Source organism: Capsicum annuum, chromosome 5 (genome assembly GCF_002878395.1).
Source record: "Capsicum annuum cultivar UCD-10X-F1 chromosome 5, UCD10Xv1.1, whole genome shotgun sequence".
Lineage (NCBI taxonomy): Eukaryota > Viridiplantae > Streptophyta > Magnoliopsida > Solanales > Solanaceae > Capsicum > Capsicum annuum.
In genome coordinates this window covers 75,893,991-75,966,079 of record NC_061115.1, presented here as the reverse complement: position 1 = coordinate 75,966,079, position 72,089 = coordinate 75,893,991, and positions in this window count along the sequence as shown.

Sequence of the window (72,089 nt, the reverse complement as noted above, 5' to 3'; positions counted from 1 at the left end):
AATAAAGAATGTGAGCTTAGGAGATGATATAGGCATTTCCTTGATAGCCTTGTTTTATACCTCTTATTTGTTCTACCCTTTGTGCATTATCCTAGTTAAACCCCATTGAGACTTTAGCTTATTTTCTTTGGTAGCCTCATATGTAGCCTAATCCCCTTTTTTGATAGACCTTAATTTGATCCAAAAGCTCCTGAGTGTTTTAATGAAAAAATTGATTTAATAAGGAGTTTGAGAAATTGAAGAAGAAAAAGGTGAAATTGATACCCCCAAGGTAATAGTTATTGGTGTTTATATTTGATGTGTAGTGGTTGGTAATGATATAAATAGTGTTAGAAATATTCCCATAATTGTAAAAACTTGCAAAAAATTGAATCCTAAAGGAATAAACAATACACCCACCATGTGTTTGTGAAAGTGCTTTAAAAAAATAGGGCAAAATAAAAGAATGGGATAGACAAAAATGGTGTAATTTGGTTGTTGGAGATTGATTTTAAATGTATAATGTAGTGTATTAAAGCACTTAGAGAGGTTAGTCACTATTCCCAAATAGTTTCCACCTGTCTCTTAGCCTATATTACAACCCGGAAAAGACCTATTTGATCATAAATTTCACATTCTAATATTAGTGGAGTATAACACTAAGGGTAAGCTTATGGTTCATTATGTGTAACTTGTGAATTCCTTGTGAGAGTGAGCGTCATTTGATTCTTGTACCCATCATGTTATAAATTGCTTAATTGTGAGTGATTATGGGTAAGTCTATTGTTATGAAAGAATATGTTTGATGAATGTGGGTGATTTATATGATGTGTTATATTGAGAAATATGCATGAGTTTTCCATGTATTAAGTCAATTCTTGAGGCTAAGATGTTTTGGAGTAGGATTCTTGAGCTTTCAATTATGTATAACATGCTTAGTGTTGTAAACTCACATTCCATGTAGTCATTGTAGAACTAGATTGAGTTTCTTGTATGTAGTAGAAGTGTGGAGTCTTTTCATCTCATGTTTCTTATAGTTAAGAATTGGTCGAGGATGAACAAGGCTTGAGCTTTCAATTATGTATAACATGCTTAGTGTTGTAAACTCGCATTCTGTGTAGTCATTGTAGTACTAGTTTGAGTTTCTTGCATTTATTATAAGTGCAGAGTCTCTTCATCTCATTTTTATTATAGTTAAGAATTGTTCGAGGATGAACAAGGCTTTAAGTGTGGGGTAGTGATGTTGGGTGTATTTATGCATTCTAGCGTTACTATTCTAGCCGATTTAACCTTGTTTTGAGGATGATTCATGTGCTTAATGTGTTAATAATGATATAAATGTGCATATAAGTGTCCATGTATGTGTTTACAATGTTTAATTGTGTTTTCACACAAGTTTTGATTCAAATTGATCATTTAGAAGTCAACTGAGAAAACTAGTGTGGCTAGCTTGAGCTAGGTGTTTGCATAGTCTATCATGTTGGGTTCTAACGTGTTTAATGAGTTTATAAGGTTTTTATTATGTAGTTATATGTTAAAAAACTTTTGGGAAATGTTCAAGAGTCAATTGGATCAATACAAGAGTAAAACAATAAGTTAGAAATCAAAGTGAATGAAGCCGATGCTTAGCTCGTGTTTCTAGTTCTCTGTCTTGGATGTAGTGTAGTTTTGAGCTCTAAATTATTTTGTTTAATGATATAGGATGATTTTTAATGGATTATGATGATATATGAAGGATATACAAGCTTCAAATAAAGCGGAAACAACTCAAAAAGGCTTGGAATGGATCACGGAAGCACAATACGCAACTTCACACAAATTTGGACACCTAAAATATCTTGGGAGAGTGAGAACGCATGGAAAAGTATCTTGGTGCATGTTAGGCATAAAAAGACTCAAAAGGTACCCAAAACAATGTGTAAACTATGATTGCTTCTCATGCTCCATTCCTATGGAATACACCGTGCATCGCATGCTCCATTTCACCCCTGGACTGCATGTTGATTCCTTTGACAACACGGCTTGGGCTTACCCTGTTGCTATAAACACAACTTTTTAAATGTTTTTAATCACTTTGGTATATCTTAGAGCATTGGAGGCTACCACAACATCTTTTTAGGTTTTATCATTTCTTAATTTAGTTTCTTTACAATTTTTATCATCAATCCAAGGGATTGGATGATGAATATTTCCATTAAAGGCTAAACTCCCTCTACGGGTTAAGGCCAAGGTCATGGATACTTTTGTTTTAAATTAATTTAGTTTAAGTTGCTTATCATTATTGGTTTTTTTTATTCTTGTTTTAACTATTTTAAGGATTAACTACCCTTAGAATATATCAATTGTCAACCTTGTGATCTCGGGAGAGGAAATAGGATGATAAAACATGGGAATAAGAAAGGTAAGTTTCGTAGTCTTTTATGAAATAAGGATTTCAAATTAGCATCTAGGAAAGGGATGTACCTAGAAGCCTTACTTAAATAATATGTAGGATGATATATTAAAGAACTAAATTGAACTATTACATCCTCGCTCAATGATATAGTTGTAATATCAAAGTTAGATAAATAGTTAGACGTCGGGAGACAGTGATCATGCGATTAACCCTACGAATCAACAACCAAGATAAACAATTTAACGAAAGAAGTTCAATAACGCAGTATGATTGTTTGTAAGACTTAACCGTAGGCTTCTATCCTTTAATTGTCCAAACTCATTACTTTTCCGCATTAGTTTAGTTTCTTTTTAGTTTAAAATTATAAAACTATATTGTTTACTTTTTCTCAATTGCTGAACTAGAATTGGATAGTCGGTGAATGCAAGTCCCTGAGAGATTGATGCTTGGGCTTTGTTAAAGCCACTTTACTACTTGATAAGACCACGTACACTTCCGTGTACGCTTGGTCATTGTCACCAAGTTATAACCACAGCATATGATTCATACCCATGACCCATATCCCTGGCAGAATAAAATACCAAGAGGATCAGACACTGCCCACCATACGAGTCCGTGCTATGTGTCGTACCAAACCCTTATGACTGAAACCCGTAAGTCATTTCCAGTGACCACAACTATTCCACCAACTAACACTGGTCAGCATACAATAGGACCATACTACTCATACCCCATCATACGACTCATACCTATGAGTCATATTCGGTCTAGAGAATGGATTTCTAAGAAATTTTCTAAGGTTGAAAACCAAGGATGTTTCATACTTGTTTTTATATCTGCCTCTGCTTCCGAAGTATCTCCTTAACTGACGGATTCCACTAAAGAACCTTTACCAAAGCACCTCTTTATTCCTTTACTTATGAACCTAGAAGTCAAGGATCTCAATTGGAACCTCCTCATAAGAAAGACTATATTTCACATCCCTAGTTTCTAAAGGCACAATCAATGCAGGATCACCAATGCATTTCCTTAACAATGACATATGAAAAATATATCACTGATGTTAAATCTATAGGCAACTCCATCTCATAGGCTCTATTGCCAAAGTGACCCACAATCTTATAAGGACCACCATAATAGGGTATGAACTTTCTATTTTGTCAAATCTCTTCAGCCCTTTCATGGGTGAAACTTTTAAGTAAACCCAATAACCAATAACAAATTCAAGTTCCCTTCTCATCATATCTGCATAGGACTTCTGAGGACTCGGAGTTATTTTCAGTCTTTTTCCAATCAACTGAAATTTCTCCATAGCCTCATGAACTGAATCTGGCCCTATCAAGATAGATTCACTAACATCAAACCAACCAATAAGAGATCTATACCTCCTACTTAAAGTTCTTAGAATGAGGCCATCTGAATCCTACAGAGATAGTAATTACAACAAGCAAACTCAATCAAAGGCAAATAAACTTTCCAACTACCCTTTAAATCAATGATAAATGCTCACAAAAAGTCATCTAAAGTATGGATGGTCTCTTTTACCTGACCATTGATCTGTTGATGAAATGATGTATTGAGGTAAAAATCGATACCAAGACCCTTCAAATAAGTCTTCTAGAATTGAGAGATAAATTGAGTACTCCTATCTGAAATGCTAGTCAGAGAAACCCAATATAATTTCACCAACCCCCTAAGATAGAGTCTAGTATAATCCTTAATTGAATCTAAAGAATGAACTGACAAAAAATAAGCTGACTTAGTCTTTTGGTCCATGATAACCCAAATAGAGTCATGTTGTTGACGAGTACGAGGAAACTCTGTAATGAAGTCCATATTTACCACTTCCCACATCTAATTAGGAATACTAATATCCTAAAGTATACCACCAGGTCTCTGGTACTCAACCTTAACCTATTAGCAGTTTAGACACTTAGCCACAAATTCTGTGATATTCTTCTTCATGCCATTCCACCAATAGACTTTTTGTAGATCATGGTACTCTTAGTGGCTCCCGAATGAATAAAATACCAAGAAGTATGATATTTTTTTAGCATCTGCTGACTTGAGTAATTCGTATTTGGATCACATAGTTTACCCTGACAACAAAGAAATCATCTCTTATTTGGGAAAAATATGCAACCTTTTGACTCTAGACCACTTCTTTCAACTTAAGCAAAATAAGATTACTATCTTGCTTTTGTCATGACTCAATTTATGAGCCATGATGACATCTACTAAATCCTACCAGTAGGTAAGTCGGATCATAGCTCGAAGCTAATTGCAATAGGATAACTTGGTGGAAAATGCCCTCAAAGGGCCTATTACAATACAATTCATAAATAAGCAAGGCAATAGAAATAGTCTAAAAGGTAGCCATAACATAGAAAACTATCCCACGACCTGGCATAGTCGTTACAAGAGCTACTACAACACATCATAAGTTCTAGAATAATCAATAGAATCTATCTCAAAACAAAAGACTAGACATAGATAAATAGAAAGAGAAGGGGTAACTCCCACTACAAGAGCTCACTCTATCTCTGAAATCCACCACAACACGATCCTTGAATCAGTGACAACAACTAGTACATAGATTTCCACCAAAAAGGTACAGAAGTGTAGTATGAAAACCAAAACCAAGGGTAGTCAATAGGCATCATCGACCGACTAAGATAAATCATGATATAGATACAATAAGATGCACAATAACATTACTAAGTCAAGGAAAAGGGTAAACCTAAAAGTAAATCCAACCTTGTTGTACACAATTAAACAAATAAATTAATATAATAGCATAAGGAACATGCGATTACTGTTAACACCTAATTTTTGCCCTCCACAACTAAGTTTAATTTTGAGTTTCTTAAATTTTAAAAAAAGTTACAGCATTTATTTTATCTGGATAACAAAATTTTTTCAAAATATTTGTCTAGGTAATTTTGTATTTTAAGTAGAGATTATATATTTTTGTATTTATGATATTGTATAATTTTGTTACTTAAATAATTATTTTTACGAAAAATTGAATTTTTATCAAGGGATATCTTGAAAATTCGATTAAATGGGCAAAGCCTTGATTTAGATATATTTTGTTGTCAAAAATAGTTTATCTAGAAAAATATGTGTTTGATTTTAGCAAATCAAGAAACTCAAAATTAAATTCAATATCAATTATGTGTCCAATTTCAATTTCATTTAGCCAATTTATTAAAATTGGCCATGATTGAAATTGGATTGGTCATAATTTTAATGCAACTGGCCAAATGATTTCAAATCTCATCAAAAATTAAATAAAATTGGCTAAATCTTAAATTAATTGGGGTAATTTTATAAATAACCCCAAAATCCTCTTAATTCACCCAATTCTCAAATTTCAGCCCAACACCAGCCCAAAATCCCCTCTTTTAACCCAAAAGAGTCTCCTTTGCTTTTTTAATTGGGCTATTCCACACCATCCTAAACCAACTATCCGTCTAGCATCATACCTAGCAACCCGATTCCCCTATCTTAACATTACCGCCTGCCCCGGCCCATATCCACTTCAGCCTTTACCAACCAATGTTAACAGAAACACATAACAACTTTAAACAAGCAACCACTGATGGAAATAATAGCTTTAACCAAACAACACCAACGTACACCAAAAATCAAATGCAAATTAAATAGACAAAAAAATACCCGAACTTAAAACCAGCAACGACAACAGCATAAACCAAAAATTATTCCAAAATTCAAATTTCAAATTTTGCGTACAAACACAATACAAGTCCAGTTTGTTTAACAAACCCTATCCATTCTTGAATTTGAAGTGCTAAAAATGTCCTTGAATTTCTATCCCACATCACCAGTTCATCATCAATTTAGAATTTTGGGGTTTCTATATAAACCCCTCTTATTCACTTTTCAAAGGAGGTCTTTTTTTTAGAATCAAAAGAGGGGTTAAAAATTCTCTACTCGATTAGGATTTGGACTTCTGTCCCAACCTGGAGTTGTGAAAATTTTGGTTCCAAGTTTCATTTTTCTTGTCTTTTTTAAATCAGAAGTAAGTTGGTGAGGTCGCCGTCAACTCGTCAACCCATTTCGCTTTCTTAAAAAAGGTAAACACATTTTTCTCTTTTTAATTCCTTTGTTATTTCTTTATCTTTTTTTTCATACTAGTAGACGTTCTATTTTAATGGTGGGATTGTTTGTTGTAGAGCCGTTGAAGGCCATATGATTGTTGTGTAATGAATATTATATTTTTTATTCGTTGTGTTGCATTAATGCTATTTTAGATTCATAATTTTTGTATTAAAGTTTTTTTTTGAAAGTCACTGTTTCATCTTGATGTTGCCTACTATTTTCTTTTTTTATTTCCTTGTCTAAAATATTACTGACTCATTCTATTTGTTGAATATTCTTTTTAGTTTCTTTTGTCTTAGTTCATGTTGTCTCATTTCAGTTTTAGATTGCTGTGTTAATATGATGTTTTTGGCTTGTGATTTAATTCATTATCTTGGTTGATTAACTCTCAATGTTGTGGCTAAAACCTTTCTTGTTATGGATTTGATCCTCTATTTTGGCTTGACCTTTTGTTGCAAATTTTCCAATATATGTCCAATATTTTTAAAATTTAAAAATTTATGTGTAACACCTCGTAGTTTTCCTAGCTTAAATTTGTTCCTAGAATGTTTAAAAAATAGCTTCCAAAATGAAGAATATTTATTTTGTGCAGAATTTTCCTGATCTAGACTGCCCATTGTGTGGGAAATTGAATAAGATTTTCATCGATACCAAATTCTGCCAAATCTGATACTTGGTTGAGGAGTTAGAGCATATTTAAGTTGACAGTGTCCCATCTGAGCAACCACTGTGTTACGGTGAAGGACAATTTCATAATTGTCAATTTCAGTGGACCTCTGCAATATTGACACATCGCACAGTGGTCTAAATTCCTAATTGTCAATTTCTAGTGGCGCAACGCAATAGCAATGCATCGCGCTAGATTGCGAATTCACACTCGTCCTTTTCCAGTAGATTAACGCGATTTCACCGCATCGTGGTGAAGGTATAATCGCCATGTTCTTGATCCATAATTTGTATACTTGTGCCCTAACTTTTATCCTCAGTATGTGAAGTTCTTATTAGGTGAATAATATTCATAGAAGTCATTTAGAGCCAAGTAGAGCTAAGAACATTAGATTCATTCAAAGTTTGGTGTTTAATTCTACAAGGGTCAACTTTGAAAGTGTATAACTTTTGAAATATGTAGAATCTTCCAGAACAAAATTCACCAAATTGTATATAATTTAATTAGCTTTCCAACAATACTAATTTCGTCTTAATCCAGCACCCGAGAGAAGAGTTATACCCATTTTTGTGTGAAGAAGTAAGTTGCCGCGATGGTACCGCGTTGCGGCGAAGAGCAAAATGGAGATACGGGTTACGAATTCTTGCTTTAAATTAATGAGGGGCACTGGGACTTTTTCTCCCTCAACCTAGGTCGTAATATAGCAATGTATAGCCACCATTGGGGCATTATTTTGCCCCCATTATCTTACTTTACTCCCAAGAAAAAATTCTAATCAATTCTCTTCAATATTCATCCATTCCATCACCTTCTATTCAAGAAAACAATCCAGAATTAAGCTTTCTATTCTAAGAAGTTCAAGAAAATCATTCAAGAACATCCCCAAGAACATCAATTTGAGTTATTTTCATCAAGAAACAATACTCAAGAACACAAATACGAATTCAAGTCAAACTTATTCATCAATTCTCTTTCAAAAGAAAACCCTTAAAGGTCAAACTTACTCTCCAAGAAATCTAATTTTCCTCATCAGCTCTCTACGATAGTTCAAGATTTAGAATTTTTAATTCAAAAACTTCAAGAACGTAACTCATCTTTAAAAGCATCATAGAAATCCAAGATTCGAGTTTTCCCATCTAAGATCATCAATTAAGGTATATGGGGGTTATGAACAAGGACAATCCTTTCATCCTTATGCCCAAAACTTATTTCAATTCCAATTTTAATGATTATTATATGATTTTCTATGAAATTCAAGTTAGAGTTTATACCCATTATTGTTATTTACAAGCTTATGAGATTTCAAGTGATTAAATGTTGAATTGCATGACTATTTTCATATAATTATGTGTATAATGTGATTTTCTAGATTTTTCCAACTGAGTTTAAGCATGATATGGAGATTCTTGATTTTATTATTTTGATATTATTGAAGTATTTTTAAGAAACATATTGATCATGATGTTTTGCTATGATTTTACATAAGTATGAAGCATGGGTCACTAAGCCCTAATTAAAGATAGTTATTTCAAGATTTATTATGTTATAAGCACCCTATGACTAGATTCCTTTTTAAATTATTGATAAAGATTTAACCTTTTGGTCTCAGAATAACTATGAAATCTACTTTATGTATTGAGATTACAGATTTAGCTTTACAGATATACAATTGATTTTCATTATAAACCATTATACTATTTTAAAGTGGATTTCCATCAGAATAAGCATACATATTTAATGGGAGTAGTATTTAGCATCGAGATAGGTACATTACTATGATTTTATGTCCCAGAACTATGTGCCAACGTAGGATTTAGATTATTCCCACTTCTACATGGATGATAGATATGTGATCACTTAGATAGGTTATACTCCCTGGCAAGAGCATTACTCCTCTTCCCAACGTGAGAATTCCTTCTTAGGGTGACAAGAACGTTGGACTTCATGATGCTCACATGATTTATGTCGGTTAGAAAAACTTTCCATGTAGAATAAGTTTTTAGATTTCTAAATGCCTAAGATAAAGTATTTTCTCTGAAGATTAAAATACACTTTTAGAAAACAATAGGTTTTAGAAACTAAGTGTAAAGGCTCACAAACTTACGTAGATATTATTTTACTTAAGATTTTAGTTATAGAATTACAACTTTTAGTTTTCAGACATAAAAAGGTGAGCCCTTTTTCACATAGAATATATGATTTGAGAACAGAATAGAAATACAGATTTTAGAACTAAGTATTATGACTCACAAGATTTATAATATATTCTTTACTATTCAGGATTTATGATCTTCAACTTTCAGATTACTCAAGCCTATATGAGTCATTTACACTTAGCATGCATTATTTGAAAATCTATGAATATATATAGTTATTGTTTTACTTATGCATTTACCCTCATATGCTCAGTACATTCCAAAAGTACTAATCCACATATATGTCTATATGCTACATTATCTCATAATGTAGGTATGATTTGTAGCATGTATACCATATTCAGATTGTTTGTATATTCCAACCAGCAGATGTTGAGTCCTCCTACTTCAAGGACTTTAGTTAGATGTTATTTATGTACTTTAATTTCTTATGAATATATATTGATTATTACTAGTTAGAGTAATGCCTCATCTATCTATAGTCAGTATAGTAGAGGCTTCACAGATGTCAGTTAAAGTCAGTCTTGTAACTTCAGACCTTCTTTTTAGACTTTATCAAAATATAAAACTTGTAACAGTATTGTAAATTCATAGATTCCATCATTATTATATTTTTTCATAGTAAACTCAGTCATTTTATACATATTTAATAAGTTGCTTAATAGTATTCTAGTTTATGGATTAGCTTGGTATCACTTCTGGTCCTAAACACCGTGTGATGTCTTGGGATATATTTTTAGGGTGTTACAAACTTGGTATCAGAGCCCAGAGTTCATGTTTTGTAGGTTTTCTATGAAGCTGTGTCTAGTAGAGTTTTGCGAAATGATACAGAGACATCTGTACTTTACTTTAAGAGGCTACAAGTCATTTAAGAAAAAGTTTCCCCTCTTTTCATACTCTAGATCGTGCTGTAAAGTTGTTTCTTTAGGAACTCCTATCTATTCGTGTGTTATCCCAAAATTCATCATATATGACTTATTCTCAAAATAATATAATCAATAGGTTCCAATTCCTCTCTAAATAATGCTCTAAAATTTACTAGCAGAAATTTCAGAAGTCACATAAAGGGCTTCAGAGAAGCTCTCTAATGTGTCATAAGTCCCTTAAGTATAAATTTATGTCCTCATCCTTATGATTTGATTAGTTGAGACAGAATTAGATTTGTATTCAGATTGCCCATTATCCTTTTTAGTATAGATAGTGCTCCTAAGAGGAGATAGTATGAACCTAGATTGTTAGACAAAGTGTGCATTCAAGGGATATTATGAACTTCAGCGTTATGATTTATGAATATGATAACCTTATTATAGTTGGAAGTATGGGTATATAAGAGTAGTTATAAGAAAGTGGGAATAACGATTGATAGAATGTATAAGGGTAAACTTATGCATGTTATCGAGTTTTGTTAAGGTGATATGTCCTTGTGTGCTAGTTTAGTGGAAGGTAGATAAGGGGTTATTTATGGTATTTACTGTGTTTGAAAAGTATAGGAGATTAATAAAGTATTTAGTAGTTTAGTATCATTAATTTAGGCTTCCCTTGAGAATACAAAAAGGAGTTTAGTTGAAACTTATAGATCTATTATAGTAATATAGATGTATAAAGGTAAAAAGTAATGAAGTGTAGAAGAAGGATGTGTTAATGGATTGTAATAAGATATGCTATATGATTTTGATCGATTATTGTTGTTATAAGATTCTATTGGGCTAGTGTTTCTTGATGTTTTATTATATAGCTTCCCAATGAGAATAGTATAGTATATGAGGTTGGGTTGTTACTTATGTTTAGAACTAGACATTAAGTTTGAACAGTGGACAGTCATGAAGGTTGATGTGATGATTTCTTGGCTAGTGATGTTAGTTATATGGAAGTGATCTATTAGGCTTGAACAGTATGTGCAAGAGTTTGAGTCCATTTTAATTCATAAATAAGTATGATATTGTATGTATAATGAAGAAGTATGCCCAGGGTGATATGGGGTTGTAGTATTTTCCAAGGTTATTATGTGTTGTGTATGGTTAGCAGTACCATTGATTTGCTAAGATGAAAGAGACTAGTTATATAGTATATGATGTTCTTAATAGCTAAGTTAAGAAGTTATGGGTAGATGATGTTGATCTTTTTTGGTACGATTTTGATTCTCATGGTTTAGACAAAAATATAAGTTTGGACATGTGATATTTTGTGGTATTAGAAGAGTATGAAATAATTAGTATGGTTTATTAAAGGTTGATGATATCTGTGTTAAGTGTTAGAATCTAAGTTTGAATCCTAGAAGATTGAGCTAATAGAAATAAGGGTTGAAGCTCTAGATGGTGTGATCTTAGGATATAATGATACTCATGAAGATTCTAAGTTAGTAAGTGTTCAAAATATTATGTGATGACTAGTGGGGCTATAGAAAGATAGAGTTATACCTCAAAAGGAAGTATTTGAAGTGGGTTTTACACTTTCAAGTGTAGTCTTTTAGAGTAAGTTTATTATTTGTGTGTATTGTTGTGTTCTAGACTCTAGAGTGCAGTGAGTGTAGTTCGGTTTAGAGTATAGCAAACAGTTTCACATACTGAGAGTGATGGCTTACAACTAAGGGGGGGATGATAGAATGAGTAATAAGGTCAGACTTCTAGATTCTAGTAGCGATGATGAATACTTGTGTAGATGGGAGAGAGTAAATATGTTATGTCTAGGAAGTTTGTTATATGCTTGTTTTATGTAGGTCAATAAATGAAGGAATATTGAGGTGAAGCTTTTTGTGTATGACTTGATTAGTTGGGAATATTTTATGTGTGTCTTCTTAAGAATTGAATAGTGCATGGAAGTTGTTCTTGATAGAAGTATTAGAGAACTTGAGAAAGGTGCTTTCATGAGTGTTTGTTTAGAAGTTCATACGTGGTTATGAAGATTGGCTTGAATGTCATGTTCATATATATAGGGAATTTGTGTGTTGTGCATTAATGAATTCCTAGTAAAACGTTGAATGTAGTTGTTGAAGTGGAATGTACAGTATGAGTTAACCCCGTTTAGCCAGTAGTTCAGTCTAGCAGCCATACAGGCAAGTTTATATGGTTTTCAATCTTTCCATCTAGTCATATCATTCTAAGAGGAAATTTGTTCACTTCATGTACTTTACGAATTCAACTCAATTTATGCATCATGCATCAGTTTCAGAATCTAGATGATCAGTCATAATTCAACTCGTAAGCTTTTTGTTCGTCATCTCAGTAATTTTTTAGTATTTTAATCAAATCAGTATTATTCGAGGACAAACTATCCAAAGGGGGAGATGTTGTAATGCCCCGAGTTTTCATGTCATAAGCCTATGATTCTTTTTCTAACGAAATCAGATCCAGCCTAAAGTAATGGTTACTCATAAGCTGACTCTCTTGCTTTTATCTTAGTGATATAGCTATTTTCATGAGAATTCATGCACCAGCAGATCAGTTCAGTATCTCATTATGTTTAAGAATCAGTTATTCATTTTATTTTAGTTGTGCATGATAGCTTATAGCCTCAGATTCCTTTGTATTTTCAGCGTATCTAGCCACATTCGAGGATCAATGTTTCCAAGGGGAAGATATTGTAACAACCCATAGTTTTTCTATCTTAAATTCATTCCTAAAATAATTAAGAAATAGATTCCAAAATGAATAATATTTATTTTGTGTGGAATTTTCCAAATTTAGACCTCCAATTGTGTGGGAAATTGAATAAGCTTTCCATCGATACCAAATTCACCAAAATTTGATACTCGGTTGAGGGGTTAGAGCATTTTTAAGCTGACAATGTCCCACCTGAGCAACCACCGCATCGTGGTGAAGGACAATTTCATAATTGTCAATTCCAGTGGACCTCCGCAATATTGGGGCATTACGGAGAGGTCCAAATTCCTAATTATAAATATCCAGTGGAGCATCATGATAGCACCGCGTCGCGCCAAAGTGCGAATTCACACTCGTCCTTTTCCAGTAGCTTAATGCGATTTTACCGCATCGTGGTGAAGGAATAATCACCATGTTCTTGATCCATAATTTGAAGACTTGTGCCCTGACTTTAATCCTAAGTATGTGAAGTTATTATTAGGTGAATAATATTCACAAAAGTCACTTAGAGTCAAGAGAAGCTAAGAACATTAGATTTATTCAAAGTTTGGTGTTTAATTCTACAAGGGTCAACTTTGAAAGTATATAAATTTTATATTTGTAGAATCTTCCATCTCAAGACAAACTATATTACAGATAATTGAATTATCTTTCAAATGATACAAATTTCGTCTTAATCCAAAATCCGAGCGAAAAGTCATAGCCATTTTCGTGTGAGGCAGTAAGGTACTGCAATTGTATCGCGTCGTAGCAAAAATCAAAATTAGGATACGGTTTATGAATTTTTGCTTTAAATTAATGAGGGGCAATGGGAATTTTCCCCCCCTCAACCAAGGTCATAATATAGCAATGTATTGCCGCCATTGGGGCATTATTTTGCCCCCATTATCCTACTTTACTCCCAAGAACAAACCCTAATCAATTCTCTTCAAGATTCATCCATTCCATCAGCTTCTATTCAATAAAACAGTCAAGAACTAAGCTTTCTATTCCAAGAAGTTCAATTAAATCATTCAAGAACATTCCCAAGAATATCAATTTGAGTTATCTTCATCAAGAAACAATACTCAAGAACACATATAGGAATTTAAGTCAAACTTATTCATCAATTCTCTTTCAAAAGAAAACCCTAAAGCTCAAACTTACTCTCCAAGAAATGTAATTTTCCCCATCAATTCTCAAAGATAGTTCAAGATTTAGAATTTTCAATTCAAGAACTCCAAGAACTCATCTTCTAAACCATCATAGGAATCCAAGATTCAAGTTTTCTCATATAACACCATCATTTAAGGTATGTGGGGTTAGGAACGAGGATAATCCTTTCATCCTTGTGCCCAAAACTTATCTTAATTTCAATTTTACTGAATTTTATATGATTTTCCATGAAATTCAATTTAGAGTTTATACCCATTATTGTTATTTACAAACTTATGAGATTTCAAGTGATTAAATCTTGAATTGCATGACTATTTTCATATAATTATATGTATAATGGATTTTCCAGATTTTTCCAATTGAGTTTAAGCATGATATAGAGATTCTTGGTTTTAATAATTTGATATTATTGAAGTATTTTCAAGAAGCACATTGAGCATGGTGTTTTGCTATGATTTTACATGAATTTGAAGCATGGGTCATTAAGCCCTAATTAAATATTGCTATTTCAAGATTTGTTGTGCAATAAGCACCCTATGACAAGATTTCTTTATAGATTATTGATAAAGATTTGAACTTTTGGTCTCCAAATATCTATGAAATTCACTTTACAGATTTAGATTACAGATTTAGCTTTTTAGATTTGTATTTGGTTTTCATTATAAACCATTATACTTTTTTAAAGTGAATTTTCATCAAAATTAGCATACAGATTTAATGGGAGTAGTATTTAGCACCGAGATAGGTACATTACTACAATTTCGTGCCCCAGAACTATTTCTCAATATAGGATTTAGATTGTTCCCACTTCTACATAGATGATAGATATGTGATCACTTAGATAGGTTATACTCCCTGATAAGAGTATTACTTCTCTCCCAACGTGAGAATTCCTCTTTAAGGGGATAAGAACGTTGGACTCCAGGAATGATCACATGGTTTATGTCAGGTAGAAGAACCTCATATGCAGAATAAGTTTTCAGATTTCTAAATCCCTAAGATAAAGTATTTTCTCTGAAGATTAAAATATAACTTTTAGAAAAGAATAGATTTTAGAAACTAAGCGTAAATGCTGACAAATATACTCAAATATTATTTTACTTAAGATTTTAGTTATAAAATTATAGCTTTTAGTTTTCAGACATAAAAAGGTGTGCCCTTTTTCACTTAGACTATATGATTTGAGAATAGAACAAAAATACAGATTTTAGAACTAAGTGTTACTACTCATAAGATTTATACTATATGCTTTTTGTAACGCCCCAATTTTTTTGAACCGGAATGCTACACGATGCTTATGACCCCGAAGGATCACAAGCCAACCCATGACCGATATCTGTACCTATACACTAAATGTAATAATGCGGAAAACATGAACATGTAGGCCATAAACTTCAACTGAATAAAGAATCTGTCAAAATGTAATATCCATATGGGTGAAAGATACCCAAAACAGCTGAAAACTAAATCAAATTTGAACATAAGTCTGAATACTGAATCTGAAAGCCTCTGAGTACTGCCTAAATAAGGAGTTGAAGGAATATGTCTCCAACTAACTCCGTAAACTGATAACTGACTAAAATAATAATGAATAAATCAAATCATATTGTCCTCAAATGAAGAGAACTCACTAAATCTCCGTGACTGAAAAAGCTACTACTACTGCTGATCTGGAGCTCGTGTCTCTGAACCTATGGTGTAACATTAAAAAAAGCATTATAGTGAAAATACGTCAGTATGAGGGAATGTATTGAGTATACGAGTGAGGTATACTAAATATAAATAGGGTTTACATGCATGAACAATGCTAACCGTCTGACTGATATAAACATAGAGTACAAACATGTATAAATAGTAACTGAAATCGTGGGTGCATGATAGCCAGTCTTGTATGCTAAAATATGGTTTACTGATGGCTAACATGAATGACACTGAAATTCTGATAACATGGGCGACTGTATCTGACAATCCTAAATCTGATGGAACTATCTGAGTTCCGTACTGTAACTAAGTATGACTATATCTAACAGTCCTGATATACTGAAATCTAAAGACCTATTTGAGTTATTTTACTGAGACTAATTCTAAAACTGTGGGAGGTATTTGTTTAACTGACATGCCCCAATAACGCATATAGATAAGTTGGGGTCCAATCTCTGCCCCTACTGGAGGGGTGTCAATATCGCGCCACTGGTAAGGACAGTTGTGGGTGACCCTTAGATCATAAGTATTCGATAGGAGAATGGTGGGAACCCTAAACTGACAAGCTAAGCCACCTCATCAACCCTAATCTGACAGGCTAAGATGTCTCAACCTACGCTGGGTATGTAGTTCTGGAACACAAGGATGACTGCTAAGAATCACACCTTAAACTACTAGGTAAGTTCCCATCCTTGGGTTCACTCGGTGCTAACTTCTAATCCCATATGAAGAGACTAAACATGATTCAACTGACCATACATGGACAAATTAACTGACTTCCGTTGACTGACGGAGTAGTACTATTATCTGAGAGTTAACTGGGACATAAGATTTTTGAGGTTTCCTGAGTCACATGATTGACCGAGTTCTATAGATTATAGCTTGACTGAGATTATCGTGAAAACATGACATGGCTCTAGGCATATAGCTATGTTTTTTTGGGCATAAATACCCCCAGGACTCGATAGAAGGAAACTGACACACATGACATGACTTGATCATAAGATTTGAGTCCACAATTCATAATATCATAAGTAGGGGATATCATATTTCATATAGTTATTCAACATCTTAAACATTGTAGGGAATGCATGGATATATTTTGTGTTCATATTGTATATCTCCATTATCTTGCATGTTTCATACCACCACAATAGCAACACATGAAAAGCATGGAATTCATATTGAAGTATATAGCTAACATGGACTAGTCATTTAGACATCATAGAACCATACAAACATGAATTTCTAGCATCCTAAGCATTTTATCAAACACCTTGCATGCATTCTTTAAGGCATAAGTGGGTTTCATACTTGCACCATATTAAACTACCTAAATTTTATGGTTTTCAATTAACAAACATACATATTCCATGAAAACACCTTTAGACATCACATTGAAACTTAAAAAACAATCGTCAACATGTACATACTTATATCAACACAAAAAGTTTACAAAATAATATTTAAAACATGGTTCTTGAGCTCTATGAATGGATTGGATCCATAGATGAACACTACGCATACCTTAAAAAGGAAACCTTGATGATTTTCTAGAGAGTTCTTGGATTGGGAAACTTAATTCTCGATTATCTTGGAAAAAGGCTTGAATCTTGTTTTTGAGAGATGAGTTTGATGGAAACCCTAATCTTGTGGTTGAGAGCATAAGAGAGGGTTTTTGAGATGCTTAACTGAAGAAAAATGGGAAAAATTATGCCTATTAGGGTTATAAGTCGTGGAAGGTGAAGGAAATAACCAAAATACCCTCATAAAATAAATTCCCAGTTGCTGAAAAATCATAGTTGACGACCTTAGTGATAGGACGTCACAAATGTGATAAGCTATCACGAATGTCGTCACTTAGGAGCTGGTTTCTGCCTATGGCTGACGACCTTCGTGATAGGGCATCACAAATTTGATAAGATATCACGAATGTCATCACTTAGGATCTGGTTTCTGCCTAAGGCTGACGACCTTCGTGATAAGGCGTCACAAATATGATAAGCTATCACGAATGTTGTCACACTATTTCCATCTTGACATGCTGGAGTAAAATAGGAATAACTCTTTGCTCCGATATCGGATTTAGGCAAAATTGATATTGTTGGATAGCTAATTCACTTATATATCCTTTGATAGGTCATGAGCTAAAACATTCCAAGTATAATGAGATATATTCGTTTGAAGTTTACTATACCAATATCCTTCTAAAGAATTCAATCGGTAAGGAATGTTTTGATTCGTCTGATAGCTAGGAGTTATTTGAAGCCTTAATATCCAACTAACTTACTCATAAAACTATAAGAGAACCATGATTTACTATGCATGAGCTTGGCATATGGCTCTAATATTGGTTTGGATTTTGGGTCTATTACAATATCTCTCCCTTGGAAACATTTATCCTTGAATGATGACTTCTTAAGAGGGGAGAAAAGATAAGATGACACATACACTGATCATGCTCAACTGGCACATGATTTTAGGACTAAATTGAATTCTAAACTGAATATAGCCCAACTAAACATGTATATCTGATGCATGACTGATAAGCTGAACTCATAAATGCATGACTGATGTTCGAATGAACTAAAATTTCTCACAATGAGAATGCATATCTAATGCGTGATCGCTTGACTAAACTGATACATGATTGCATGATAAGCTATGCACTGATACTTGATACCAATTTTATACTGGAATTTTGAACATGTAACTGAATAAGCTTAAGGAAAATGGTTACCTCGAGCTAATTCTGAATTAGCAGAGAAAAGATGAGGGTACTTGGTTCGCATGTCTGTTTCTGCTTCCCAATTAGCTCCCTCCATGGACTAATTCTACCAAAGAACCTTGACTAGAGGGACTTCTTTGTTCCTCAGCCTACAAGTCTGATAGTCGAGGATTTTGACTGGAATCTCTTCATAAGAGAGGCTATTCTGAATGTCAACGCTCTGAATAGGGACTACAACTACTGGGTCACCTATGCACTTCTTGAGAAAAGAGACATGGAAGACTAGATGAACTGAGGCTAGATATAAAGGCAATTCAAAGCTCATAGGATACCTTGCCGAACCGACTGAGAATCTTGAAGGGACTGATATATCGGGGATTGAGCTTTCCTTTCTTACCGAATCTCTTCACTTCCTTCATAGGAGAGATCTTGAGATAGACATAGTCATCGACCTTTAATTCTATATCCTTTCTACGAACATCCGTAAAAGACTTTTGTCGGCTCTGAGCAGCCCAGAGTATTTCTTTGATCAACTGAACTTTCTCTAAGGCATCAAATACTAAGTCAGGCCTATGACAGCGGCCTCACTAACTTTGAACCAACCGATCTGAGACCTACATATCCTATCATTGAGAGCTTTGAATGGAGCCATCTAAATACTGGAGTGATAGCTGTTGTTGTATGCGAACCCAATCAGAGGCAAGTGGTCATCCCAACTTCCCTTGAAATCAATTGCACACACCCTTCGCATATCTTCTAGAGTCTGAATGGTTCTTTCTGCTTGAGCATATGTCTGAGGATAAAACGCTGTACTAAGATGAACTTGGGTACCAAGACCCTTTTGGAATGCTTTCCAAAAGTAAGAGGTGAACTGGGTACCTCTGTCTGAGATGATAGATAGTAAAACACCATATAATCTGACCAACTCCCTGATATAGAGTTTGACATAATCCTCGACTGAGTAAGAGGTACGAACTAGAAGGAAATGAGCTAACTTGGTCATTCTTTCTATAATGAACCAAGCTGAATCATGTTGATGATGTGTTCTAGTAAAAACCCATTACAAAGTCCATGTTCACTTATTTTCACTTCCAAGTAGGAATAGTGAACTCCTGCATGGAACCACTAGGTTTTTGATGCTTTATCTTAACCTGCTGATATGTAGAGCACTTAGCCACAAACTCTGCAACGTCCCTCTTCATCCCACTCCACCAATACATCTCCCACAAGTCGCGGTACATCTTAGTGGCCCTTGGATGAATAGAGTATCGCGCACCATGCACTTCTATAAGAATTTGCTGCCTCAAGTCATCTACACTGGGACCACACAGATGACCCTGACAATGAAGAACATTATCTCCCTCTTGGGAGAAAACCTCTACTTTCTGACTCTAAACTGACTCTTTTAGCTTGACAAAGCTAGGATCCCTATCTTGCTTCTCTTTCTCCTCAGAAACTAGAGATGACTCTGAACTACTCTGAATACATACACCACCCTCTGAAGAGTCGACTAAGAGAACGCCTAGTTTGGCAAGCTGATGAATCTCCTGAGCCAATTTCTTCTTACTATCCTCAACATGGGAAACACTACCCATCGATAGTCTACTGAGTGCGTCGGCCACTACATTCGCCTTGCCAGGATGATAAAGGACACTCACGTCATAATTTTTCAAAAGCTCTAACCACCTTCTCTGATGAATATTGAGATATTTTAGGAAAAGACATACCAAAGGCTCTTATGATCTGTGAAGACGTCTATATGAACACCATATAGATAATGCCTCCAAATCTTTAAGGCAAAGACAATTGCTGCTAACTCAAGGTCATGAGTAGGATAATTCTTCTCATGGGGCTTTAACTGTCTGGAGGCGTAGGATATGACTCTACCATGATGCATGAGGACACAACCTAAACCTACTCTAGATGAATCACAATATACTATGAATCCATCGGAACCATCGGGAAGGGCTAAAACTGAAGCTGAGGTGAGTTGAGTCTTAAACTTTTGAAAACTCTTCTCGCAAGGTTCTGACCACTGAAAATTGACCTTCTTCTGAGTCAATCTAGACATAGCAGATGCAATAGAAGAAAATTCCTCAACAAACCATCTGTAATAGCCAGCCAAAATCAAGAAATTTCTAATATCTAATGGAGAGACAAGGCGAGGCTAGTTTCTTACCGCTTTAGTTTTTTGAGGATCTACTCTAATTCCATCACTGAAAATAATGTAGCCAAGGAATGCTATTGATCTTAGTCAAAACTCATACTTACTGAACTTGACGAATAATTGGTGATCCCTGAGACTCTGAAGAACAATTATGAGATAGTCTGAATGATCACGCTCTGTGCAAGAATAGACCAGAATATCATCTATGAAGACTATGATGAATGTGTCCAAGTAATTCTTGAACACCCGGTTCATAAGTTCATGAAAGCTGCAGGGGCATTGGTAAGACCAAAGGACATGACTAAAAATTCAAAATGACCATACCAAGTACGAAAAGTTGTCTTCGGAATGTCAATTCTCTAACTCTGAGCTTATAATAGCCTGATCTGAGGTCTATCTTAGAGAAATAACTGGCACCCTAAAGTTAGTCAAACAAGTCATCTATTCTAGGTAGCGGATACCTATTTTTGACTGTGACTTTGTTAAGTTGACGGTAATCAGTACACATTCTAAGAGAACCATCTTTCTTGCGCATGAATAAGACTAGCACACCCTCATGGGGATATACTGGGCCTGATGAATCCCTTATCTAAGAGATCCTTCAACTGATCTTTCAGTTCTTTGAGTTCTGCTAGTTCCATTCTATATGGTGGAAAAGAAATAGGCTGAGTATCTGGGAGAAGGTCTATGCCAAAGTCTATTTCCCTTTTAGAAGGAATGCCTAGAAGATCTCCGGGAAAGATATTTGAATATTCATTAACCATTGGGACTGATTTGCGATTGGTAGATTCAAAAATGGAATCCTTAACATGCACGAGATGATACACACACCCCTTAGAAATCATTTTCCTTGCCCAAAGGTAGGAAACAAGCTGGCCCCTGAAAGATGAAGTGCTACCCTTCCACTCTAGGATGGGCTCATTCGGGAACTAAAACTGAACTATCCTAATTCTATAGTCGACTATGGCATAGCAGGAATGAAGCCAATCCATATTGAGAATGACATCAAAATCAGTCATCTATAACTCGACTAAATTTGTTGACGTGGATTTCTAAAATATCATAATCGAGTAGTTCCTATATACCCACCGAGCTATGATGGTTTTACCCACTGGGGTAGAGACTGAAAAGGGCTCTACTTAAATTTTGGGATTGATTCCGAAATTGTCTGCTATGTATGGAGTGACAAAAGATAAGGATACACCTGGGTCTAGTAAAGAATAAACATGAACATGGAAAATCTGTAATGTACCTGTAACGACATTAGGAGAATTTTTCTGATCCTGTCAGGTCTGAAGAGTATAGAGTCTATTTGGGTGTTGCCCACTAGTAGTACTAGAAGTGGTACCCTACTGGTTCGAGCGACCAGACTGAGCTGTGGAACGATTCTGCTGACCCTGAGGGCCTGGTTGAGGATACTCCCTAATCCTGTGGCCTGGCTTACCACAACCAAAATAGACATCACTACCGGCTCTGTAAATACCCTTGTGGTTCATACCATATGTCTGACAAAGGGGATTTGTTCGAGCACTGCTAAAACTTTCCTAAGATTTAGAGCCTGGTGCTCTATCTCTTTTGCCGTCCCTGAACTTCAGAACTAGGGCACTAGCGGAGGAAGGGGATGGAACTGCTGACTTAGGATGAAACTGTAAATGATTTCCTCCCTCTGATTTGGGCTGAGGAAAACTGAAACTGCCTAATCTTTCTCTCTTGTTCTGCCTCTCCCTAGTCTTAACCTTCTGCTCCTCTATCTGTTGAGCGTGGGTCATAAGCCTAGCTAAGTCATATCACTGTTCAGCATCACAGACCTACACTCATTTACCACGCTATCATTCACCCCTGACAGGAACTTGCTTATCTTAGCCCTGTTGTCTGCAACCACATGAGGGGCATATCTAGATAGTTGAGTAAATATAAGAGAATACTCTCTAACCATCATATTTCACTGCCTAAGATTGATGAACTCAAGAACTTTGGCCTCTCTTAGCTCTTGGGGAAAGAATCTGTCTAAGAAAGCCGTGACAAATTCTTCCCACCCAATAGGACCTGCATCCTCTAACCTTTTTGCTAACCACTGCTTGTACCATATGTGAGCAACATCCTATAATTGGTATGTGGCTAACTTGGCACTCTGAGAAGGAGTGAATCCCATGATATTAATGACCTTCTAAACTTGGTTAATGAACTCTTAAGGATCCTCATCTAGCTTAGACCTAAAGAAAGATGGAGGGTTCATTCGGGTGAAGTCCCAAATCCTAGATACTACTGATTGGCGACTGGATTGGCTGGAACGACTGCTGGTCATTCATTCTGGGTAGCTAAAAACTGAGCCAGAGTGGTAAATGCGATCCTGAACTCCACAGGAGAAACACGTTCGCTCAAAGGATTTTCGGGCTGAGGAGCTGGCTGATTTCTTCTCTTTGGAGATATGTTTCTAAAATAAGAAAAGAGCGGAATGGACTGAGAGACTGACTTGAAATTATGTTTACTAGCATGACATGAATACTGAAGAAAATGAACTGTTCCTAAAATATCTCATAACCTCTTATACATAAATGTGGGGTGCAACACACCCATGTACAAGACTCTACTAGATGAGTCTTTTAGACTTCCTAGGACTCTATTGAACCTTAGGCTCTGGTACCAAGTTTGTAACACCCTAATTTTTCTGAACCGGAATGCTACACGGTGCTTATGACCCCAAAGGATCACAAGCTAACCCATGACTGATATTTGCACATGTGGAAATATGAACATGTAGGCCATAAGGTTCAACTAAATAAAGAATCTGTAAAAACATAATATCCATATGGATGAAAGATACCCAAAACAGCTGAAAACGAAATCAAATCTAAACATAAGTCTAAATACTGAATCTAAAAGCCTCTAAGTACTGTCTGAATAAGGAGTTGAAGGAATATGTCTCCAACTAACTTCGTAAATTGATAACTGGCTAAAATAATAATGAATAAATCAAATCATATTATCCTCGAATGAAGAGGACTCACTGAATCTCTACGACTAGAAATGCTACTACTAATGTTGATCTGGAGCTCGTATATCTGAATCTATGGTGTAACATTAAAAGAAAAAATCATAGCACAAATGCGTCAGTATGAGGGAATGTACTGAGTATACGAGTGAGGTAGGCTAAATATAAATAGGGTTTATATGCATGAACAATGCTAACTATCTGACTGATATGAACACAAGAGTATAAACATGTATACATAGTAACTGAAATCGTGGGTTCATGATAGCTAGTCCTGTATACTAATACATAGTTTACTGATGGCTAACATGACTGATACTGAAATTCTGATAACATGGACGACTGTATCGGATAATCCTGAATTTGATGGAACTATCTGAGTTCCATGCTATAACTAACTCTGACTGTATCTAACAGTCCTGATATACTGAAATCTGAAGACCTATCTGAGTTTTTTTACTGAGACTGATTCTGAAACTATGGGAGGTAGTATATTTAACCGACATGCCCCAATAACGCATATAGCTAAGTTAGGGTCTAATATATGCCCCGACTGGAGGGGTGTCAATATCGCACCACTGGTAAGGATAGTTGTGGGTGACCCTTAGCTGGTAGGTATTCAAAAGGAGAATAGTGGAAACCCTAAACTAACAGGTTAAGCCACCTCATCAACCCTAATCTGACAGGCTAAGATGTCACAAACTACGCTGGGTATGTAGTTCTGGAACACAAGGATGACTACTAAGAATCATACCCTAAAAAGGTAGGTGAATTCCCATCCTTGGGTTCACTCGGTGCTAACTTCTACTCCAATATAAAGAGACTAAACATGATTCAACTGACTGTACATGGACAGATTAACTGACTTCCGTTGACTGACGGAGTAGTACTATTATCTGAGAGTTAACTGAGGTTATGAGATTTTTGAGGTTTCCTGAGTCACATGATTGACTGAGTTCTATAAATTATAGCTTGACTGAGATTATCGTGGCAACATGACATGGCTCTAGGCACACAGCTATGTTTTTCTGGTACGAATACCCCTAGGACTCGATAGAAGGAAACTGACACACATAATATGACTTGATCAAAATATTTGAGTCCACAATTCATAATATCATAAGTAGGGGATATCATATTTCATATAGTTATTCAACATCTTAAACATTGTAGGGAATGAATGGATATATTTTGATTCGTCTGATAGCTGGCAGTTATTTGAATCCTTAATATACATCTAACTTACTCATAAAACTATAAAATAACCATGATGTACTATGGATGATTTTGGTACATGGATCTAATATTGGTTTGGATTGTTCGGCGTATTACACTTTTCTATTCATGATTTATAATCTTCAGCTTTCAGATTACTCAAGCCTATGTGAGTCATTTACACTTAGGATGAATTATTTGAAAATCTATGAATATATATAGTTATTGTTTTACTTATGTATTCACCCCCATATGCTCAGTACATTCCAAAAGTACTGATCCACATAAATATCTATGTGCTACATTATCTCATAATGTAGGCATAAGTTGTAGCATGCATACGATATTCAGACAGTTTACAGATTCCAGCCAGCAGATGATGAGTCTTCCTACTTCGGGGACTTTAGTTAGATGTTCTTTATGTACTTTACTTTCTTACGCATATGTATTGATTAGTGGTAGTTGGAGTCGCATATCAGCTATCTATAGTCAGTATAGTAGAGTCTTCACAGATGTGAATTAGAGTCAGTCTTGTAATTTAAGTCCTTTTTTTCTGACTTTATCAGTATGTAAATGTTGTATCAGTATTGTAATTTCACAGATTCCATCATTATTATATTTCCGTGGAGTAAACTTAGTCATTTTATACATGTTTAATTAGTTCCTTAATAGTATGCCAGTTCATAGATTAGCTTGGGATCACTTCTGATCCTAAACACCGTGTGACGTCTTGGGACAGATTTTCGGGGCGTTACATTATGATTCCTCAAAAAGTGAAGGTTTTAATTGTTAAAGATTCAAATTCTTATATTATTCTCTTCAATATTATGTTCATACATTTTAGGACAATTTTATGTCAAATTTAACTACCTTATCTCCTCTTTGTAGCTTTCAAGAACTTTTTATGAGGAAATTTGCATTTCGCATTTCATATGATGATGCCATAATACTTGGTTCCAAATGTCGTATATGTTGAATTAAATGTGTGTCTAGTTCTCTTATTCCCTCTATATTTGCACTAGTTTTGGCTGAATTAGTAGGTTATTCCAATCCTACTTTCAAATTTAAATCTTACCCTGATTTCTTTATGTTTATCAATCAATGTTACGTGAACTTATTTAGTAGTGGTCAATTGTTTAACTTTGTATGATTTTGACATGATAATTTACTAATCCATCTTATTTTTTTCTGTACATGAACCATTCGAGTCTTATTTGGACTCCCCTGCATTTCCTCGGGATCAAGTCCCTTCTATATCGAGTCAAGCCTTCACCAAAGTCCAAAATGGACTAAACTCATGACGAAACATGACTGTATTCAAAGATATACAGAAAATATATGTGGCATGTAGGTGATATACGAAAAAGAAGTGTTAATATTCTGCTGAAGGAATCAAAGGATGTGTATTCGACTATTTTTCAGTCAAGTTTGCATAAAGTATATGCAAAAACGCAAGGATAAAGGGTTATGACATACAGCGGATATACAACTGGAAAAAGGCTGAAAAAGGTCCATTAAAATGGGCCCAAAGGCTGTCCAGATTTTGTATAGGCTAAAAAGGGGCCCAATTCTCTTCTTCCTTTATTTTCTTGTAGTTAATTTAATTATTTGTTTGTATTTTAATTTAATCTAGATGAATTTTTAGGGAGGAAATTATATTGAAATTGATCATTTATGTTGGTTGTTTAATATTTTTAATTTTTGATTCCTTTATTCTAGGCAAATTTACGCTTGAAGAATAACTTGAGGATTTACTTATATCATTTCATAGTTATTTATCGGCTCTAAATCCACGCTTAAGAAGTTAGATTAATTATTAATCCGGAAAAAATAGTTGAAATCAAAATTATATTGGAACTTTGACATCTAGTTTAGTTTATTACTTTGAAATAAAATGAAAGCACTAGTTTTAATAAATTTTATTCATTTTCAAATAAGATTTTTGAATAAACTCAAAAATTTTCTTAAATCAGTTCAAGATTTTTATAAGTTAAGAAATGCAAAATTATCCAAATAAGTTTAATCCGTCGGGAACCACTCTTTGTGAATTTTTGAAAGTGCCTAACACCTTCATTCAAATTTACTTGAACCCTTACCTAAACTCTGACTAATTTTATTAAAGTTTTTTTTTTTATAAAAAATTACCTTTGTTAAATGGTTATTTTTCTATCTCTTTTGCCATAAAGTTTTGGAACGTCTTTTACTTTTCAAAAATGGATCATAGTAGAATGGCGACTCTGTTAGGAATTCATCTAGGTTCTAACCATAAGGATTTTATGTGTTTGGCTAACAATTATATTAATTGTTACTTTTGCAATTATATGTTTAAATTTTTGCAATTATTAACTATTGCATTTCATGGTATACTTCCACATTTTGATTATTAAACTATTTTGGGGGTTTCGTGGGTGTCCCGACTCCTATTGTTCAATTTCAAATAAAGTGTTGGAAATACAATGGTTTATTGGCACGTTAGGCGTTCAATGGTTGTTTGTATTTCCAAACCCGAGTTGTCCACTTTGGAACTTAGTTAAAACCGACTCTAGATACCTAGGATAGATCAAAACTAAAATCCTATTTAGGCATGAGCCTAGGTTGACCCAATATCTGAGGGGGTATTGGTCCCATTAGAAACCTACCTTGCGTCTATTGACCACGAGTCATAATAGATGATCATCCCTTATGTGTTAAATTGAAGGATATAATATTGGGTTGTACGGACCATTGTCCCTTGAGTTTGAGGGTCTATTTTATAATTTATTTTATTGTAATTTAGAGAAGATCTTCACCCGGAAGGTATTCAACAATTTTAAGAAGTTCAAGATCGAAGGACTCCCTACGAGGTTTAGTTTATATTTGTTTCCCTACGTGGGATTGATATCATGTACTTCCCCCTTCCCTCATTTTGTATCCTTATTTGATTTATTCATGAAGTTTGTATAATATTTTAGGGGAAATGGAACGTCTTATGAACGACATGCATATACTTTAAACTCTAGGCTTTACCTTTAGCTTGAAAAGTCGCGTCTATGCTAGGACGCGTTAAAATTTTCTTATGTGCTGAAATGCTTCATTATTTTGCTTTGTCTATATTTTCTTGACTTTTCTCATATATTACTTTGGTCAATTATTACAATTCATGAATTAACACTATTACATTTTGAGTGTTTTTCTTTCTTTTTAAAGAGAGACTGATTTATATTAGTAATTAAACTTGCTCACTTTGCAAAAAGTAAAAGCAAAGTAATCATTAGTGCCATCAGTCGTGAAGAAGAATGAAGATTCTTTAAAGGCACACTTTCGACATCCTTCTATCTTTGCATTTTGAAGTTATTATTTTCTTTTCTTGTAATCATATTTTCTTGTTGTTATTTCCTTGTAATCGCACTTTATGATTTGATTTCTCTGTAATGAACTACATTCAACCTGATTTACCTAGTGGAATATGTAAGCATCCTGTATTGGATTCGATCACATTATCAAAAATATTAAATAGTCCTTTAGATGCGTGAACTATGTTTTACCTGAATTTTCAATGGTGGAATATATAGGCAGCCTTTGTCAGCTTCGGTCAATCCTTTAGAAAGTTTATTTTTTCATCTTATGGTGAAACTACGTTTGATATGATTCTTACCTCAATGGAATACGTAGGTGTCACAATGACTCGATTATATTCTCTATGAGATTTCAATAAAAACTGGAGCAAAATTTTTGAGAGGATCACAAAAATTCTTATGAGGATCTTCTTACAAGTTACATGGAGATGACGTTGAAGCATGTAACTGGGGCAGAAATTTTTGAGAAAGTCTCTAAAATTTCACATAATTTGATATTTGTTAAAAGTTGAACATCAGACACCGCTAAAGCTGAATCAGGGCATAATCGTTGAGAAAGTTCTCAAAATTTTAAGTTATGTTACGTTAGAAAGAATTCAAGTATTTTTCATTCTAGACTAGGGAAGAATTTTTTAGATCTAAAACATTTCTATACTAATGATGTCATAAGTTGTAAACAAGTTCAAGAGTTTCTAAACTAGGGCAGAATTTTTTAGGAATATCCTTAAAAATTTCACAAAGACTGCACGTCAAGCCTGCAAATCGATGATTGACAAGGACCATTAGAAGAGAAAGGCAATATCGACACAACCAAACTCTCAAAATTAAGAATTTTTCTTTGAATGCAGGAACAGTAAGGTCACAATGTTGACAATTATAAGCATTACCAGATCCACCATCCATAATAATTTAAACAACTTCTCTTCTCCCTTTTCCACTTGATTTATATTTCTATTACTTTGTTATGATCTCTAACACTTTCTCTGATTTTGCAGGGAAATGATTGGTTATAATGATTGAGATATGGATATATTATTCAAAACACTATCTCTAAATCATCATGCATCAAATGACTTTATCTTTAAACTTTATCTTTTGTTACACTCTTGACTTAGTTACATCAAAATATTATGCTATTAATGAGTGTTGTTTGAGTTATGCAGATGACGCTATGCAAAATCGCCTCTAAGAATTAACACAAATCAATCCTCTCAAAGTTTAAGGAATTAATTCAGAAGCTCACGACATATACAAGTCCTTTTAAAGATTTCTGATACAAAGGATGAAGTTCAACAAATCAACTTCTATCTTTTCTTATATGTTCGGGTTTTATACCCTCCAAAAAACTTATCGGATTGTCACCCCCTCGAGGTGACACATCTTATTATATTTGGGTTATTCACCCTTTTTAAAAGGACACAACTTATTATATTTAGATCATCCACCATTTCAAGAATACATATCGAATTGTCACTTCATTTAAAGTGACACATCTTATTATATTTAGGCCATCCACCCTTTCAAAAGGATATATCTTATTGTATTTGGGTTTTCCATACTTTAAGAGGATGCATTGGACCATCACTTTATTTGGGATATCATGTTATTATGCTATAGATCGTCACCTCCTTCAGAGTGATATGTTATTATGTTATGATCTGTCACCTCCTTCAGAGTGACATATTATTAAGTTATGGACCGTCACCTCCTTCATAGTGACATATTATGTTATGTACCATCACTCCTTCAGAGTGACATATTATACTATAGATCATCACCTCCTTCAGAGTGAAATATTATATTATAGATTGTCACATCCTTCATAGTAACATATTATTTTATTATGGACCATCACCTCCTTCAGAGTGACATATTATTATGTTATAGGTTGTCACCTCCTTCAAAGGGACACATTATTATATTATGGACCGTCATCTCCTTCAGAGTGACATGTTTTTATATTATGGAACATCACCCTCTCTTCAGAGTGACATATTATATTATGGATCCTCATCTCTTTTAGAGTGACATATTATACCATGGATCGTCACCTTCTTCAGAGTGACAAATTATTATGTTATGGATCGTCACCTCCTTTAGAGTGACATGTTATTATATTATGAATTGTCATCTCTGTCAAAGTGACATATTATTATATTATGGACCATCACCTTTTTCAAATTGACATATTACTATATTATGGATTGTCACCACCTTTAAAGTGACATATTATATTATGGATTGTCACCTCCTTTAGAGTGACAAATTATTATGTTATGGACTGTCACCTCTTTTTGAGTATCATGTTATTATGTTATGAATTGTCACCTCTGTCAAAGTGACACATTATTATATCATGGACTATCATCTCTTTTAGAGTGATATGTTACTATATTATGGATTGACACCTTGTTCAGTGTGGCATATAAAAACATGGTTTTCACTATTAACCTTAAATTGTATTTGCTACTAATAAGTTTAGTACAGGTGATTAAAAGATATGTTGGGCCATCACCCTATTCAAAGTGGCATGTTACACTCAAAATGGGTTGTCCGCCTTTCAATGAGACAGGTTGGACCTTCACTCCATTCAAAGTGGCAATTTACATTCAAAATATATTGTCCGCCTTTCTGGACAATCACTCCATTTCAAGTAGCACATTACATTCAAAATAGATCTTCCACCTTTCAATGAGAATGTTGGATTGTCATTCTATTTATAGTGGTATGTTACATTCAAAATGGGTTCTCCGCCTTCAATAAGACAAGTTGGACCATAATTCCGTTTAAAGTGGCATGTTGCATTTTAAATAGGTCGTCTGCCTTTTAATGAGATGTGTTGGACCGTTACTCTATTCAAAGTGACTTTTTATATTTTAAATGGGTCGTCCATCTTTCAATGAGACACGTTGGACCGTCATTCTATTCAAAGTGACATGTTACATTTTAAATGGGTCGTCTGCCTTTCAATGAGATACATTGGACCATCACTCATTCAAAGTGGCATGTTACATTCAAAATGGATTGCCCGCCCTTCAATGAGACATGTTGGATTGTAACTTTGTTCAAAATGGTGTATTATATTCAAATGGGTCATTCGTCTTTTAATGAGACACATTGGACCGACACTTTGTTCAAAGTGGCATGTTACATTCAAAATAGGTCGTCCGCCTTTTAATGAGACACATTGGACTGTCACTCTATTCAAAGTGGCATGTTACATTCAAAATAGGTCTTCTGCCCTTCAATGAGGCACATTGGACCATCAATCCATTTAAATTTGCATAATATTCTTAGAATAAGTTGTGTAATCAACTGTCTCAGTATAGCATATTCAAACAGATTTGCACCAATTTACGTTATGTAATGCTACATTTACAACTAATCATTTATTTGAGTTTTTGTCGAGAGCATCCCAAAGAATGAAATTCTCAAATTGAAACCATAGGTTTGACGATTCTAAAAAGGACGCATCACAACGTGGAACTTTTTCTTAGCAGCAAACTGGGACATAGTCCAAAGAGGAATATCAAACTCTTTGGATGCTAGCTGAAAGACGACTTCTACCACCATCAAACTATACCCCCTTTAGAAGGCATATGGGGTACTTTGGGATATTTTGCTTTCAGTTTCACTTTCAGGATATTTCTAAAATCACACTGGAAGTAACCTTCTTTTTCCTTCAAATCCGAGTGATAACACACTTAGATTTTTGGAAATTATATCTAGGTAAATTCTTACCTATGGATGTGAAGGAGACCACATTCATTGTTAAGAGGTTACAAACCTCTTTTACTTAACTTAATTGACTTGTCACTCATCCAAAGCCAAAGATCGTCTAAAATAAAAGACTATTTGTTCTACCGATCAAGTTAAACTATAAGAAGTCCGATTCCTTGAATCATTGGGATATATAGGTTGGACTTTGTGTTGAAAACTCAACTGCATTCTACCCCCTCCCTCAATCATCTTATTCCTCAGTTTTTTAATTTTCCAAAAATTCAAAAATTAGGATATCTTGTGAATGCTTTGAAAATCATGCTTTAAAATCAAGCTTCATGAACTACAAGTAACATGAAATCTCATGTAACTTGAGATATGTAGGAAACCTGATACCGAGGTCTGGTCATAATTTTCTAAAAATTCATGTGAAAACCAACCCCTTTCGAGAAATGAATTTATGATCGGAGAAAAATTAGGAACGTCAAACTCTCTTTATCCAGGTTTACTTGCATCCACCCTGCTCAAAGGGAGGGGGTAGTTGTTAACACCTAATTCTTACCCTCCATGACTTATTTTATTTTGACCTTCTTTGATTCTAAATAAAATTACAATATTCAATTTATCCAGATTGCAAAAAAAAATTCAAAATATTTATCTAGGTAATTTTGTTATTTTAAGTAGCGATTATATATTTTCGTTTTTATGAGATTGTATAATTTTGTTACATAAATAATTATTTTTATGAAAAGTTAAGCTTTTATCAAGGACTATCTTGAAAATTGATTTAAATGGGCAAAGTCTTGATTTAGATATGTTTTGTTATCAAAAATAGTTTATTCGAAAAATATGTGTGTGAATTTAGCAAATCAAGAAACTCGAAATTGAATTGGGTATCAATTTTGTGAACAATTACAATTTCGTTTAGCCAATTTATTAAAATTGGTCATAATTGCAATGCAATTGGCCAAATGATTTCAATTTTGGTCAAAAATTAAGTAAAACTAGATAAATCCTCAATTAATTGGGGTAATTTTTTTTAATAACTCCAAAATCCTTTTAATTCACCCAATTCCCAAATTTCAGCCCAATACTAGCCCAAAATCCCCATTTTAAACCCAAAACATCCTCCTTTCCTTTATTAATTGGGCTTTTCCACTCCATCCCAAACCAACCATTCATCGAGCAACATAACCAGCAACCCGAATCCCCCAGCCCAACACAACCGCCTGACCCAACCAACATTCTTTTTAGCCTTTACCAACCAACATTAACAACAACACATAATAACTTCAAACAAACAACCACCATCAACAACGACAACGTCAACCAAACAACACCCATGTAAACCAAAATTCAAATGCAAATTGACCCGACAAAATAATAGCGACCCAAATCCACAACCAACAATGACAACAGCTAGAACCCAAAATTATCTCAAAATTTAAATTTCAAATTTTGTGTACAAACACAATAAAATTCCAGTTTGTTTAACAAACTTCATCCATTCTTGAATTCGAAGTTTCGAAAATGTCCTTGAATTTCTATCCCACATTGCCAATTCATCATCAATTTAAGATTTTGGGGTTTCTATATATTCTCCTCCTATTCACTCTTCAAAAGAGGTCTTTTTTTTAACCAAAAGAGGGGATAAAAATTCTTTACTCGATTAGGATTTGGACTTCTGTCGCCAACCTCGAGTTGTGAGAATTTTGGTTCAAGTTTTGTTTTCCTTGTCGTTTTAAATCAGAAGCAAGTTGGTAAGGTCATCATCAGCTCATTATCCCATTTCGCTACCGAAAGAAGGTAAACACATTTTTCTCTTTTTAATTCCTTCGTAATTTCTTTATCTTTTTCTTCGGACTAGTAGTAGTTCTATATTAATGGTGGAATTTTAGCTTTAGAGCCGTTGAAGGTCATAGGATTTTTGTGTGATGAAGATTATATTTGTTATTCGTTCTGTTGCGTTAAAGCTCTTATCTTAGTCGTTAGTTCACTATTTTAGATTCATAATTTTTGTATTAATTTTTTTTTAAAGTCATTGTTTCATCTTGATATTGCCTACAAATTTCTTCTTTTTTTTTCATTTTACAATGTTACTTGACTCATTCTATTTGTTGAATATTCGTTTTTGTTTCTTTAGTCTTAGTTCGTGTTATCTCATTTCAGTTTTAGATTACTGTGTTAGTATGATGTTTTTGGCTTGTGGTTTGAGTCATTAACTTGGTTGATTAACTCTCAATGTTGTGGCTTGAACTTTGCTTGTTAGGGCTTTGATCCTCTATTCCAGCTTGACTATTTTCTGCAGATTTTTCTTTACATGTTCAATATTTTAAAAATTAAAAATTTCATGTTTCCTTAAGAAGGGAAGCTTTTAACTATTAAAAATTCAAATCCTAAAATTATCCTTTTTAATATTTCGTTCAATCATTTTAAGACAAGTTTATGTCAAATTTAATTACCTTATCTTCTCTTTGTTGCTTTCAAGAACTTTTTATGAGGACATTTGTATTTTGCATTTCATATGCTGATGCCATAATACTTGGTTCCAAATGTCGTATGTGTTGAATTAAATGTGTGTCTAGTTCGCTTATTCCCTCTATATTTGCACTAGTTTTGGCCGAATTAGTAGGTTAGTCCAAGCCTAATTTCAAATTTAAATCTTACCTTGATTTCTTTATGTTTAATTTTCAATCAATGTTACGTAAGCTTAATTAGTAGTAGTCAATTGTTCAACTTCATATGATTTTGACATGATAAGTTAATAATCCTTCTTATTGTTTTCTATACATGAACCATTCGAGTCTCATTTGGACTCCCCTGCATTTCCTCGGGATCAAGTCCCTTCTATATTGAGTCAAGCCTCCACCAAAGTCCAAAATGGACTAAACTTATGAAGAAACAAGGTTGTATGCAAAGATATACAACCAATATATGTGGCATATATGAGATATACGAGAAAAGAAGTGTTAATATTCAGCTGAAGGAATCAAAGGATGTGTATACGACTGTTTTTCAGTCATGTTTGCATAAAGTATATACAAAAACGTAAGGATTAATGGTGCTGATATACAGCGGATATACAACTGGAAAAAGGCTGAAAAAGGTCCATTAAAATGGGCCTAAAGGCTGTCCAGATTTTGTATGGGCTAAAAAGGGGGCCAAGTCTCTTCTTCCTTTATTTTCTTGTAGTTAATTTAATTATTTTCTTGTAATTTAATTTAATCTAGATGAATCCTTGGAGAGCAAATTATATTGAAATTATTTGTTTATGTTGGTTGTTTAATATTTTTAATTTTTTGATTCCTTTATTTTAGGCAAATTTACGCTCGAAGAATAACTTGAGGATTTACTTATATCCTTTCATAGTTATTATCGACTCTAAATTCACGCTTAAGAAGTTGGGATAATTCTTGGCCTAAAGTCTTAATCCGATAAAATTGTTATAATTAAAATTATATTAGAACTTCGACATTTAGTTTATTTCATTACTTTGAAATGAAATGAATGCACAGGTTTTAATAAATTTTATATATTTTCAAAGAAGATTTTGAATAAACTTAAGAATTTGCTAAAATAAGTTCAAGATTTTTACAAGTTAAGAAGTGCAAAATTAGCCAAATAAGTTTAGTCCATCGGAAACCACACTTTGTGGATTTTTGAAAGTGCCCAACACCTTCTTTCGAATTTACTTGACCCCTTACCTAGACTCTGGTTATTTTTTTTAAAGGTTTTCTTTAAAAATTTACCTTAGTTAAATGGTTTTCTTAATTTACTAAAAATTAAGTGGCGATTCTAAGTAATTTTATTTTTTTTTATCTTTTTTGCCATTAAGTTATGAAACGTTTTTTTACCTTTTAAAAATGAATCGTAATAATAACTATAAGATTGCCCCCCATAAGCCAGTAAGTATGAAAAATTAAATAACCCAATGCATGTTCCCATTAGCCTGGACAACACAATTAAGATAATATAACCGAACAACCATGACTTACCAACCTTCATGCTATCATTGGGAACCCATCCAGATCATGTACACTAAGAACCATTCCCCTTATCGGACTCGAACAGGCGTTCATATCATCAATAATATAATCAATAGCCGAACTCAAACCGGTATATATATCATTAATATCATAATTAATTGTCTGACTTGAAATGACATATATACCATCAATATAAAATCAATAGCCTGACTCAAATCACTATACATATCATTAATATTATAACTACCAGGTTTTACAATAATTAACATCAACTGCCAATATCAAACCTTCATGACTATTAAGTAGTTGCACTCCTCAAGACTCATAATAAGCATTTCAAAATGTATAATGAGCATATAAAGGTCTACCAAAACTAGTTTGAGTCTTGGTCAAAGGCTACCCGAAGGAGCCCACTTCTAATCCCCAAAATCCATTATCAGCAATTCCACTCCAGACTAGACTAAGGTATCTGAATCTATTTAGACATTAAGTAAGTCTTAATTAGACCTAATGTAGAAATTCTACTAAGAAACTAAGAAATTAAGCCAACTATGCCCTAATAATGAGTTTTGGATAGCCAAAAAGGTCCAGCTAACCCAAGTATTGTAAATTTCATCACCAAAAACTAAAACCCATCTCAAATCTAACATACTATCATAAATTTCATCATCAACAACTAAAACCCATCCCAAATCTAACATACTATTAAAAACATGCCACGACATAACTCAATTTATGAAGAGGGGAAAAACCTAGCCTACCTGAATGTCGAAGAAAGCTCGAAGAATCTGCTAAATCATCAATTTTTTCTTTCGAGAAGCTTTTGCAAGGTGCCATGCTAACAAAATCACAATCTACTCATCAAACTAGAAAAATAATTCCCACATTATACTATTGTGCTTCGGATCCAAAATCACACAAAAAATCCCATGTAGGGCCCATTTATGAAAATTGTATTTCCAAAACCAACTCAACGTCTCTATTCTCAAGGAATATTTATCCTAAAAAATAGGTCAATTCCGAGCAATATTGGTGCTAAAACCAAGTCACACAACTTTAGGTATTTTTATAGAAGAAAAGGGAAAAATCAACCATGAAAATGAATGAATATTACCTCAAATTTGAAGGAAATCATGCAATTAATCTTTACCAAACCTCAAAAATTGCCCACAATTCCTATTCCCAAGTTATCCTACTTTTGAGGGTTTAAAACTCTTAAGAATAGACGAGGAATGGGCAAAAATAAACTTAATAGGGTATTTATAACCTTTCCAGGTATACGAGAATCATGTTCACCATCTGCCGATCTCACTCACAATACCTTACCTTGAGGGTCAAAAGTCGCTTAAGCGACATAACAATTGTATTCACGATGCTGGACAAGCTGTTAGAAGTATGGCTTTCACAACTTTGTATGCCACTTACGCGGCACTTACTGGCGTCTGCCAGATCACGTATGTGATCTCGGGATCGCGGTCACCGGTGAACCAACACCAGCTAATACTTTGGGACTCCTCCAGAATCCTGTAAAAGCAAAGCAACTATGTTACCCTATTAAATTCGACGTTCTAGACTAAATGGTGCAGTTAAAATTTCTATTTGAGGTTATTTTGATGAAAAGTGGGTCCCACACCCAACTTTCTATTTTCTTAACTTTTGACCAAAAACTCGAATGTGCTCGGGTGCCTCAAGATTAGAACCAATGGTTCACCTAGACTAAAATTGATATTCCAAAGCTATTAGAACAATCAAAATTGGCATACGAGTCATGATGACACCTAATAAATTCCACTATAGGTAAGCCGAATCGTAGTCTGGAGCTAATTGCAATGGGCTAACTTGGTGTAAAATGCCCTATAAGGGACTATTAGACAATACGTTCATAAATAAGCAAGGGAATAGAATAGTCAATACAATCTGTCTCGAAACAAAAGACTAAACATAGAAAAATAGAAAGAAAAGGGGAAACTCCAACTCCAAGAGCTCACCCTATATCTGAAATCCACCACAACACGATCCTTAAATTAAAGGCGGTAACTAGTACACTGATCTGCACTAAAAAGGTACAAAAGTGAAGTATGAGTACCAAAACTATGATTACTCACTAGGCACCATCAGTCGACTGAGCTAAATCATGATATAGATATGATAAAATACAAGATAAATAACTAAGTCAAGAAAAAGGGCAAACCAGAAAGTAACTCCAACCTTGCTGTACACAATTAAATATATAAATTGGAACAATGACATAAGGAATATATAATTATACCTACAAGATTGACCCCCATAAGACAATAAGTGTAGAAAAGTAAATAACCCAATGTAGACTCCTATAAGCTCAAAGAGTAAAATCAAGTCAATATAACTGAACAACCATGAATTACCTACTTCTATGCTATTATTGGGAACCCATATATTAAGAACTACTCCTCTTATCAAAATCAAACCAGCGATCATATCTGTAAGACCCCGCAAAGTTCCCTCATAGTTTAAGCCATTAGAGCCTGTCAAGTGAAGCCTAATTTCACTCTTAAAAGACTAAGAAATGTCTTCCAAAGTGATTAGTGTTTAAACCATATAGAAATCCTAATTTTAAATTTTTATCATGTGAAAGATTGAATTATCTTTCCAATGATACCCATTTCATCAAAATCCAACACTGGAATAGAAAGTTATGGCTGAATTACAGAAACCAGTCTGAACCACCAAGGTGCGATGGAAAGGGCCGACGAACCATCGAGCTAGTGACGGACCGTCGCCCCAACCGTCGAAGCGGAGGCATTGAGTCCACCTTCTGGACAGGGGCGATGGAATGACGAACGAACAGTTGAGCTAGCGATGGACCATCACCCAAGCCATTGCTGCTAATATAGTAAGTCTCATTCTGGACTAGGTGCGATGGTCAGGCCGACAGACCATCGAGCTAGCGATGGACCATCGTATGAGCCATCGCAGATCCCATTCAGTATTTTTTAAATCATTTTTTAAAGGACTTTTTGGTCATTTTCCATTTTTTCCAACATCTAAATACATCTGGCCAAGGCAAAAATGCCATATTCTCCTCAAGCATAAAAAATCTAGGGTTTCTTGCAAAATTTACTCCCAAGAACAAGGTCCAAATCTTCCTCTGAGAAATTCAAGAACTCATCATAGATTTTACAAATTGAGTTAAAATTCAAGACTCCCAAGTCAAAAGCTTCAAGAACCCTCATTCAAGAGTGCGAAAAAGAGTCTCATGTAAGCTTGTTCATCTACATTCAAAATCTAAGGTATGTGGGGTATGAACAAGTGTAACTTTTTCACCCTTGTGCCCAAAGGCTTATTTTAAATACAAATTTTTGTATATTATGAGATTTTCCATGAAATGGAAGTTAGGTTTTACACCCATTACTATTGTTTGCAAGATTTTAACATTTTCATGGACTGAAGGTTGAATTACATGATTTAGTTTTTATTTCCATGCCTAATTCCAAATTTTCCAGATTTTAAGATAATTATGAATGTTTTATTATCAAGCATGGCTTTTGAGATGTAGAAATCATGAGATTTATATTATGAGTTATTTTTCCAATAACTTGATTGAGATGATTGTAAGATTTTTAAGATGATAGTTGAGCATGCAGTTTAAATATAATTTTGATGCATTAAAGCTTTATATTTTGAGTCCTAAGTATAAGTGATGAGTTTATAAGGAGAATATGATCTCAAGTTGTTTTGACAAGTTTTGATAATTACTTTTAAAAGCTAAGATAGGAACCCATACTACTTATGATTTAAAGCTAAGAGAAGTATAATTTGGTCTTCATTATAGACCCTTGAGTTATTTTAAGGTGGATTTCCTAGAAGTTCTGAGCCTAATTATGGGAGTAGTTTTTAGCATTGAGTTGGGTATGATTTCAATATTTTATACCCCAGAACTACATGCTACCGTAGGATTGAGATTTATGGGTCCGAGGCCGAGATAGTGATCACTAAAGTTAAGGTTCTACTATGATGGCAAGGATAGAACAACTCTCCCCAACATAGGCAAGACGTTGGAATCCATATGGCTTACATGGTTTATGTCAGTTAGAAGAAACTCCCAAAGTAGTCCTCTACTCTAAATTAAGATTAAAGTATATATGTTTAAAGTTTGATTTTTTAGATTTCCTAGAGTCCCCCAAGTCCAAGTTCTCTAAGTCCCAAAGTCTTATAATCTCTAAGTTTTAAAGAAGTCTGTTATTCTCCATAATATAATAGTACAAGTTTTGAAAGCTAATGTTTTAAGATTTCTCTTGTTTATAATTTTTGAGAATAAGGTGGAGAATGCAGTTTTTTGAACTATGTGTAATGACTCATGAGATTTGTTCTATATGCTTCATTATACATGATTTATGAGATTCAGATTTTTATTTTTCTCAAGCTATGTGGGTCATTCATATCGTCATGCATGTTTTATAAAGAATGATAACATTATTTACATAAATGCATACACCCATATATTCTCAGTACATACTCAAAATACTGATCCACATATATGTATGTGTGCTATATTGTCCTATAATATACGTACAAGTTGTAGCGTATGCACTATATTCAGTCAATTCGCAGCTTCCAGTTAGCAGGTGATGAGTCCTTTTGATTCAAGGGCTCGAGTCAGTTATACAGTTTGAGAAGTATTATATTTTCTTTATTTAGTCGCATTGAGTGGGATAGTTGGGAGTCATGACCTGGCTACCCATTGTCAGTACTAGTAGAGGCTTTATAGACAATCAGTAGTGTCGATGTATTTTATTTTAGTTTTGCTTGTAAAGAAAGAGTTGTAATCTTGGATTTTGTATTGATCAAGTTCAGAGAAGTTTTATTATTTTTTCTTATTTTGTTCCAATTTTTGTATGTTATTTAGTTGCTTGTAAGTATGCCAGTAGTAGGGTTAGCTTGGGATCACTTGTGACCTTAAGAACCGTGTGACATCTCGGGACCTAGTTTTAGGGCATTGCAAACTTGGTATCAAAGCACAAGGTTCAAGAGTCCTAGGGTGTCTGTTAAGCCATTCTAGTAGAGTCTTGTAGAATGGTACGAAGATTTCTTTATTTTTCTTTGGAAGGCTACAAGGTATTTAGAAAATGTCTCTATTCTTTCAAGTCTTAGATCATGCTATAAAAAGGTCCTCTAAGAAACTTAAATAGCTTCTCAGCTTACACTATTCAGGCCATCTTTGCCTTATTTTAAAGGTACTATAAATAGTCAAGCTTAATTCTCCTCAAATAGTTATGAGATTATAAGAAAACTAGAAAATATCCCATTAGTTCTTTTGGGTTCCAAATATTGAAGTGTTTTATCATGTTTGTAAAAAAAATCGTGCACTAGGCCTAAGTCAGATATGCTTTTAGAATTCCTTCTTAGAATCCATAATGATAATCTATACTTCTTTATCTATGTACTATTCTTGAGGTAAACTGATCGTAAGTTCCAATTTTCTCCCCTAATAATGCTCTCATACTTGCTAGCAAGAAGTTATAAAAGTCTTATAAAGAGGCTTGAGAGGAGCCTTCTAGTATGTTATAAGTCCCCTAAGTTTAAAGTTATGCCTCATTCTTATAAGTCGTTCAGCTAAGACAGAGTAAGATATGTATTCTTAGATCATTGAATATTGTGTTAAGTTTCTATCTCTTGTAATCTTATTATCATTGTATTGTTGAAAATCAAAGTCTAGTGAAGCTGTGTGAGGCATATTTTTAATCACTAGCAACTTGTTGTAAATCTTATTATTCTTGTGTTGATTGGAACTGGGGGTTTAGAGGCGTAGTAACAAGAAGGGTGGTAAGTGCAATTTATTGAATATATGTATAGCCGAATCTTTTGCATATGATTGAGGTTGTAATGAAGTGATATGTCCTTGTGTGTTAGTTTAGTAGAAGGAAGAGAAGGAGTTATTATTTAAGGTGAATTATTGTTTGCTTGAAGTAAGAAAAGAGTTGTTGACGGTGTTTGTTGAGCTAGAAAAGTATAGTTTATTGATAAAAGTACTTGGTGGAGGAGTGTTCTTAATTTAGGCTTTCCTGAGATTGCAAGAGGAAGTTTAGTTGAAACTTATAGCTATGAAAGAAGTTTAGGTGTATAAATAGGTGAATACTAGTGATGTGGTAATGGATTGTAACTAAGATAGACCATAGGATTATGATTGATCATTATTGTTATGAGGTTTTAGCGGGGTAGTATTTTTGGATGTTGGGCAAGTAAGAATAGCTGTCAAGATTGTGGTTAATCATAGCTAGAATGAGATACTAAGTTTGAATAGTAGATGATGAGCAAGGCGGATATAATGGGTGATGTGTTGTGAATATTAGTCGTATGGAAGTGATGTAGTAGGCTTGAAAAGTGTATGTAAGAGCTTAAGTTTATTTGGCTCATAATAAAGTATGATTTTGTATGTATGATGTGGAAGAATGCCCAAGGTGCTATGGGGCTACATTATTTTTCAAGGATTATTGCATGTTGTGTGGTTAGTAGTAACGTTGAGTTTCTAGGTGGAGAAATACTAGTTAGATGATGTATGATGTTCTTGACAACTAAGTTAAGGAGTTATGATTGAAGATATGGAGCCTGTTAAGTATGATTTTGATTCTCATGGTTTAGAAATATAAGTTTACAAGCGTGAAATTGGTAGGCTATGACAGAAGTAGTATGGTCCATTAGAGGTTTGGAGATATTCATGTTATGCGTTAGAATCTAATTTTGAAACTTTGAAGATTGAGCTAATAGAAATAAGAGTTGAAGTACTAGATGGAGTGCACTCCATCTATTGGGTGTGAGCTAATAGAAATAAGAGTTGAAGTACTAGATGGAGTGCACTCCATCTATTGGGTGATCATACAGATCCAAAATTTGTAAGTGTTCAAGTATTATATGATGACTATTGGGGCTATAGAAAGATAGGGTGTAACTCAGAAGGTAGTGTTAGGAGTTGGTTTTGAACTTTCAAGTGTAGTCATTCGGGTGAAGTTCTTTTGTTCATGTACATTGTTATATCCCATACTCTAGAGTAAAGTGATTGCAGTTAGAATAGAGTTTATACAATGGTTCACTGCCTCAGAGTGATGGCTTAAATCTAAGTGGGAGATGATAGAACTAGTAACCAAGTCAAGCTTTCAGATTCTAGTAGATGTACCAGTAAGTTGTAGAATAGCTACGAGAAAGATTGATGCTTGATCCAATCTTATTTCAGTATTTTCAGTTGTCCCAATACCTACTCATGCCTTACGTTTTAGTTCCATGATCATAATTCGCATTCATGCATACGATAGAGAATCATGTACTCCCCTAGTTACCAAAATGAGGAGTTCCAGTTCTTTTAGCAGTTGGAATCACATTCCATAAGTTATGAACTCCAAATTTAGGTCATGCAGCTCATGACCCATGTACACAAGCTTTACAATATGTTAGTTCTGGTACTCAGGCAGTATTTTTAATGATCAGTGAAGTTCATACTTATAGCAAGCATGTCTTCAAATCAGACTTCTTTGATGAGTTCACGATATTAAATATTTTATTCCTCAAGACTCAGTTGGGTGTCAAGCTAAACACAGTATCCCTTCATGTTTCAGGTCCTCCTGTTCTAACCATTCAGTTACATTTTCTCAGGTTAGGATAGTGATGATGAACAGTTGTACATGTCATGGCTAGTTAAAATTTTATGTATGTCTTCTTAAGCATAGTAAAGGAAATTTGTTGTTGATATAGGTTTAGAGAATATAAAATGATTCCTTACGAATGTTTGCTTAGGAGTGCATATGTAGTTATAAATATAGGCTTGAACATTATGTCTATATATCTGGATGAATGCATTGCACGTTAGTAAATGTCTACAACGAGGTTGAATGTGGTTGTGGGAGTGGTAATGAGAACTTTGCATGAGATGAGAAGTTGTGAAATGCATAGTGTGTTGAATTCATGGTTCAAACTAGTATTACAGAGTTATGTGGTGTATCTTGTGACTTTGAGTTAGGCTTGAACTTAGTGAGAGAATTCAGTTCAGTCTAGACATTAGTGGATGGAAGTATCAGTGCCATGTGAAAATTTTAAGTTGGACCGAGCGAGTATAGTATTTTTGGGGAATATTATAGTTAAAGGAGTGTTAGAGAAGTGTTGCTAAGTTTGAGAGTAAGAAGTTGCATTGCTTGAGGCCTAGTACTTATATCCTAACTTATGATTCATAGGTCTACATTCCAATCTATAGAGTCATAGCAATATTGTAATCTCTTATTCATATGTCTTGTTCAAATCTTTCACAAAGTTACTTGCTCCCTCATATCGTTAGAACTCCTTAGAATGGCGGTTGAATAAATCATCCACTTGAGTATGAGTATCTAGTTATGATTCAGTACATAAGTATTCACTGAACAATCTTTGTTTTCCAAGTATTCCAGTTCAGACAATGTGATACCCATGGTGTGACCTTAGCCTCGTCTTCTTATGATTTATGCCTGCATAAACTATCACTTCACAGTTTATTAGTACGATCGCACCGTGAGAACGAATTCTAAACTCTTAGCATGAGTCAACTCCTCATAATAAGAAAAAGGCAAGTTAGCTCAGATTCAGACAAAGATAATAGCCTTCCTTCATTTAGCTCCTCTCTAATTAAGGATTCAGCTATATAGCTATTCTTACAACAAGTTCTTGTAGCTTCCAAAGTATTCAAATGTTTAGAAAGATATAAAGCCACTTTAGCCATTTGTTTAAGCTATGCATCCTTAGTTCCTCTATATTTTAGTCTAACTAGAGACATTCGAGGATGAATGTTTCTAAGAGGGAGATATTGTAAGACTCGGCAAAGTTTTCTCATAGTCTAAGCCATTAGATCCTATTAAGTGAAGCCTAATTTCACTCTTAAAGAGTAAGAAATGGCTACCAAAGTGATTAGTGTTTAAGCCATATAGAATTTTCCTTATTCTGACTTTTTATCATGTGGGAAATTGAATTATCTTGTCACGACCTGAACCAGGGCCTGGCCGTGATGAGCATTTCGAACCATGAAGGCCCGAAAAACCCCTATCTATCTGGTAATCATGCACCTAATTCATACAATCAAAGTAATGTGGAAGAAACACAATAATTCAGAAACATGGTCATAAATATGAAAAGAAACAATAACGGGGAAATAAGGTTCCCCTAACATCAATCAACCTCTAAACAACTGTCTGCAAAAATCTCTAACAAATGACTGAGCCAAGTAACTGTATATAAACTGGGAAAAGACCCCCAGTAGACCACAAAACTAAATATAAGCTAAAGGACTGTAGGACATAAGACCTTTCGAAACATAAAAGGCTCACCACTTGTCTCTGCAACTCTGTCTGAATGATCTGCTGATTGTCTTGACCCCTAGACTGGGCCTCTAAACTTGAGAGGTTGGAAAGTGAAGGGGTTCAGCACAAAGGTACTGGCACGCAGAGATATCAAAACAAAACATAATATTTTTACAAAATATAGTTGAGAGCCATTATAAAGAAATTTCGTATCAAATCATTTGAAAACACATGAGCTAGGTTGAATACCCTACATAATTTACACAAACTGCCCAACCTCGGTTGCCACCGAGATTAGAGTATAAGTGAGGGAGAGACACACAAGACCACGAAGCATAGTATCTCAACCCACTGGTAGTGCCCAAGATCACTTAGCCTGGGCTCCTACCTATAGTCCCAATTTGGGGATGACATAAAGTCATGGACATAAGATCACTTAGCCTGGTACCAAATTTCTGTGTTGGCAAACACATTTTCAAACGATGAGCCCTTACACGCAAACACCTTCTTCGGGCATCCACCTATCTCATGTAAAATCAATACATTCGAATTTCATCTGATTCAATCACATATCATATTCTATAGGGTATCGTCATACCCAAGTTGAAAGTTATCAATATCACTTCCACATATGCATTATCATGTAAAAACAAAGGTGCTTCATAATTTACAAGTGGTGAACAATATTTATTTCAAATTCATGCTCTCTTTTGTTGGTCACAATGGTATCAAGACACTATCATGGGAATTTGAAAGCAATTTATCGTTCATATTTATCAAACTTCCATGGAAAATCTCAAATCACATATGCATGGTTTCAACCATTGAAATATATAGGCAAACAATTCCCATGACATAAAGAACAATGACTTAGAAATTATATTGAAAGCAAGTTATTAGCTTTTGATTGGAAACCGCCATTTAAAAGCATGCATATTCATAAAAACTACACCCATGAGATTTTTGGATAACCCCATGTACCTCGATTACTATGAATATTAGATGCTTCTCGAAGCCTACGTTGAGAGGATTCCAAATATGCAATTTGTTCCTAAAACCCCCGGTTGAATCTCGAGTTTCTTGGGTTTTTATTTTGAAACCCTAAGGAGAATCTTTGAGCACTTTTGATGAATGAAGGTGTATTTTGGGGTCTTTGAAACTGAATTTCGTGTTTTAGGGCTAAGAAAGGGTGGAAAAGGACCATTTTGCCCTAAAAACAGAGTGTTTAAGTCACTTGAATTCTTTACATAGGCGCCACCCATCCCAATGCCTATGTTTACATAGGCGCCGCCTAGGCTATCGCCTATGTTTACATAGGTGCTGACTAGGCTATCGCCTATGTTTACATAGGCACCACCTAGGCTATCGCCTATGCTTTCCAGTGGCCATGGGCGATTGGTTAGGTGATGTATATCACTTTGAAAGGCCATAACTTCTTGCTCGGGTGTCGGATTTTAGCAAAATTAGTATCGTTGGAAAGCTAACTTAAAGACCTATCATTTGACACATAGTAGGCTTCTTAATTCGACATATACATAGAGATATGGTTGATAGAAGGTGAAACAATTTACAACGTCCACTAAAACTTAGGCGATCGAAATAGTTTCAACTCGTCCTTTAGTTGAAGGACCTCTATGGTTTAAATTCAAGCTTGAATAAATTAACATGCTACACAAATAATTAACATGCCATATTGGTATAGGATTTTATGGCTTCGGGATTTATCAACACATCGAAATCATGGTCTATATTATAGCCCGAAATGCGTGGCGTTACATTATCCCCCCCTTAGGATCATTTGTCCCCGAATGATGATGTGGGTCACAGACAGACACGATTTCAAGCATAATAATGTATTAGGAAAGATAAGATAGGAATAGTACCTCCTATCTCATCCTCCATCGAAGCAAACAAATTGGGATATCTAATTCTCATGTCATCTTCGGACTCCCAAGTTGCTTTTTTGACTTTCTGATTCCTCCACAGTACCTTTACTGAGGCTATCTCTTTGCTCCTCAACTTTAAAACTTGGCGATCTAAAATTTCAAAGGGCTCTTCTTCGTAAGACAAAGAGTCTGTCACTTTGATACCCTCTACTGGCAATACCATAGAATGATCTCCAATGCATTTCTTCATCATTGATACATGGAATATCGGATGAACGGAACCCAAACTTGTAGGCAATTCTAGCTCATAAGCAACTATACCAATCTTTTTCAGAATCTGATATGGCCCTATATAGCGAGGGCTCAATTTACCCTTTTTTCAAAACCGCATAACTCCTTTCATAGGAGAAACCTTAAGAAATACCCAATCATAAACTTCAAACTTTAGTTCTCTTCTCTGAACATCGGCATAGGACTTCTGACGACTCTGAGAACTCTTAAGTCATTCTCTAATGATCTCTACTTTGTCCATCGCCTGATAAACAAGATCAGTCCCATATAACTGAGTCTCACCTACTTCATACCATCCTATCGGAGACCTACATCTCCTCCCATACAAAGCCTCAAAAGAAGCCATCTTGATGCTGGCATGGTAATTATTATTGTAAGTGAATTCAACCAGTGGCAGGTGATCTACCCAACTACCTTTGAAATCAATAACGCATGCCCTCAACATATCTTCGAGGGTCTGAATGGTATGCTCAGCTTGCCCATCCGTCTGAGGGTGGAAAGTTGTGCTCAAATTCACTTGTGTACCTAAACCCTTATGAAAAGATCTCCAGAAGTGAGATGAAAACTGTGTACCTCTATCGGATATAATGGACACTGGTGCCCCATGCAACCAAACTATCTTGTCAATGTAAATCTTAGCATAGCCCTCTCCCGAATAATTAGTCCTCACAGGCAAAAAGTGGGCTGACTTTGTCAACCAATCTACAATCACCATATAGAATCATACTGGTTTTGGGATCTCAAAAGTCCTGTAATGAAGTCCATGTTTATCATCTCCCACTTCCATAAAGGCAGGGCTATCTCTTGGGAAGTACCACCTGGCCTCATGTGTTCTACCTTCACTTGTTGACAGTTCAAACACTTGGACACAAAATTAGCTACATCACATTTCATGTTATTCCACCAATATAAGGTTTTCAGATTATGGTACATCTTCGTAGAGCCTGGGTGAATGACATACCTCGAAGTGTGCGACTCATTAAGGATTCTTTCCCATAGCCCATCAACATTCGGAATGCACAACCTACCCTGAAATCTTAGAATACCATCACCACTAATTTCAAATGACATAACCTTTTGTTGACCCACATCTTTCTTGATTTGCATCAATATGAGATCTTCAACCTGCTTCTCCTTAACTTTAGCACAAAGGGATGACTTAGCTAGCTCATGAATAATCACCCCTCCATCTTTGGAATCTAAGAGTCGCACTACTAGATTTGCAAGACGGTGAATATCCTTCACCATCTCTTTCTTTCCTTCTTCTACATGAGAAAGGCTGTCCATAGACAACCTATTGAGGGCGTCGGCTACAACATTTGCCTAGCCCGGATGGTAATGCAGACTCATATCATAGTCTTTCAAAAGCTCCATCCAATGCCTCTACCTGAGGTTCAATTCTTTTTGTGAGAAAACATACTGCAAACTCTTATGGTCAGTATAAATATCCACATACACTCCATAGAGATAGTGCCTCCAGATTCTAAGTACAAACACCACGACTGCTAACTCTAAGTCATGAGTGGGGTAATTGCGCTCATGCACCTTTAACTTCCTAGATGCTTAAGCTATCACCTTACCATGCTGCATTAATACACAACCAGGTCCCATATGGGACACATCACAATAAACCTCAAAATCATCTACACCCTCGGAAAGGGTCAAAACAGGAGCAATAGTCAGCTTTTCCTTTAATTTCTCAAAACTGTTTTCACATAAGTCAGAATACATAAACTTCATCTTTTTCTAAGTTAGTTTAGTAAGCGGAGCATCTATGGAACAAAAACTCTCTACGAACCTTCTGTAATACCCCGCCAAACCCAAGAAGCTTCGAATATCGGTTGAAGTCGAGGGTCTGGGCCATTTTCTCACTACTTTAACTATCTGGGGATCCACTCTTATCCTATCACTGGACACAATATGCCCCAGGAAGGCAATAGCATCTAACCAGAATTCACACTTAGAAAATTTGGCATACAACTGATGATCCTTAAGGGTCTGAAGAATAATTCGGAGGTGATTGGTGTGATCCTCTTTACTCTTAGAATATATCATAATATCATCAATAAATAAAATGATAAACAAGTCAAGAAACTGACAGAACACTCTATTCATAAGAACCATGAAGGCTGTAGGGGCGTTAGTCAACCCGAAGGATATGACTAGAAATTTGTAGTGACCATATCAGGTTCAGAAGGCAATCTTGGGTATGTATAACTCCCTAAATTTCAACTAATGATAACCCAAATGAAGTTCTATTTTTGAAAAAAACTTGGCACCCTGAAGCTGGTCAAAAAGGTCGTCAATCAAGGAAGAGGATATTTATTTTTAATCGTGACCTTATTCAACTGATGGTAGTCTATGCACATCCGAAGAAACCCATCCTTATTTCGCATGAAAAACATGAGTGCACCCCATAGGGAAACACTAGGACGAATAAAACCTTTGTCTAGAAGGTCTGCAAGCTGTTCCTTTAACTTTTTTAGTTCTGCGGGAGCCATTCTGTATGGCAGAATAGAAATAGGACGAGTGTCTGGAAACACATCAATGCCAAAATCTATCTCCTTATCAGGGGGTATCCCTGGGAGATCTTCGGGAAAGACTTCTGGGAATTCATTCACTACAGGGACTGACTGCAGAGGAAGATTTTCAACTTTTGAATCTTTTACTTAGATTTGATGGTACATACAGCCTTTGGAGATAAGCTTTCGGGCTCTAAGATAAGAGATAAACTGACCTTTAGGTTCCACAGAACTCCCTGCCCATATATTTAATGTCTCATTTGGGAAAGAAAAAGTAACCTTTCGGGTCCTGCAATCGAGTGTGGCATAGCCCAAACGGAGCCAATCCATCCCAAGGATGGCATCAAAATCTATCATATCAAGTTCTATAAGGTCTGCCATAGTTTCCCTACTATGAATAGACACGACACAATTTCTATACACCCTTATAGCAACAACAAAATCACCTACAGGAGTAGAAATAGAGAAGGGTTCTACAATAACTTCAGGCTCAAACCCGAAACCAATAGTCACATAAGGGGTCACATAAGATAAAGTAGACCCGGGATCAAGCAATACATAAACATCACGAGAAAGATTCATAAAATACCAGTAACAACATCTGGGGAAACTTCCCCCTCGTGGTGGTTGGTCAAAGCATATAACCGGTTGCGACAGCTCCCGGTAGCTGAAGGGGCACCCTTAGGAAGAGGAGCTATGGAGGCGGCTTGGGACTTACTCCTCCCCTCTCCCCTCCCCTCCCCCCATGCATTTTCTCCAACAGAAGGACAATCTCTCTGAAGGTGACCCACTTTGCCACAAGTATAGCAGTTTCTCCCCTAAAACTAGCACTTCCCTAGATGATTCCTTTCGTAAACCTCACACTACAGATACGTACGATGCTGCTGGCCCACACTGCTCTGAGACTGTTTACCTAGAGCTTTAGATCCATGAGGAGTTTGAAAACTCTGAGTTTGTCTGTCTGTTGGTGGTCTGGGTGCTGGGGCGCTAGCTGCTGACTATGCATTATTCCAAAACTTCTTCTTCTTCGATCACTTATTACCCCAGTTACCACTCTGTAGCTGACTCTGGTACTGGTCCACAAATCTAGCTTTCTTAGCCTATCTGTCTTTCTCTCTAAATTCAACAATCTTTTTTTTCTTCTCTTCCACCTACTGCATATGAACGGTCAGTCGAGAAAAGTCTAACTCCTTATTCAACATAGCCCCCTGGCACTCAAGTACCAGGTTATCAGCAAGGCCAGATGCAAATTTCCTCATCCAGGCTCTCATATTACTAGTCAACTCTGGTGCATAGCGGTCTAGTTTATTAAACTTCAAAGTGTACTCTGGACACTCATACTGCCCTGCTTCATATTCATAAACTCTTCCGCTTTGATCTCCCTCAACTCCAGATAAAAGAATCGATCAAGAAAAGCTTCTATAAATTTGCCCCAAACTGTGGGCTCTGCACTCTCACCTTTTGCATCTTCCCAGTCGGTATACCACTGATTCACAACATCCTTGAGCTGATAGGTTGCTAGTTTTACCCCTTCAACCTCATCTATATGCATTACCTTAAAGATCTTCTCTATCTCATCCATGAACACCTGTGGATCTTCCTCCACCTTGGTGCCAGTGAACCTAGGTGGGTTCATCTTCATGAAATATCCGACTCTAGTAGCCTCAGACGTAAAAGGTGCAAACCTAACATATTCTGATCGTTAAGCTTGTTTATCTACCAACTGTGTCAGCATATGAATAGACCATCTGAATTCTGCGTTTGAAATATCTCCCTGAGCAGTCAGGGGACAGTTGACATTAGTCCACAGAGCCCGAAGTAGACTGGTCGGGACTGGAGGGACTTCCGGAGTAGGGACAAATTCTGAAGTGTGAGCCCTGTTATGGGTCCGCATCCCATGGGTGAGATAGACCTCATCTCCCTTAGTATTCTGATCAATGATACGACGTGGAGGCATAACTGTGTTTCTGAAACACAAGTGATCATTGATTAGGGGACAGTTAAGACTCTGAAGCACGAACTAAATCACAAAGAAGGGAAACATTTCCTAAATTCCTAGCAGCCTCCTGCTTATAAGTATGGCGCACTACACACCCATAAAAAGAACTCTACCCGATGCGATTTTGTAGATACCCTGGGACCATGAATCCTGCTTTGATACCAAGTTTGTCACGACCCGAACTAGGGCCTGGCTGTGACGAGTATTTCAAACCATGAAGGCCCAAAATACCCTTATCTGTCTGGTAATCATGCACCTAATTCATATGATCAAAGTAATACAGAAGAAGCACAATAATTTGGAAACATGCTCATAAATATGAAAAGAAACAATAACGGGGAAATAAGGTTCCCCCAACATCAATCAACCTCTAAACAACTGTCTGCAAAAATCTCTAACAAATGACTAAGTCAAGTAACTGTATATAAACTGGGACAAGGCCCCCAGTAGACCCCAAAACTAAATATAAGCTAAAGGACTGCAGGACATAAGCCCTTCCGAAACATAGAAGGCTCACCATTTGTCTCTGCAACTCTGTCTGAATGATCTACTATTTCTCTTAACCCCTAGACTGGGCCTCTGAACCTGAGAGGTTATAGAGGGGAGGGGGTCAACACAAAAGTACTGGCATGTAGAGATATCAAAACAAAACATAATATTTTTACAAAATATAGTTGAGAGCCATTATAAAGTAATATTGTATCAAATTATTTGAAAACACATGGCCGTAATGCAATAGTTTCTCAACAACAATGAAATGCAACTGAGCTAGGTGGAATACCCTACATAATTTACACCAACTGCCCAACCTCGGTTGCTACCGAGATTAGAGTATAAGTGAGGGAGATACACACAAGACCATGAAGTATGGTGTCTCGATCCACTGGTAGTGCCCAAGATCACTTAGCCTGGGCTCTTACCAATAGTCCTAATTTGGGAATGACATAAAGTCAAGTACACAAGATCATTTAGCCTGGTACCGAATTTCCGTGTCGGTAAACATATTTTCCACTGATGAGCCCTTACACTCAAATGCCTTCTTCGGGCATCCACCTATCTCATGTAAAATCAATACATTCGAATTTCATCTAATTCAATCACATATCGTAGTTTGTAGGGTATCATCATACCCGACTTGCAAGTCATCAATATCACTTCCACATATGCATTATCATGTAAAAACCAAGGTGCTTCATCATTTACAAGTGGTGAACAATATTTATTTAAAATTCATGCTCTCTTTTGTTGGTCACAATATGATATGGGGTATCAAGACATTATCATAGGAATTTGAAAGCAATTTGTCATTCATATTTATCAAACTTCCATGGAAAATCTCAAATCACATATGCATGGTTTCAACCATTGAAGTATATAGGCAAAAAATTCCCATGACATAAAGAAAAATGACTTAGAAAATCATATTGAAAGTAAGTTATTAGCATTTGATTGAAAACCCCTATTTTAAAGCATGCATGTTCATAAAAACTACACCCATGAGATTTTTGGATAACTCCACGTACCTCGATTACTACGAATATTAGATGCTTCTCAAAGCCTACATTAAGAGGATTCCAAATATGCAATTTGTTCCTAAAACCCCCGGTTGAATCTCGAGTTTCTTGGGTTTTTATTTTGAAACCCTAAGGAGAATCTTTGAGCACTTTTGATGAATGAAGGTGTATTTTGGGGTCCTTGAAACTAAATTTCGTGTTTTAGGGCTAAGTAAGGGTGGAAAAGGACCATTTTTCCCCAAAACTAGAGTGTTTAAGTCACTTGAATTCTTTACATAGACGCCGCCCATCCCATTGCCTATGTTTACATAGCCACCACCTAGGATATCGACTATGTTTACATAGGCACCGCCTAGGCTATCGCCTATGCTTTCCAGTGGCCATGGGTGATTGGTTAGGCAGTGCATATCACTTTGAACGGCCATAACTTCTTGCTCGGGTGCCGGATTTTAGCAAAATTAGTATCATTGGAAAGCTAACTTAAAGACCTATTATTTGATACATAGTAGGCTTCTTAATTCAACATATACAAAGAGTTATGGTTGATGGAAGGTGGCACAATTTATAACATCCACTAAAACTTAGCCGATCAAAATAGTTTCAACTCGTCCTTGAGTTGAAGGACCTCCATGGTTTAAATTCAAGCTTAAATGGATTCATATGCTACACAAATAATTAACATGCCATATTGGCATAGGATTGTATGGCTTTGAGATTTATCAACACATCGAAATCATGGTCTATATTATAGCCCGAAATGCAGGGCGTTATATATCTTTCCAACAATATCCATTTCATCAAAATCTGACACCAAAAGAGAAAGTTATGGACGAATTACAGAAAGCAGTTTGAACCGGCCAGGTGCAACGGAAAGGGCTTATGGATCGTTGAGCTAGTGACAGACTATCGCCCAACCCGTCATCACCCAAAGCCTCGCAATGAAGGCAGTGAGTCCACCTTTTAGCCAGGCGCAATGGAATGGCCGACGAACTATTAAGATAGCGACGGACCTTTGCCCAAGCTGTCGACACCAAAATAGTAAGTCCCATTCTAGCCCAGATGCGACGGTGAGGATGATGGACCGTCGATCCAACGACGGACCATCACACGAGCCATCGCAGATCCCGTTTAGTATTTTTTAAGTGATTTTCTAAAGGACCTTTTGGTAATTTTCCATCATTTCTAACATCTAAATACATTTGGCCAAGGCAAAATCATCATATTCTTTTCAAGCATAAAAACTCTAGGGTTTCTTGCAAAATTTACTCCCAAGAACAAGGTCCAAATCTTCCTCCAAGAAATTCAAGAACTCACCATAAATTTTACAAATTGAGTTAAGATTCAAGACTCCCAAGTCAAAAGCTTTAAGAACCCTCATTCAAGAGTTCGAAGAAGAGTATCAAGTAAGTTTGTTCATCTACATTCAAAATCGAAGGTATGTGGGGTTTGAACAAGGGTAACTCTTTCACCCTTGTACCCAAAGGCTTATTTTAAATACAAACTTCTACAAATTATGAGATTTTTAATGAAATTAAAGTTAGGGTTTTTACCCATTATTATTGTTTGCAAGATTTTGAGATTTCCTATGGATTAAAGGTTGAATTACATGATTTTTTTTATATTTCCATGCCTATTTTTGAATTTTCCAAATTTTAAGATGATTATGAAAGTTTTGTTATCAAGCATGGATTTTGTGATGTTGAAATCATGAGATTCATATTATGAGTTATTTTTCCAATACCTTGATTGAGATATTGTAAACTTTTTAAGATGATGGTTGAGCATGAAGTTTAAATATGATTTTGATGCATTAAAGTTTTATATTTTGAGTCCTAAGTACAAGTGATGGGTTTATAAGGAGATTATGATCTCAAGTTTTGTTGACAAGTTTTGATAAGTAATTTCCAAAGCTAAGATAGGAATCCACTCTACTTAAGATTTAAAGCTAAGAGAAGCATAATTTGGTCTTCATTATAGACCCTTGAGTTATTTTAGGTGGACTTCCTAAAAGTTCTGAGCCTAAGTATGGGAGTAGTAGTTAGCACCGAGTTGGGTGTGATTCCAAGGTTTCATACCCCAAAACTATGTTCCACCATAGGATTAAGGTTTATGGGCCTGAGGCCGTGATAGTGATCACTAAAATTAAGGTTCTACTCTGAGTGCAAGGATAGAATAGCTCTCCCCAACGTGGGCAAGACGCTGGACTCCATATAGCTCACATGGTTTATATTGGTTAGAAGAAACTCCCAAAGAAGTCCTTTACTCTCAATTAAGATAAAAGTATATATGTTGAAAGTTTGATTTTTGAGATTTCCAAAGTCCCCCAAGTCTAAGTTCTCTAAGTCCCAAAGTCCTATAATCTCTAAATTTTAATGAAGTCCTTTATTTTTGATAAGATAATAGTACATGTTTTGAAAGCTAATGTTTTAAGATTCCTCTTGTTTACAAGTTTTTAGAATAAGGTGGAGAATGCAAATTTTTGAACAAAGTGTAATGACTCATGAGATTTGTTCTATATGCTTTATTATACATGATTTATGAGATTTAGATTTTAGTGTTTCTTAAGCTATGTGAGTCATTCATATCGTCATGCATGTTTTATAAAGAATGATAACATTTTTACTTAAATGCATACACCCCCATATACTCAGTACATCCTCAAAGTACTGATCCACATATACGTCTATGTGCTACATTGTCTCATAATGTTGATACATGTTGTAGCGCATACACCATATTTAGTCAATCCGCAGCTTCCAGTTAGCAGGTGATGAGTTCTTTTGATTCAAGGGCTTGAGTTAGTTATGCAGTTTAAGATGTATTGTATTTTCTTTATTCAATCGCATTGAGTTGGGATAGTTGGGAGTCATGACCCGGTTACCCATATTTAGTACTAGTAGAGGCTTCATAGACAGTTAGTAGTGTCAATGTATTTTATTTTTGTTTTGTTCATAAAGGCAGAGTTGTAATCTTGTAAACTCAGATTTTGTATTAATCAAGTTTAGAGAATTTTTATTGTTTCCACTGATTTAGTTCAGATTTATGTATTTTATTCAATTGCATGTAAGTATGATAGTAGTAGGGTTAGCTTGGGATCACTTGTCATCCAAAGCATTGTGTGACATCTCAGAACCCATTTTTGGGGTCTTACAATATCCTCAATAACATACTCAATAGCTGGACTCAAACTGATATATATATCATTAGTATCATTGTGACACCTCAAAAATCTAAGCCAATGTTAGAACCATGCTTTAAATTCATGCTAGATCAAACCTTATAGTTTTGTAGTTTATAAGTGATTTAGGCACACATTAAGGCCTCAAATAGCTTCGGGCTTATAAATAAGTCAAAACATACCTTAGCGATTAAATTCTTGTGAAGAATATAATTGTAGTCATCTTCAAATGAACATAACTTTTGATATGATAATAACTTTTGAGATCAAGACCTAACAAAAGATAGATAATTTAATTATCTTTTCAATAATACCAATTTTGCCTTAATCCATTATCTGGGTGAAAAGTTATGGCCAAAATACTGAAGCACTGTTAAAGCTTCTCAGACTATGACCCGTAATGTCTCATTATGGGTCGTTAGGAGGGAGTCAAGCCTGCATAGTAGAGGGTGAAATTGGACTTCCGACAATGCCTCCAGTCACGACTCGAGGCCTGACCCTACTAGTCCTGACCAAATTCATTGGGACTGCTTCCAGGGGACTTAGATGGTTTTAAGGTTTTTTTGGTCTTTTCCCACTTTTTTAACCCCAAAACTATGTCGTTTAAGCTATTTTAAGGATGGATAAAAGGCCAAAACAACCCTGAATCCCTCATTCTCAACAAAACACCAAATTACTCAATAAATACATGATTTTCCTCTTCTTCCAAAGCAAGAAATTGGGGTTTTTCATCTCCAAGTCCAAATCCCCAAAACTTCAATTCAAGAACCAAAAGTAATCAGGTATGTGGGGTTTGAACAAGAATATTATTTCATACCTGTGCCCAAAAACTTTGATTATAAAATTGAAATCATATGATTTGAATTAGGGTCCATGACTAATTTTTATATTCTTGAAATTATGACATTATCATGTGATTTAAAGTTTAGTTTGCACAAGAATTTTCCTTTACTCATGTTTCTACTTACTAATTGCTATTATGAGAGGATTTTCATTATTTTGACATAAAGTTTGATTAGTTGATAAAAGACTTTAATTTGAGCATTGAGTTTGATATTTTTGATATGAAGTTTCTATGAAATAATGCATGATTTCACGTTCAAGCATAAGTTATTGAGTTTACAAAAAGTTTAAGCTTATAAGTTTAATTTACAAGTATTGCTATATGACTAAAGTTTTGCTTGGTCTTATGATCTCAAATAAGACACAAAATCCATAAGTTTCCTTACGAATATGATTTAAGAAAGAGAAACATATTTGGTTTTTAGCTTACACATCCATATGCCGTTTTAAGGTGAATTTCATATGTATGAGTATATACGTATATATTTTGGGAGTAGTATTTAGTACTGAGAAGGGAATGTGGGTTTAGTGCATCCTATTTCCTAGAAGCTATGTGCCCCTTAGGTTTATGGGACCTCTCCAAAGAGTGTCTCCTCGACCCATTTGGGCTAAGTATAGTGATCGCATTAACTTAAGGTTCTATTTCAATGGAAAGGGTAGAGCATCTCTCCCAAATATGGGTAAGACATTGGACTCTATGATAGCTCACATGATTTATGTCGGTTATCAGAATCTTCCATGAAAGTAAAGATTTTAGAAACTAAGTGTAATGACTTACTAAGCTTATCAGATTATGCTTTATTATTCATGTTTTATAATATTTCAGCTTCCAGTTTTATTTATGTCCAAGGCGAGTGCTTTAAAACTTATCAAGCATGACTTGAAAGAATGTTCAATTACAGTTTTACTTATTGCATTCACCCCCACATATTCAGTACATTCCAGAAGTACTGACCACATATATGTCTATGTGGCTACATTATTTTGTAATGTAGGTACAAGTTGTAGCCATCAAGTAATGAGTTCTCGAGTCAACTCTAGTTCTAAATTGTACTCTTGTTAATCATTGATTAGGGATGGATGAGGGTAATGTCTTGGATACCAATAGTCAGTATTAATAGTGGCTTCAAAGAAATTCAGTAAAATTTGGTGTATTTAGTTTTAATTTTCTTTGTATAGCCATTGTTGTAAGTTTTTGAACAATTTTGTATTGAACAATTTCAATTAATGACATCTCTTTTGCTTATTGTTTCTAGTTTACGCATTTATTCAGTTGTTCATGAATTGTGCCAATATCATGGGTTAGCTTAGGGTCACTTATGGTTCTAAGATCTGTGTGACGTCCATGGGGTAATCTCAAGGCATTACTATCATAATAAATCATTGGACTCAAACCGGTACTTATACCATCAATATTAAATCAATATTCGGACTCAAACCGATATATATACCATTAATATCATAACTAATGGGTTTTACCATAATTAGGATCAAATCCCAATATAAAACCATCATGACTATTATGTAATTTGCCTCATCAAGCCTCATAATAAGCATTTCAAATGTATAATAAGCGTATAAAGGTCTATCAAAACTAGTTCAAGTCTTGGCCTAAGGCGGGCCGAAGGGTCTCACTTCTAATCCCGAAATTCATTATAAGGTAACTCTACTCCGGACTAGACTAAGGTATCTAAATCCAATTTTGGATTTTATGTAAGTCTTAATTAGCCCTAAGATAGAAATTCTACTAAGTAACTAAGCCAACTATGCCAAAATTATGGTTTTCAAATAGCCAAAAAGGCCTAACTAACCCAAGTATTGTAAATTTCATCACCAAAAAATAAAATCCATCCAGAATATAACATTCTATGATAAAAATACCATGGCATAACTCAATCTACGAAGAGAGGGAAAACCTAGTCTGCCTAGATGCCAAAGAAATCTCAAAGAGTTCGCTAAATCACTGATTTTCCCTTCTGAAAAGCTTCCGCAAGGCACCATGCTATCAAAACCATAATCTACTAATTAAAACCAGAAAAATGATACCCATGTAGCGCTATTATGATTCAGGTCCAAAATCACACAAAAATCTCAAGTGGGGGCCATATATCAAAATTGCATTTTCAAAACCAACTCAACGTCCCTCTATGCTCAAGGAATATTTATCCTAAAATATGGGTGAATTCGAGCTATATTGGTGATAAAATAAAGTTACAAAGCTTTAGGGATTTTTAGAGAATAAAAGGGTAAAATCAATCGTGGAAATGAAGGACTCTAACCTCAAATTTGAAGGAAAATTATGTAATTAATCTTTAACAAGGCTCAAAAACTGCCCACGATATGTTATTCCCAAGTTATCCCACTCTTTTGGGTTTAAAACTCTTGAGAATTGATGAGGAATGGAAAAAAAGGGCTGAATGGGGTATTTATACCCTTCCCAGGTACACAAGAGTCGCATTCGAGATCTATTGATCACAAGTGCAATACCTGGCAAAGAAAGGTAGAAGTCACATACACGATATACCAATTGTGTTTGCGATGCTAGCCAAGCTGTCAGGAATGTAGATTTTATGACTTCATATGTTGTTTATGCGATGATTTATTGGCATCTGCCAGACTACATATGCGATTGTTGGATCGCAATTTCTAGTGCACCAACAACAGCTGAGGCTTGGAAATTTTCAAGTCTCCGCCAACCCCTCGAGATTCAATTGGAATACCGTATAACCAAATGGACTATGATACCCTATCAAATTAGATATTCCGAATTCAGTGGCATATCTAAATTTCAATCCTGAGTTTGTTTCAATGAAAAGTGGGTCCCACACCTAACTTTCTATTTTCATAACTTCTGACCAATAGCTCAAAATGAACCTGGGTGCCTTAGGACCCAAAATAAAGGTCCACCTAGCCTAAATTCAACATTTTAGAGCTATTCGATCAATCAAAATTAGCATATGAGGTTGTTTGACTAAAGTTTTTGAATGGTAGCTAATTTGAACCAACGAAGAATTCAAAATAGGGAATTGGTGAAATAAAACCAATCAAATTGCCTGGTACTCAAACTGTCAGTCCTAACAAGTCACAAGTGACTTGGGGAAGCTTTAGGAAAGCTCTAATGGTGAAAATAAGTAGAAATACAGAAATGCCTTGAAGGTTCATTACAACTTTTCATTCATCTAAGCTATCAACAAAGAATATGAACGATTCTGAACTATGATATTACCTTTGGATGAATCAACCAACCAAACTCCCATTCTAGAAAGCTAGTGAACCTCGCAAACTAAATCTTTCTTTATATCCTCTATATGAGCATCGCTTCCCTTCAACACTCTACTAAGAGCATTATTCTTAACATTGACTTTACCATATAGTACAAGGCACTCATATCATAGTCCTTCAATAACTAAAAACATCTCCTCTGATAAAGATTTAGATCATTATACATGAATACATACTAAAGGATTTTTTGATTTGTGAACACATCTACATGAACCCCATAAAGACAATGCCTCCAAACTTTTATGGAAAATATGATCACTGCCATCTCAAGATCATGAGTCTGGTAATTATTCTTATGAGGCTTAAGCTGTCTAGAGGAATATGATATAACCTTTCCATAATGCATCAGGACAAAACAAAGGCTAACTTTGGAACCATTACAATAAACCACAAACTCAACTAATCCCTCTGACAAAGTCAAAATTAGTGTGGAGGTGAGTCGAGTCTTTAAATCTTAAAAGCTAAACTTGTAAGAATCAGACCATTGAAAATTGACTATTTTTTTGTGTGAATATGGAATAGAGGAGGTAATAGAGGAAAATCCTTCAATAAATCTGCTGTAGTAACCAGCTAAACCCAAGAAACTCTTGATATCTGATGGAGAGATAGGTCTAGGTCAATTCTTATATACTTCGATCATTTGAGGATGAACCTGAATACCCTCAGTAGAAATGATATGACCAAGGAATTCTACAAATTTCAACCAAAATTAACATTTGCTGAACTTAGAAAATAACTGGCAATATTTGGGAGTCTGTAAGATAATCCTTAAATGTCCACTATGTTCATATCCTTACGTTGAGAATAAAGGAGGATGTTATCAATAAAGACAATGATTAAAATATTCAAGTACTACTTGAACACCCTATTCATCAAATCAATAAAAGATGTAGCAACATTTGTTAGTCAAAAAGATACAACCACAAATTTAAAGTGATCATATCAAATCCTGAAGGCTGTACTTAGAATATTACATTCTCTACTCTAAGCTAATGATAGCCGAATTTATGGCCTATTTTGGAAAATAAACCACACCTTGAAACTGGTCAAATAAGTTATCAATCCTAGAAATGGGATAGTTATTCATTATTGTGACTTTGTTTAATTGATGGTAGTCGATGCATATTCTGCGAGAACTATCTTTTTTGTACACTAAAAAATTAAAGCACCCCATGAAGAGATGCTAAGCATGATAAAACCTCTGTATAAAAGGACTTTTTAACTACTCTTTCAATTTCCTAAGCTCTAATGGAGCCATTTTATGGGGTGGAACTGAGATAGGTTGGGTATCCAAAAGGAGATCTATTTAGAATTCATTTCCCACTTAGGATAAACTTCGAGTAGATCTTTGGAAACAGTTTTAGGAATTTGTTAACTGCTGGTACTAACTCAAGATTTGGGTCTTGGACTTGGAATTCTTAACCTAAACAAGATGGTAGATTCACCCTTTGGAAATCATTTTTCCAGCCTTAAGGTATGAGACAAACCGTCCTACAGGAACTGAGGTACAACCTTTCCACTATATGACTGGCTTATTTGGAAAAATAAAATTGGACTACTATATTTCTACAATCAATTGAGGCATAACAAGAGTGAAGCCAATCCATGCCAAGAATAACATCAAAATCTATCTTGTATAACTCTTCAAGATCAACTGATGTGACTTTCAGAGAAACTAGGATAGGAAAATTTCTGTATACCCATCTAGCTATAATTAAAATGCCAACTAGAGTAAAGATTGATAAGGTTTTTAGAGAAACTTAGGAATGACACTAAAGTGTACTTCTATAGAGGGAGTCACAAAAGAAAGTGTGATTTTAGGATCTAACAATGGATAAATATGAATATGAAAGACATGTAAGGTACAAATGACTATATTACGAGAACCCTCATGAACCTGTCAATTTTTAACCTATTCTGACATCCACCAACTGAACAAGATGAGGCACCATACTGGGCTGGGTGACCTGTAGGAGCTGTTGAAGAGATAGCCTAAGTGCGTCTATCGATATCACCTCTCTTCGTGATAGATAGTCTTAAAGTTTTTGACCTAGACTCCCACAACCAAAACACTCGTTCTTACCCATTAAGCATTCCAAAAGATAATTTTTCCCACATTTCTTACAAGTTCGGAAAGTATGACCATAAGAAGCACTAAAATGAGACTTAGAGCCTAAAGCTCTACCTTTCTGACCTTTTCTCACGGGGGACAGAGCACCAACAGATGACAATGCTAGGGATGAAGATCTCTGCTAAAATAAAGAGTGATTATCACCGCCTGCCTTCTGCTGAGAATAATTAAAGTTCCCTATTTTTTCTCTCTTATTCATATTTTCTCTTTTATTTTTTTAATTTTCTCCTCCTCAATCTATTGGGCATGAACTATCAATCCAGGGATATCTAAATTCTTGACCAATATTGTAGTTGTAAACTACTTATCCATATCCTTAGAAACACCTGTTAAGAACTTACTCATACGGGCCTTGGAATCAGCAACCATTGCTGGAGCATACTTAAAAAGTTGAGTAAACTTAAGATAATACTCTCTCACACTCATCTTGTCTTATTTTAGATATATGAAATCCTAGACCTTGGTTTCCTTATATAAAGTTGGATGAACCTTTACAAAAAGGTAACCACAAACTTATCCCATTCTTCAAGACCTGCATCTGCACCTCTATCTTTCTTTCACTATTTACACAAAGTATGAGCTACTTCTTTCAATTGATAAGTAGCCAAATCAACATTTTAAACTTGAGTGACACCCATGATATTAGTAACCTCCTAAATATCATCCATACACTCCTATAAATCTTTTAGCCATTAAAAAATGGAAATTAGGAGAATTCATCCAAGTGAAGTGCTAGACTCTAGCTCCTGTTATGGTATTAGTGAGATTGATTAGGGAAAGAACCTGCTAATTAGCTTGAGTGATCATGGACTGAGCTATCACCATAGAAGTGGCCCTAAACTTGGTATGAGAGACTTGATTATTCAAAGGACCAATTAGATCTGGTGGTGCTTTCTCATTCATGTTCCTATTACTATTTTCATTAGCTCTTTTGGGAGGCATTTTTTGTAAATAAATAGAGCACGAGTTAGAAGAGGGTTTTAGAAGAGTTTATACATTATTGCACAACATAAATATGAAAGAAAGGAAAATTTTCTAAAATATTTCATTGTCTCCCACTCACAATTGTGATACACTTCACATCCATGAACAAGATTCTACTTTTTGCGGCTATCAGACACCGAAGGAAACTTTAAACCTAATGCATTGATACAATGTTTGTCACGACTCAAGACTACCCCATAGTCATAACTTGGTGCTTTGAGTCATAAGTGATCTCAAGCTAACCCATGACCTGGAATGACACTAAGAATACTGTATAAAACTAAATAACACTATACAGAAGCTAAAGTCTAGAAGATATAAGAGTAATCCAAAACAAATGTCAATGTATAAATGAAAATAGAAATAACTTTACATAACATAAAACTGAACATCTACTATTTGTCTAAAATCCCCCAATAAGATGAGTTGCTGGGATAAGCCCTCAACTAACGAGAACTATCTGAAACTGAAATAGAGATAAAAATAGAATACTAATAACTAGTCCTCAAATGATGAAGATTCATCAAACACTGTTGTTGGAATGATGCTGAATCAAGCTAACTGCGATTGGGATGCTGAACATTCGATCCTATATTATAAGACAATATAGCACAAAAAAAGTTTTCAGTCAATACTTTGACTATACTTAGTATGTGAAATGTGCACTACACTACATGAGATAAACATACTAAAAATGTTATAATAAACTTAACATGGGACTCAAGTCTGTAAACTTATGTAATGATCAAGTAATAAAACCATTAACTTTGTCCAATATTGAACAAACTAGATACAAGGTCAAATGGGGTTAGAGACTAAACTATGGGGGTTTCTGCAATCGACATAGACTATATGAGAAACATAGAATCCAACTTATAACCTAAGTTGGGAGGGTATTCTGTACCATTCCAAGAGTACGAACAATGATTGGTGTAAATTCACCCATGAGCCCATTAAAGGAAAGAGAGACACTCTCAACTGACAAGGACCCCTTTAACCTATGGTGGCACGTAGTTTGGGACTTAGGTTAATGAACTCATGTCCTCTTTATGCTAAGTACTACTCCTAACTAAAAGTAAACTAATATGATGAAATGCTCAATAATAATGATGTTATAAAACTAAAGGATAAGTGCTTTATCTTAAAGAATTATTAATCATGAAAAACTAAAAGACTGAGTATCCAACTGATAAAGCATGATTTCCTAGGTTATTGTGTGTTCATAACTTGCAATCTCAGAAGAATGCAACTACTAATGAACATTCTATATACTAGATGTAGTAACGAATATCATAACTCAAGTTCTCAAATCATGAATTTACCAAAACTATGAGATTTCATAACTATAATACCCAAGGATATTGAAATTCATGGGATAAACATGGGTTCATGGCTTAATAATAACAAGGAACCTAGCTATAAGGAAATTCGTAAATTCATGAACCCTAGGATTTGAGGGAGGAATTAAACTGAGGAATTTAGTTATTTTAGGACTCAATGGGTGAAAGAAAACCCATTGATTAAATCCCACATATTTGGAGTGAAAGCACTGGTGAAATCTTAAATTTAGAGCTTGAAGAAGATGAACCCTAGTTATTCCCTTGAAGAAGAGAAATGGCCTTCAGAGCTATTCTTATTAATAACTTGGATATTTTTGTTACTATGGATCCAGATATTGAATAAGATGAACCCTAGTTATTTCCTAGTATGCCATAAAAGCTCCGTTCTTTGTCAACAATAGCCTAAAATCATCTTTGAGCTACTAGTTTCTGCCTTCGTTAAATCTAAGCTAAGTGCCACTAGTATCTTCTTTGAATCATATTCCTTTTTCTATTTTTCTAAAAATTGATGGGATGAACCTAAAAAATGGTTAATACCACCATCCGATCTCTGGGTTAAAGGAAAAAGAGCATAACTTTTGTATCTAATCTGCCAATGAAACTTGATGCATGTCGAATAAAGATCCAACAGAGTATTGCATCAAATATATGCAATTAGATTATTTTTTTTCCCAATTTGGCATCAAGCAAGCACCCAAAATACCTTTTCACTTGCATGGATACTCAAATCTACTGAAATAAATTCAGTCTTAAGAAATTCTAGTTGATAAACTATCTTTACTTATTATGTTAGATAAATGAAAACTCGACCTACTTCAAGTTGCTAATAAAGTTGATCTGTTGCCATGTACTATCTGAAGAGTTTCTTCTTAGATTAGAAGTACCAACTTATTCTAATTGCAAAATTCTTCTACTTGCACTTGGTATGTATTGAAATTCAGTGAATTGAAAATCACCTACAAAAAACAAAAAAATTAGCAAGGTATTTCCCTTCCTAGGAAAGTATTGTTCTCTTGCTGGTATAGTTTTCCTTAGGATATTAGTAGAATTCACTTCCTTTGACACACTATAAGGGGTTTCCCAAAACCTATTCTATAATATGTACCATATCCTAGAAATCAATTTCAATAATAATATGGCAAATCAACTATCTCTACAACATATCAATCCTTTTATAATAGCCCTTGCGCTTTCCACCAAGTTAGTAGAATTAAGAATACTCAAACCTTTTGTCACGACCTAAAAATAAGGGTCATGATGACACTTATCACGACTAAGTCTTGATAAGTAAGCCAATTACCCAAATTGATATGAAAAGAGAAAACAACACCAAAATTCCAAGGCAAGACTTCTAGAATAAAGTCAAGCCACATATATACAATAATGGAGGAAATATACATAGCAATGATACCATAAATCACCCTAAAACCTAGTGTCATGGTGTAAGAACAATCTATATACAACTCAAAGTCTAGAAATACAGTCGATAATCCAAGAAGGAACATAAGTCTGTGTCTGAATACAACCAAGACATAAACTAGATAAGATGGGGTAGGAGATCGACTCTTGAATCATAGATCAACCACTACCTCAGAAGTATCTAATCACCACTCAAAAATCAGCTACAGTGAAGTGCAATCGTACCTAAATCTACCCAAAAGGGTATAGTAGGGACGAGTACAGTCCACTTATACATAGTAGGTATCACAAGCCGATTGAGCAAAGTAGAAATGTAAGTATGTAAAATATACACCATTGGCACGTCACCTGTAGTAAAAAATGACTCAAACGGTAGCCCACACTATATCCACTAATAGTTTAGATATCAGTAAAGATATCAAGTACAGGTATGGAAAACAAGCAGCGAAAATAGACATTAAATCAAACACGAAAGTACAACATAGAGAGTGAAGAAAGTATGAAATGCAATGCAAATGATGATGATGTGTTAAGTATGAGGTTGTTGCACAAACTCTGTATATCAAGCATTACTCCTAAGGTGGGACCTGTGGGGGATTTCACAACCCATATACAATCCAATAACCAATACCAATACCAATCCAATAGCCATAACTCCCCTTCGGCCATGATCTTAGCAGAGGGTTTTTAAAGATATCACATTTCTATCCAAAAAAACTTGTATTTTCATAGTGGTACCAATTCCTCAAGAATATATATGCTATGGGAATGTAATTCTCACTACCAAACCAAAATGGGAACTTCAAAAAACCAACCAATACACAAGCGCGTGAGCCAAAAATTCACTCAATAAACCAACCATTTAAAATCTAATGTAGTCCTTGTACCAGTGTAGTAAGATAGGCAATATTATGTCATTGATACCACATAAATCCCAACTTAGGCAATTTCCACCAAGAAGAAAACAAACAAATATATAAATACCAGGCCAACAATATCATATAAGACTCAACACCGTCACACGTAACAATTATTATCTCAAACAACTAATAACAACCTCATAGGCCCCCCATAGGAACATATTAGAAATAACACAATTTTTATTATTAATACACATATCCATAACATGCTTTTATATTGGTATTAACTACCTTGCCCAGTCTGAAGAAAGTTAAGTCATAACCTAGCTTGAACGCAGAAAAGCTGACCTAACCAGTCCTTAACATGGAGCCTTCCATTCTCGAATGACCTCAAAACCTACTAAAATATACAAATATAAAATCTACGTGTTATAAGGAAGCCAATGATACCCACATTATCATTTTTAAGTCGGGGTCAAAACGGACCCCCAAAATGGGTTTTCAAAAAATAAGGTTAAAATTGGAATATTTTTTCATAAACACTTCACCCATGATTCAAGGAAGACACACAAGAAAAACCAATTGAAAATGGATTAAAACAAGGTTTAAAGTTGAATAAAACTATTTTAGGTCTTCCGAGCCAAAATTCTCAAATTTCACTTTTCAAATCATGTTTTAATAGATTTAGATAACATGAATCAAAGTAAAATAATTGAAATAGGAATTTGGAGCTTACACAAGCTTGAATATGGAAGAAATCACCAAAAAACTCTAACAATCAAAACTTAAAGTCTCCAAAATAATGGAAAATCAAGAAAAGATGATTTTTTATAGATGCCCAAATATGATTGCGTAAGCGACAAAATGGTCGCTTAAGCGATCATTGATTAAGAAACTAGGTTGTTGTTACTTAAGTGGCTAGGTACATATCAACTGGCCACTTAAGTGGCCTCTTGGACCATTAAGCGACAATAGGATCTCTTAAGCGACTGCACCAATTGATCTTGCACCACCCGAAGACTTGGATAATTCCTAATATAGACCGAACTCTCGACATTCATCCTAAGAACACATAATAACTAAACAACCCTATCAAATTCAATGCTATGGACTCAATGGAGACATCAAATTTTCGAAGAGAGGTTGATTTACAGAATTGACTCCCGAGATCAAATTTTACAAATTCTTGAACCAAGAGTCGAAATGAGATATAAAATCCATAAAATCATACCAACCATGCTACCAACCTAAAATTGACGTCAAAGATATGTTGGCATAATCTTCTTTGCCATCTACGCACAGAACAAAAATTGTTAACCAAAGTCAACTATTAAGCCTTTTTAATGTAAAAAACCTTAAATTTGCACAAATCACATCAAAATGCATTGAAAATCATGTCAATTATCCGCATACCCCAGATATATCACACATCCACAATGGGGAGGGGTAAAATAGTCAAATCATATAAAATACCTAATTCAGAAAAATCAAGTCATTAGATAAGCCAACACTAAGAATCAAGTTCATCCTCAAAATAAAGACATGAGAATTACCTAAATCAGTGAAAAGCTGGGGATAACTACCAAACATATTAGACTCGACTTCCTAAGTATCCTCATCTATAGGTTGATGTCTCCCCTGGTCCTTAACCACTGAAATATACCTAGAATCCCGCCTAACATCCCTGGCTAGAATGGAGATGGGCTCCTCAGCAAAGCACAAACCCTCATCTAACTACACTGAATCCCAATGAATGACATGAGATTCATCCAGAATATATCACCGTCGCATGAAAGCATGAAAAAATGGATGAATAACTGATAAATATGTAGTCAATATTAACTCATAAGCTATATCCCTAATATTCCAAAGAATCTCAAATGGGATAATATACCTCGGTCTAAGCTTGCTCTTCTTTCAAAACCTCATCGTGCCCTTCATGGAAGAAACACAAAAGAAGACTCTATCATAACACCAAATCTCAAGGCACAAAGTCTATGATCTGGATAGACCTTTTACGTACGTTGAACTGCTCAAAGTCTATGTTGAATGATCCAAACTCTATCCAAAGACTGATGAAGTAAGTCCATACCTTGCGGTAAAACCTTAGATTCCTTAAACCAACTAACTGGAGAGCAAAACTCCAACTATACAAAGCCTCAAACGGAGCCATCTGAATATTGGATTGGTAGCTATTATTATATGCGAACTCTACCGAAGCTAGATGCTAATCCCACTGATGTCCAAAGTCCATCACACAAGAGTGGAGCATATTCTCCAAAATTTTAATAGTCCACTCCAACTACCCATTAGTCTAGGTGTAAAAATCTATGTTAATATCAACCCATAACACCCCAAAAATCCAAGCCAATATTAGAATCATTCTTTAAGCTATTACAAAATCAAACCTCACTTATTGGTATTTTGATAACTGACTTAGACATATATTAAGGCCTCAAATATCCCTAGCTTATAGACAAGTTAAACCATCCCTCAGTAAATAAATACTTGTAAAGAATATAACTATAGACAACTTCAAACAAGCATAACTTTTAGGTTATTAAGAATTTTTAAGCTTAAGACCCACCAATAGATAGATAATTGAATTGGATTTCCAATGCCACTAGTTTTGCCTTAATCCAATATTAGGGTGAAAGGTTATGGCCACATAAATGAGTCACTATTAAAGCTGCCTAATGACAACAATCCTAATAATGACTCATTATAAGACGTAACGAGTCGTTAGAGAGAGTCATTTTCATGGCAGTAGGGGCAAAAATTTTGGGTCCACACCATAACTCAAGCAATGACTCATGGCCAAACATAATCAGTCGGTGCTAGAATCTTAGGACTACTTCAAAGAGTTTTCCAGATGGTTTTAAGGGGTTTTTTAGTATTTTCCCACTCTTTTAACCTCAAAATTACATCTTTAAGATATTATAAGGCTGAATATAAAGCCTAAACAACTCCAAATCCATCATTATCAACATAACCATAAATTACTCAAGAAATATGTGATTTTCCACTCCTCCAAAGAAAGAAATTAGGGTTCTTTATCTCCAAGCTTAAACCTCAAAACTTTAATTCAAGAATTAAAATTCATCAAGTATGTGGGTATTCAATGAGGATCTCTTTTCATCCTCATGCACAATTTATGATTTTGTTCATGAATTTTATGATGTTCATAAAATAGGGTTTTACCCACTTATTACTCCAATCATAAAGTCAACCCCCATGATATAATTGTCAATCATAAGCATATTTTAATGATTATTCATGGTTTCTTAGGCTCATATTATATCATTCACGCTATTCTCAAATTCATTCCTGATTTATATGATATTAGTTGAGAATTCAAGCATATGATCAAGCTATAAGACATTTATCAGTTTCAAGGATATTAAACACTATTTATCATGATTTTGTGGATTGCAACCATATTAGTTAACTTACCATGTTTTCTCATAAAATTAGTTTTTTCACACACTTAGAATTATGAACCTTAGGTTTGTTGGTAAATTCATGATTTTGGACTTGTATTATGAAATTGCCATTTTTTCTTATCATGATCAACTTTTAATATTATTATGTTTAGTTGCATTAGTCGGAGCTAGTGGGTAATGAACACCTGTTATCTTAGATTTCATGAATGTATTAGTTATCATGTTTTGAGCACTTTAGAATATACATATCTTGCTATTTTCATGAGTATCAATATATTGAGCATATATATAAGTTTTTAGTGTCGTTCAGTTAGGAGTAGTACTTAGCACTGGGTGAATATAGAGATAAAGTCTCACTCGTCAGTTAGGACTGAGACCTTTAGTAAAAGTCCCTAAGTTCTACAACTACAGTGCCACCGTAGGTTATAAGGGATCACCCGCTTATTAGGACTAACACCCTAGTCCTTTGGGATATCAATTTAGTAGATCCACATAAGCCAGTGTTGGAACTCAGAGTAAGGTACTAGAACCCTTCTAATTAGGGTTACAGGTTGGACTTTGATTTGCTTAGATTGGGGTATGTCAATTATTGTTATCTCTCATAGTCCTCAATTCATGTTTTAGTTCAGATTATGCATGACCTTGTATTTAGTTATTCATTTTTCATTAAGTATATGTTTATCCTTGGTCATTGCATCAATTCACATCCCACAATTTCAGACTCAGTATTCATACATGATCCTTAGTTTAGTTTTACTTTCTTTTATACTATTATTTTTTAGACCATCACAACTTTTACATACATACATCTTTTAAATGTATATTTCAGCAAATGGATTATGTCCTCAGTTTCAAAGCATGTTTTAAGTATTTTCTTGACTAGTGCATATCTCACATACTTAGTAAATTCCAAAGTACTAATCATATACCTCTTTTGCCTATATTTTTCATATGATGTAGATTCAGATGCTTACTCTCAAGATAATAGTTAGGCTACTCACAATATTCAGCCAATAGGTGATGAGTTCTTTTATCTCAAGGACTCAAGTCAATTGTAGTTCTTGTATTGTGTTGTATTTTTTTATTTGTATATATTTATTAGGGATAATTTAGGGTCATATACCAACTATCTATACTCAATATTAATAGAGGCTTCATATATGGTCAATCAGAGTCATTTTATGTAG